This window comes from Chenopodium album, chromosome 17 (genome assembly GCF_948465745.1).
Source record: "Chenopodium album chromosome 17, dcCheAlbu1.1, whole genome shotgun sequence".
NCBI classification, from domain to species: domain Eukaryota; kingdom Viridiplantae; phylum Streptophyta; class Magnoliopsida; order Caryophyllales; family Amaranthaceae; genus Chenopodium; species Chenopodium album.
Genome location: NC_137850.1, coordinates 1,632,620 through 1,695,761, shown reverse-complemented (window position 1 = coordinate 1,695,761; position 63,142 = coordinate 1,632,620). Strand labels below are relative to the sequence as shown.

The window sequence follows — 63,142 nt, the reverse complement described above, 5'->3', positions numbered from 1 at the left end:
GAGTATGTTTATAAACTCCCTCCATCCGCATTTGTAATTTAATTACTCTCGTGGTTCACTCACACACGAAAAAAAAAGAAATTCATTTGTGCGAATAATTTGACGGACACGTTTGTTAATGCATAAATTTTAAAATACAAAGATAACTGAATTAGAAATAAAGGGGGAGGTTAACAACCTCTTAAACATCCCATTAATTGTGGGTGTTAAGAGGAAGAGAAAGAGTCATTGGTCTACTAACGCGCATCCATGCCCTTCACCCAATTGGGCGAGAGTGATACGTAATCTCAACTTACATGTAGATCGGGTGAGCTTCCGCTTGACCGGGCAAAAACGACAAAAAAACTTTGAAGTGCGCTTGTAGTTGCGCCTGATCAAGCGAGCTCCGTTCAATTGGGTGAGAATGCAACGGTTAGCTACCTTACCTCTCTTTACTCCAGCATATTAAAAGTTAATGTATAGCTAGACAGTGTCAAATTTAAGATGTTACGAGTCTTCACTAGAAAGTAGAAACGAAGGGCATATTATGATTTAAGTAACAGGTTTCTGCATTTCCTCTTATCTCTTATGAATAAGAATCGGAATAAACCATGAAAATATTAAAGAACGATTTTTTTTTTTTTTTTTTTTTTTTTTTTTTTTTTTTTTTTTTTTTTGGTGTGTGTGTTTAGAGAGCCACAAGGGCAGGGTGAGATTCGATCCCACGATCACCTGAAATCGGGAGGAAAGCTCTAACCACTTGAGTTATCCCTCACTCTCATATTTTTAGTATAATTGATTGTTAAAAAAAAAGTAGATAAAATGATATTCAACTTAAAATATTGAGAACAAAATAAATACTATAATTGTTCATTCATTTAAAACACTTTTAGGTTCGCTACAAAAATAATTAGTTGTGAATTTTATACACTTTGAAATAATAGAAAACATAAATAGTTGTGCATTTACTACACAAACAATTACTCCCTCTGTCTCTTTTTTACATTCCTGCTTTCCTTTTTGGGTATTCCAAAATTACATTCCTCATTTCTTTTTTTAGTAAGTATTTTTTTTTCCAAATATCTCAAATTATCCCTCTTTTTCTGTTTTGTAATTAATGCTCACTCTTACTTTCTTATTCTCACTCTTATTTTCCCCCTAAAAAAATTCAGAATCCATGTGCCTAAATTTAGATGAATATGATTGGTTCTTAATTTTTCAATAGGAGCATGTTATTGGTCCTTTTTTTTTTTTTTTTTTTTTTTGCAAAGGATTGATGACATGACATCATTAAATATTAATCTATCTTTGTTTTACTCAAAGACATCATTTAATGTTTTTGTACTTCCCATTGTGTTTTGTTTTATTGTTATTTGTTTATTCTTAGTTTCTTAATTCCCGTATAATTTTACAAACAGGAATGTAAAAAAGGGACGGAAGGAGTAAAATTTTTAAAAAAGAAATTGCTAAACATAGCCCTTAGAGCTACATATAAGGAACTAAAAGTGAAAAAAAATAAAAATAAATAAATATAACATTTATTACACTGATTTGCATGTGATTTTGTCATCATTGCTAAATAAACACTCCGTACAAATTAGGAAATATATTAAATGTCTGTTCTTAGCCTTAAAGGCTCTACATGTAGCATTACCCTAAAAAAAATAAGGATTTTTGTTCAAAAAATTATTCAATTTTTTGGAAGAATTTTTTGAAAATCTCCAGTGGAGAATACAGGAAGCACAAAAGAAAATGTTGGGAGTAGTACAATTTAATAATGACTATCACTTATGTATATTCTTTGTATAAGATCATGTTATTGGAAGTAATATAAATAAAAATGGCATATTTTAATATGATTATATATTTATATAATAATTAAAATTTTATAGGGTTAAATTTGGCAAAAAGATCTGTTATTATAAAATTTTTTTTTCGATGATAATTTAAATTAATTTTTGTAGTACAAGTTTGCGAAATAAGTTATGTGTAGTAGAATAACTTAGCTAGTTATGAAATTTTTATCTCTTATATTCACAAGTGTTAGTTTATAAAATGTTTAACCTTGCTTTGCAAGATCTTAAATCTTTAGCGAAAGGAAACCAAGTCAAATTAAAATCACTTTAAAATAAATTCAAATTCAAATTTCACAAAATATTTTGTGTAATTATTGGTGAATTTTTTCTTTTAGCTTATGTTATTAAGAGATTCACTTTCAAAATTTTTTAATAAATACGTAAATACATTGCTCCCAAAAATCTAAAATCTTTTTAAAATTGAGTCAAAGGCTACCAAGTCACAATCACACAAAAAAATAACTCAAGAACTTGCAAGCTTACAATAATAATTAATAAACGTGAATTTGACAAGTCTTACGTACAAATTAAATCTCCTTAAAATTAGACTTGGGATTTAAAAATTAAGATAAGAAATCATACAAAGAAATATCCAAATGCCTACTTCTAGTGTAAAAGTCTATGAGAACCAAAAATTATAGTGGAAAAATATAGGGATTGGTCGAATGAATCAACGAAGTAATTTTTAGTTTAGTTAAATAGCTATCAACCCAAAATTACGTACGTAAAATAAATTGAGGTGACTTGTATTGATGCATGTTAGTGACAATTTATGACAATTAAATTATTTTATATATATAGATATCATTCAATAAATTACTACTATATAAAGGCTTGATTGCCTTGCCATAAATTCACAACTCCTAGCATCAATATAATCTAAGAATTTTTAGCTCATTTGGTTATAAATCCTAGCTTTGCTTAAATATAACCTAAGAAAATGGGTTCAATTTATGAGATTCCAATGCCTCCAAAAGCAAATGGTCCGGCCACTATCCTGGCTATGGGCACAGCCAATCCACCAAATGAGTTTATTCAGGCAGACTATCCTGAGTACTACTTCCGTATTACCAATAGCCAACATTTAACCCGTCTCAAGAGCAAGTATCATCGCATGTGTATGCCCTTTGCTTCTATTTCATTTTTACTCTTGTTGCTTGTTTATATATATTTGTAGATAATGTGAATGATCTAATTAAACTTAGTTAATTTTATATGAGTTTTTGAAATTTTTTAAGGAGGTCGGGTCCCTTGGAAGCAAGGGTGAAGGGGAAGAATAAGGATAACCTACTTTAGTTATCTAGTTGGACTGTACATGATCCTTAGATATCAGAAGTTGTAAAGGCTAAGGTTTAATACGAAAACTAGCTAGCTAGACTAATAAGTGTGTCGTCCTCTTTTTTCTCCTAAATAACTACGCGCTTATCCAAAATTAATTGGGAAATTAAAGTAATTGTAGGGAAAATAGATAAATAAGTAAAGGGTAATGCTATATGTAGCCCTAAGGGCTATATATAAGCATTAAATATACTCTTGAAAATTGTATAAAATTAGGAATTCATGACAAAAACACGCGTAAATCAGTGTAATGAATATTTATATTTTCATGATTTCTTAATTTTTTACGATTTTCAAGTGTAAATTTAATGTTTATATGTAGCCCTAAGGGCTATGTATATCATTTTCCATAAATAAATAGTACATAACTTAGTTGTAATATCTCACTTCGTATTTTATATAGGGTAATGTTATATGTGGTCCTTAGGGCTATGAATAAACATTTAATAAATGTCTTTATTTGATTAATTAAATTGGGAATGTATGTCAAAATCACGGACAAATAGTGTAGTTAATGTTATATTTTCATTTTTTTTTTCATTTTTAACTTCTTATGTGTAACCCTAAGGGCTATGTATAACATTTTCATTTTACATTAAAAGTAAGAAAAAATAGTATATTCTTTATCTAGATAGGATAAATTTTGAAAATTATGGTACACATCTCTTTTCACCTTATTTATGTTGAACTAAAATTAAATTTTTTGAACTACAATTATTTTTGCTAAAATGAAATAATTTTTACATATTAAAACTTATTATTTTTATTGATTTTCGATTATATATTTTCTTTAAATTATAGATAATATATATTTTTTACAGAATTTAAATTTTTTTTACTGTACTAAATTTAATTTTGAATATATATTATTATTTTAAGTTGAGTAAAGCATGGCCTAAAACTGAATTTATGCACTGTATTATAATAATATCTTAAATGATTTGTTGACCATGTACCCAATTCCCACAATTTTGGAACCCATTGACATGTTTTGGTTTGGTTCAATTCTCAGATTTGGGAATTGTACTATGATATGACTAGCTTGAATTTTATGTTTGTATTATTTAGGACAAAGTTGATTAGATAACCCTTTGGTTTTATCAGAAAGTTATTCAATTACAATCACGACTAATATGTTTCCTTTGAATAAGACATTGACTTCTATATAATTGCATGTAATTAATAAATGATTAGGAAACAGCATGCATGCTTAGCTATATCTTATACTTCCAATAGTCGTATCATACAGAAAGTCAACCACTTGTAAATTAATCAAACCTTTTTCATTTTTGTAATTTGAACATGATTAATATTTCGTGAAAGTTTTTAAATGGCTACAATAAAATTGTGGTCATTGTGATTGAGTGAATCTCAATCGTCTATTTAATAAAATTCATCATATTCATCCATTAAATTGACTTTAAAATACATCTTATCAACCACAACCACAACCAAAAAAAAAAAAAAAAAAAAAAGAAAAAAAATTAAATGAGATAAGAAAAAAAAAATTTAATCAACAAATTTTTTTTAAAAAAAATCAACTTTTTAATATTAAAAAATTTGGTCGAAGGATGAAACTAATTCTTGAAAATTAGAGACAAATCTCATGATATTTTACCTTCATCTTTAATTTTTTTCTTTCCTTTCTCTGGTTCTCCTGAATGGAAAATAAATCGCTCTTTGAAAAATTTGATGCAAAAATTATGGACCTTGTAATATATACTCTGTAATGTGGTAGAGTACTAGGATTATAGGTTTATTGTTAATAAATTACAATAAAATGTTAGTTTTTAAGTGGAGATGGGAGAATCCTTTGAACTTATAATTTGCAAGTATTTGCGTCAATGGAAAAGTTCAATTTAATATTTTTAATCATAATGAAGAGAACTGTTTTTTTATTCTTTTTTTTTTTAAAAAAATATCTTATAAAAACTTAAAAGTCAATTGGATAAATAGACAAGATTGTTCTAGCATTGAGAGAGAGAGAGAGAGAGAGAGAGAGAGCTCCATGCACGTAAGTCTAATTTTTTTAAGAAAATTAATTATATCCAAAAATTAAAATTTGATAAAACATACAAATCAAATACATAGAAATTATAATGTCATAATATATATAAATAGGCAAAGCAACAAATATCTAAAAAATGGATTTTTTTTGTCTGCCCGAACTCGAGAATTTTTCAGACGGGGCTTCATCAGGTCTAGTGGCCATGTAATACCCCGTATTTTTATATGTATTTTCCTAATTAATTAATTAATTATTATTTTCTAAAAAGGGTATTTTAGTAATTTAACTTACTATTTAAATCTTGGAGCCAAAACGATATTTGAATTTTGGCGCCAAAAGTATTTTAAAAACAAATTATTATTTTGGATAAGATTTATTATCCATTTATCCTATTTTAAAAACCAGATTATTTATATATTTTGGATATTTTAATTAAGGCAAAAGCTATATTTTATTATTATTTTAATAAGTCCGAAAATCCCATTTATTTGGCTAATAAATTTTGGTTTTTCCTAAGAGAAAATCTGATTTTATTAGTTAAATTATTTGGTATTTTATTATTTAATTATTTATTACAATAAATATTATTTACACAATTATTTTAATTCCTTAAAATTAGCAAAATAATTTCCTAAAGTACTAAATAGGAGGGCCGAAAATATGAGCTTAGGAAAGCTCAAAAATTTCGGCCATCCCATGTAGATTTTGGGAAAATATTTTTGGTAAATTGTATTTTTAATTATCTCCTTAAAATCTCCTATTTTCCTTAAATCTAATTCTCCATCTTTTTAGTATCCAATCATTATATTTTCTTGCCATCTATTTTTCTTAATTATTCCCCAAGTAATTCCAATTTCCTTAATATTTTTCATGACAATCATACCTTCCATATTCAATTATACACAATCTCTTCAATATCAAAACTTTCCTTAAATCTTTACTCACTTCTCCAAGTAATCCCTTAAACCCTACTTACCATAATTCTTCCCAAATTCTCTTACCATAATTCTTGCATGAGCTAGCCTATAAATACCCCTCCACACCTCTCACATTCTTCACACCAATTCTCTTCTTTTCTTCTCCTCTTTTTACACAAATCATCCCATTTATCTTTGAAGCCAATTTTCGGGCACTTCTGGTCAGTTTTTGGGGTATTGCTGTTTCACAGAAGATTGTTCCTCTCGAAAAATCCTTGAGGTTAGGCTCAAGAATCACCCAATTAGGAGTTATACGAAGGAGTTATAGCCTCTGCAAGTTCTGCCTATTCTTTCTAACGAAAATCCAGTTCCTCTCTTTTCCTTGGTTTCTTATCTTTTCTCTTTCTCTTCTTTTATTCAATTATTATTATTATTATTATTATGGGGGATTTATAAAAATTATTATGAGTAGTTTTAATTATATAAATTAGATTTTTAATGATGTTTATGAAAATTAATTTAAAAGGTTCATGTACATATAGTTGGGGGTTTTTAATTTCATTGTTGTGATTATTTGTTAACCTTATATTAATTAAGGTTATATTTATTTGTAGGGTGTTTTTGATCAAGCTACTTGAGAGTTCTTTTGAAGTGTTTTTGGCTAAGCAAGGATCAAGGTACGTTTAGGTGGCTAGATACCTTTGAAAGTGATTGGTTTGAATAACATGTTTTACATGATTTGATTGGTGATTGAATTAAATTGATTTGAATTATGATTTTGAAATAAATTATGTTTGAATATATTGATTTTAATAAAAGAATTTTGAATGATTGATTTTTAAATCATGTTTTAAATGGTTTGAATTACTTATGGTGTTTAAATAAAGGATTTGATTTTAAAAGGTTTGTTGAATCAAATAAAAGGTTTTTTTTTCAAGGAAGAGTTATTGATTTTGAAAAGTTATTAATATGAGATTTTATTCTCAAGTATCTACTTAAAAGGTTTTGATTTTGAAAGTATGTGGAATTATTAAAAAAGAGTTTGAATTATATTGGAATTTATTGGATACTAAAAGGATTTATTGAACCATTGAATTATTATTATTATTATTATTATTATTAATGCCTTATAAGCATGTTGGTAATCCCACTATGCGGATTTGGTTTATTGATAAGGCCTTGGACTTTGTATGACCGGGTCTTTCCTCAAGAATAGCCTTGTAACATAAGGAGACTAGCTTGGGGGATGTGCACACTTGGGAGAGGAATTGGTTAAATTGGTTTAATTGGTTTTAAAATAATTGGAATTGGTTTTATTGATTATTGGGATTTGGATATTGAGAATTGGTTTTGAATCATGAGTTTGGAATTATTGGAATAATTATTGGAATTGATTTCAAAAGCATGTTTGCAAATAAATTGAATTTAATTATCTTGCACTTACCGTACTTAGCATATTTGCTAACCCGTACTTCTTATTTGTTTTGGTTCGCCCTGTTTACCGTAATGGTAAGCAGTGTTATTTCAGGTGGAGTGAATAATTGATGCATTGGAGTCCCGGGATTTGGTTTCACTAAATTAGGAATTTTGGTCTTGTATTTAAATTGAGTACTCATAACATTGGTTTCTATCTATAGTTATTATTAATAAAGAAGAGTTTTGAAGTTTCCACTGCAAAGTATGATTTTGTTAGTAAGTTGAGTAGCCTTGCGTAATCACGCGGCGGTAATACGCCTAAGTCTATCTCTACGGTATAATTATATGTATTATACTAGTATTTCCGTAGAGGGAGATTTGGGGGTGTTACAAAGTGGTATCAGTTTTCAAGGTCCTAAAAAGATTAAAATTGGAATAGTAATTAAAATTGTGGGTAGACTTAAGAGGGCATATAGGATAGATAGAGTTTCGCATTTGTGTATGAGTTAAAAGCCTTATTTTACTTAAAAACTATTTTCCTATTTGTGGAAAGATGAATGAGAAAAGGATGCTCGAGTTCTCTACGGAGGCCTATAATGGGTACGACTCTCTGTCTAGGAAAGGCTCTCCTCAACGTCGTAGGTAACTTTCCTGGGAGACGCGGGCTCGACCGTCCTATAATCATGATTCAAGTACGTATTTATTATTTTCGAAAATAAAAAGAATTGAAATTATTTAAAACTTGAGTATGCGATTATGTGTGCATTAAAGTTGGTGTGAAAACACCTTGAAGTGAGTATAGGGGGTTCCGAAATTTTGGAGTATTACCCATGGTTGGGTGATTTTGAGTTATACTTGGTTTATTGAGTTATGAATTGCTTATTGCAAATGGATTTTGAATTGGATTGTTTGTGTGATTTGGCATTTAATTAATTGTTTTGCATGTGTGTGTGTGAAACAGATGGAAAAGATTGATCAAATGAGACATCAATATTTTGACATTCATTATTTGAAAGATAGTGGAGTCTCAGTTAGTGAATTCATGACTGGAATTTGTACTTTGGCCTTGACCCTTTGTGAGAAGTATGGTGAGGAAGCCTTGACCCAACAACCTTGGATGGTCCTTTTGGCTTTAGCCCATTTACCTAGGATTAAGAAATACCAACCTCTCTTTGACAAATATGGGGATGTGATCAAGGAAGATGGAACAATGTGGAATGAGAAGCATCATCATGAAGGGAAATGGTTAGCAACCATGTCTAGCCTTAAGAGGGACTTGCACTATGTGGAGCGCAAGTATGAACCTAGGAGGAAAGTTGTGAAAATTCCCACGATCCCAAAAGATCGAACCTTTGGACCTAATGACCAAATGTACTTCTTAAATGCCCAAGTACCTTTTTCATACCCAAAGAAGCGACATGAGTATGTGGAATCTAGTGATGAGTCCATACCACCTCTTGGTAGGAGCAAGCATTACCGTTCTCTTAGCCAAACTCCAAGCTATGAATCTTCAGAACAACCTAGCCCAAAAGTCCATTTCCATGTTGCAAAAAGGCCCAGAACTCGTTCTCAACTGCAAAAGAAAGAGCCCAAAACCCCTAGGCTTCTTCAAGCCAACCTCGTGGGGATGTAAGCCCAACAAAAAGCCCAAGTTACACTCCTGGCCCGGACAGAAATATAATTAAATCTGGGTCAAGCTCATCAGGCCTTATTCCAAGCTATAGTGGTTATAACCCAACTTTCATGGCCGAACCGAGTAATAGAAGTGAGGATCCGGATTATGATCCTAGTGAAGATGGTTATGCTCATAGTGTTATTTGATTGATTGATTTTGAACTATGGTTTTGTTTGGTGTCTCAATAATTGTCCTAAATGACAAAGTTGTATTTTCATTAATTATTAATGAAATAAAATGAATTATTTGAAATTTCTCTATGTTGTTAAGTGAATTAAATGCTTATATGATAAAACTTGTTTTAATTTTCAAAGTGTGATAATTAAACCCAGGAAGTATGTCTGCAAGAATGAGAGACCAAGTGAAAAGTAAGCGCACTGGTTCCAAAGTTGGGAAGGTCCTTAAGTAGTTAGCCCATATTACTGAGAACATCACGAAAGTGGTGAAAAAGGAACACCAAAATCCCGAGCTTGATTCCTATCTCTACGGTATAATTATATGTATTATACTAGTATTTCCGTAGAGGGAGATTTGGGGGTGTTACAGGCCATATTAGTGAATACTTATTTATAAATACATTTTTAATAAACATAAAAAATCAATCAAACAACAAACTAAAATCTCCATTAAAATTATTAGCAAAAGTGCAAACATACACAAAATTACAAATAATATATCGCCTTTATATCTAAAAAATCATTTGTTAAACACAACATTTATTTTATAGCAATATATTAGTTTGTGATAATATGTAAGTACAGTAGTAAAATTTCATAAATAAAATTGTAATTAACTTGAATATATAGTTATATTGAATTGAAATTGAATTAAAATATTAGCTAGAGGTATTTGAAAAAAAAAAAAATTAAGTGATGTTTTAAAGTAATTTCTTTGACATTTATTATATGAATCAATTTATTATAACTTTTTTGGCAAAGTATAATAATACTCCATTTAAAATATAGTTAAAAAGGAGTTGAGATTTTTTTTTTTTTTTATTTTGAAAGAATTTGAAATAATTATTTAGGTAAATGTATATATATAAAATAATTATGATCACCAAATATAAAAAGGAATATATAGTTGTCATAAAGATAATATAAAATATTTGAAATGATATTATTATAGAATAAAATATTAACAAAAAAAAAGGTTAAAAAGGGAAGGGGAGTTTTGGAGGGAAAAAATAGTACTAAGATGTGACACGTGTCACACCCGGTGTCTGTTTTAGTATTAAGTTATTGATAGGGCCAAGATTAAAACTAATTACAATAGCTACAATTTTGTTGTAGCCATTGAATAGTCTTCCTAATATCTCGTGTTTATTTGCAGGCAATAAGTCAATGATTAAGAAACATTACATGCATGTAATCAAAGAGACCTTGAAAGAACACCCTATAATGTGCGATCGCAAGGCTTCTTCCTTATCAGCCCGTCAAGCTATCCTCGCCACTGAAGTCCCCAAACTCGGCAAAGAAGCCGCTGATAAGGCCATCGCCGAGTGGGGCCAACCCACGTCTAAGATCACTCATCTTATCTTTGGCACCAACACTTTCTTCGACACCCCTGCTGCTGACCAATACCTCGCCATGCTCCTCGGCCTTTCGCCTTCCATCAAGCGCTTTGTTCTCCGCCAGGGTGGCTGCCACTCTGGCGGTACGCTCTTTCGTATAGCCAAGTCCATGGCTGAAAACGAACGCGGAGCTCGTGTTCTGGTTGTATGCGCAGAGTTGAGTACTGTTATATTTTACCATGCTCCCGATGATACTAATCTCTTGCCGCACACCTTATTCGCAAATGGAGCTGCGGCATTGATTTGAAAGGACAAGTGGGAGATTGAAAGGAATGGTGTCCTTCGAACAAGTGTATTATTCTGATAGAGGGTTCGAAATTATTAGAAAGCTAATTATTCAGTGAGGTCAAGTGAACGGAATGCTTGGGTGGAGGCCGCTTCCGATCAGTAATATTAATATATAATTAATATTACAGCTTAATCTTGATTGATCTCTTCGGGTCACACCCTAGCAACTAACGAACCGATGCGACGAATTAATTCAAAAGGAATTAATGAGTCGACCGAGTAATTAATATTTAGACGTCGGAAATTCGAGCTTGGAGCGTCGAAACCGAGCGTCGGAAGTCGAGTCGAAAATAATAAAGACGAGACGAGAAAATTACTAATAAATCAACAAAATGACTAAAATACCCCTAGCATTGGAATGCCCGAGTGCTAGGGGCATATGGCTTAGCAAAGTGGCTAGCAATGCTAGCGCACCTTGGCTAGCATGGCCAGCTAGTAGCCCGCACCATGTGCGAGGCATGCTAGCAGCTGGCCGAGGCTGGCAGCCCGCACTTGGTGCGTGGCATGCCAGCAAGCCGAAGCTAGCAGCCCGCACCATGTGCAAGGCTTGCTAGCAAGCTGCGGCTAGCAGCCTGCACCAAGTGCGAGGCGTGCTAGCATGCTGCATCTAACAGCCCGCACGCATAAGCCTGTTGGGCTGAAGGGGGCAGCAGCCGTGGCAGCCCACCTTGGGTGCCTTGGTGCCCAAGTGTAGGGCTGCCACGTGGCGCGAGCTAAATGGAGGGCTTGGTGGTGTGTTGGCCGGTTTTGGGAGAGGGAGTGGGGAGCAAGTTTGGTCCCCCCCCCCCCTTCTCCAAATGGTCCTCACCTAACCTCTCACGTGAGCTTGCCACTTATTGATTTATTAGTAGCTTGATTATTAATTTTATTTTAGATTTAAAATAAAATGGAAAAATCAAATCTCCCACATTGATGGGTGAGCTTTTCTCACTCTTGATTTTCCCTATAAATACCCAAGTTGGGGTATTGGGAAAATTGCTTGAGTAAGTGTTGAAAAAGGCATCACCATTGTGAAAAATTTTGAACACAATTAATTACTCGGGTTTTAGGTCGGGCTTAGCTAACTCCTAAGCAATAGACCATTTTCGGTGCTCGGGTTGCGGGTGGACTTCATTGGAGGTCTTTGTGTGAGCGGGGCTAAGAGCTTTCGAAGTAAGAGCTCAATTAGTGAGCGAAGCACACGCCAAAGGTATTAATATCTTTCTTAATCTTGTTGTTTAAGTTAATTATGTTTTATGGTTATAAATTATTGTGAGTGTGATCTTGGCTCGGGTTTCCTTCCGTAGTGGGTCGGACTCACCGAAACCCAACAGCGGTATCGGAGCCTTAGTCATTTATTTTTATAATCGTATTTTTCAAGGTGTTTTATGGCTTAATTTTTCAGGTTTTAAGTTGCTAATTAGATTAGTAGCTCGGTTTTATTATTTTTAAGCCCGTATTATAGCTGATTTCAGCCCCGAACCCAGATTTTCGCCCAAAAATAGTGACTATTTTCTCTCTCCTCTCTCTCAAGCCACCCTCAACACCAATCTTCTCTCTCTTCTCTCACAACCACCACAACACCACCACCTTAAGATCAGGTCGCCGCCACTTCCTCCTCCATTAAAGTCATCGCCATCACTTCTTCCTCCATTAAAGTCGTCGCCGCTACTTCCTCTTCCATTAAAGCTTAAATTTGAGATTTTTATGGTCAAATATAACCATGAAAACTAATCTAGAGTTTTAATGGTCAAATTTGACCAAATAAACCCCAAATTAGCAATGAGGAGGTAATACTTTCCAAATTTAAGTTTTTTTCTTCATATTTTAGGGTGGTTGGTGGTGACTTCGGGGAAAGGGGGGAGGTGGGTGGTTGTGGATTTTGGGCAGAGGGGAGGGTAAGTGGGTGGTTGTGGGTTTCAGTGAGTGGGAGACGATGGGTGGTTGACTGGGTGGGAGAGGAGAGGGTTGAGGATGTTTACGAGCTGAGGTTGCGGGTTTTGGGTTTAGTGGTCGCGCCTTGTCGGTTTTGGGTGGTTGTGGGTCTGGTAAATCTTGGGTGATTGCTGCGTTTCGGGGTTTATGGTGGCAGCAAGGTGGGTTTTGGTGGTTTCCGATGGTGGTGTTGGTGTTCTGGTGGTACGGTGTTGGTGGTGAGAGAGTGGTTGCAGGATGGGTGGTTACGGTGGTGAGAGAGTGGTTACGGTGTGTGTGACTGGTGTTGGTGGTATATTGGTTGTGTTCTGGTGGTACGGTGTTCTGGTGGCCTAGTGTTGGTGGTGTACTGGTGGTGTCTGGGAGAGGATGGCAGTTAGTAGTCGTGGCCCTTGAATAATTAATTATCCCCCTTTCTCTCTCCTATCCTTAATCACATACCCTTCATTTTGTTAATTAACCATTAACAAATTTTGTCTTGGGAAACGTGCAACAAGGTTTGTTGTAGATAATACGTAACGGAGGAAGTAGTATTATTTAGGATTTTTTGTGAGAAACCGCCAAATAATCCATAATTTGTGATTACCTAATAAAAAAAATGTTGTAAGAAACTACCTAATGAAAGGTAAAATGTTGTAAAAAACTACCTTTGGCCGAAATCAATCTTTGACCGACTTCTGGCATTGACCCACCATAAAAAAAACTCCAAAATCACCCACTTTCATCCCCAAAACCAACACAATCCAAAATGAAACAATCTACAGTAGGCTGAAACCATCCTTCCAACCCTGAAAACACCTAAAGAGGGTTTTTTTTTTTTTTTTTTTTTTTTTTTTTTTTTTTTTTTTTTTTTTTTTTTTTTTGGTGGTGGGTCAATGTCGAAATAATTGGCCAACATGGGAAATCTAGCTACAGGTAGTCTTTTACAACATTTTCCTACCTTATAGTATGAGAATGCTCTTATGAATAGTGTGAATACAACTATGTCCCTCAAAATGTTTGTTTACCAATTTGCCCCCAATTAAAAAAAAAGATATTAGTACCTAACTAGATAAGTATATGTGAAATGGTAATAGTTTTTTTTTCTTCCAATTAATATTAATTGTACTAATAAATACTTCGTAATATTTACATTATTGAATTATTTAGATGTTACGAATACTTTTAGTTTTGTTGTAGCTTAGTTAAAATATATTTCCTACCGTGGAATGGTAATAGTTTTTTTTTTCCTTCCAATATTAGTGTGTACTAATAAATAATACTACGTATATACATTATTGAATTATTTAGATATTACAGAATACTTGTAGATTTTTTTAGTAACTTAGTTAGGGTATTTTTCCTAGCTTTTAAAAATTAGAGACTTTTTTTCAAAATTGTTATTTACTTTGAGTAATGTGTAAACCTTAATCATGAACAAAAAGTCATTTTTACAAATAATTACAACAAAATACCATATACATTAGTGACAGACATACAACTGCAATTACTCTTCTCAAAGGGCTAACCATATCGCGCGCTTTAGACCCCCTAGTTACTTCATAAATAGTTTCTTACAACATTTTTTTTTATTAGGTAGTTTATCATAAATTATAAATTTTATTAGGTAGGTTCTAAAAAAATCCTATTATATATATTTCTACAATATTAAACCTCCATCTATTGCCTTATTACTAACTTATTGTACACTGTAAAGTCAACAATCATCATGCACTAGTAGTTTAGCTTCACAAAGAACTTGTCACCTAATAACCGTTTATAGTATAGTGAACGATGTCAAAAGATGAAGGTCTTTGAAGACTACATTGAAGTAAAAAAAAAAAGAAAAAAAAGAAAAAACAAAACTTCGATCGTGATCTGAAATCAGTTTCTAATAATTTAGAATAAGTACGTAATTCTAGGAAAAATTCATGCTAATTTCACTTCTTCAATGATCCCATGCATCAAACTATGATTATAGGTTTTAAATCTGAATTATTTTGAGAAATTTTGACTTTTACTACCTTAGCTTGAAAAAATCACTTTTAATTTTGCTTTTATCCGAAACAAATTTGATATTTTACTACCATTAAAAACCAAATTTTTTTGATTTTGCTAACTAACAATTTTTGTCAATAAAACAGTTAGTTGTCCCACTATTCCACCTTTAAAAATTTCAATTTTAATGCCGAAAAATTGCTTGATTAAGGTTTTGAGATTATTTTGGCCTTTCAAGATCCAAAATGCTGGTAGTTTAAATTAAATTGTATCCTTAGATTTGTTTATTGTTTAAAACATAAATTATTATTAACCCTTGTTTGTAGGCTTAAAAAAGAAAGTGAAAAAAGGCTACACGTGACGGAAGAAAATACTTCAAACATAAAGGCACACACTTCAAGCTATGTCGATATGTGTCATCCTTATGTTAGTATCACATGATGCCACATAAGGTGTTATTTGTGACTCTAAATCTAGTGAAATGGCATAAGGTTGACTTCGAATGCCACGTAATCTTCGAATGCACATAAGGTTGTAACTTGTTTTAAGAGTTTCCAACAATTATTAGTCATATGTCCAATTTCAATGAGAAACGAGAAAGTTACATATGATTAAGCTATTTTACAAAGATGTGCCAAAGTTGAAATTTCATGACGAACGCTCGACCAGCATGTCCGTGCTGCATAAGAGATGATCTTCTACCTTGATCTTTTGGAATGGGGACGGGCGTGCTCTATATGCACGCACGTGCTTGCATGGACGAATAAAGTGTTTTTAGTCACGTTAAAGCATAACGTGCTTTATAGAATGTTTCTTAAAATTTAATTTCTCCTATGAAGGCTTTTAGTGTTCTACTTGAGTTACGGTTTATTAGAGTTTTCTTATGTTATGTTATAAAAGGACCCTTTAGGTGATTAATTAGGTTACACCCTTGAGCCATTAGAAAAAAAAATAGGACTCCTTGTATATTCTTGTTGTTCTTTCTCCAGTATATTGAATTGAAGAAGCTATCAAATTCCCCTCCTATAAATGCACGTCTAATTTGATCAATCCACGTAAATCCTTATATGTTCTATGTTTATCTTCTTTATTATTATTTTTCTCGTTCTTAGTTTTCATTAATTAGTTCTCATTACTCAAACAACATACCACCTAATTTCCTAACATAAAGTTTTCTTATGAAAACCAAATACATAAATATTGATTAGATGAATAGTTGAACTCTATCACTTTGACGTTTGGAAATTAATAAATAACTAGTTCATGACTCGGGCAAAACCCCGATTTTTTTTTTTTTTTTTTTTTTTTTGGGTGATTGTGGGTATAGTGATGCAACCTTAAATAGTTGTTAGGCTTTTATCATTCATAATAAATTTATATTGGTACAATACTTCTTAATTAATAACATTTAAAATTTGAAATCGGAACAATTTCAATGCACAATAGTCAATTATTTGAAGATTGGATGAATAAGAATTGTTCAATATAATACATTCTCACATTTAAGTCAAACAGTGTAAAACTATTATATTTTTAATGTCTCGGTTAATACAAAAGAGATTAAGAAAAGAAAAAAAAAAAGTCACCGGTTACAATTAGTTAAATATGGAAGTATAGAAATAATGGTTTCAATTAGTTTAAGGGAAGGATCAAAGTCACGAGGCCAATTACAAAATCTAAACACAAATGAGAACAATATTTACTATACACTTGCACCATTGCACTGGATATAGTTGATGGATATCATGGATGACCATGTGATAGCGTATAGTTAATAGATATCATGGTTTTCTCCTTAATAACACACTGAATATAATTAATGGATGTTTTTAAGGCATTTTAAATTGAGGTTTTTCCTTGTTCATTGGAATCCATGATAGATTAAAGACCAAGAAAATAACTACACAATTAAAGTTTTAAAGTTTTTTTTTTTTTTTTTTTTTTTTTTTGTGCAACAATAAAAGTTATTAATGGTACACATGTTGGTATGTAGAACCAATTCATAATGAAGAAATAACGTGTTTCCCTTGATGTTTTGATGATAACACAAGTTAAACTTATGATTGATCTAATGCCTTGTTAAGTTGTGTAGTTTGATAAGTCAAGATTGCATAACTATTCGAGACAAAGGAACTAGTGCTTAAAGAAACAGAGGATCAGTAGCAGTGTTCCTTTGAAGGAACAGAAGCTTCGGAGTAGAAGCTGGAGAATGAAGGCTCGGAGCAGAGACTTCATAAGAGAATTATAAAGTCTAAAGTATTTTATATTTTAGGTTTTATGTAAGTGAAAATAATTAGAAGTTGATACTTAGTAGAATGCGTTTAAAAAATGATTTTGAATAGAATTTAAAGATTGCTAAATTGTAGGAAAGTTTGTTATTGAAAATATTTTTTTTCTAATTTTATTCCAAATTAATATCTTTTTGTTTCGGAAAAAATATCTTTCAAAAAGCATGATTAACTAATTTCCTAAACTTGCGTAACTAATTGTTGATTAAGTCTTCTCCACTTAACAAAGAAACTACTTCTAAGAGGTTCAACGTGCCCTAGTTTCTAAGACATGTTTGCAGCTCTGGAAGTGGTGGAGAATAGTGGCGTTGATGTGCAGCAGTAGTGGCGCAAGTAGTGGAGGTTGTGGCGTTTTGATCAAGCTATGTTTTCCTATAAATATCGAAGTTATTTTCTGAAAACTTCTCACTTGCTCAATCATATTTTCTATCTTATTTATTTTCTAAAAGAGTCAAGAGTCGCATTCTACTTTAAGTTGTTAACTTTCTTATTTACTTTCATTAGAGTATTTCTTTCAAGAGTTGTAATTGAAGATTGGGAGTTTGAGTAAATTCTAAGAGAAGTCAGAAGAGAAAGAGAGAGAAGAGAAAGAGAAGATAAGAGCAGTAGGTTGAGGGACTTACTGCTGGGAACTCCAAGTTCGTTGAGGAACTTGGAGATAGAGTCTTTAGCTTGTAATATGTTGTTTGCCTATTCTAGTAAAAAATCTTTCCTAAAATCCCAAATGATCGTGGTTTTTCTTTTTGTTAGGGTCAAGAAGTTTTCCACGCTAAAATCTCTTTGTGTGACTTTGAGTTCCTTTAGCTTAGTTTTTATATTTTCGCAAAAAAATTGGCTAATTCCCTTAGTAGTACAATTCACCCCCTCTTGTAGTATTCTTCTAAAGTAACATGACGTGACACATAGGATGCCACATCACACTCATGTGTCGCCTAGTCATGTTGAGGGAAGGGTGACACATGGCGGTACTATGTTGTCCCGTTAAGTTTTAATAATATTATAGATTATAGCATTGTGGTTTGGAATCGATTCTTTATCAATGGCCCACCCTTTCTTTGAACCTTGATATTACTCATTATAGTCAAAAACTGCGATGATTCATTTTCTTATTAAAAAAATAAAAATAAAAAATCACCACTAATTCTATTAGCTAAAGCCTAAATGTGTATGTGTGTGTGTTTTTTTTCTTCTTCAAAACATTTGGTACTAAGCTAATTGTTTTATTTTAAGCTTTTAAAAAGTTCAAGCAAAATTTTATAATAGTGTGCACACATTCATTTTCCTTAAAATATTGTTTACATACCTATTTTTCCCTCAATAATGATGTCAATACCTTTGTTCAAAAAAGAGCTTTTGAACATGACTAGCTATAGCGTGTGCGTTAAGTGCTCTAGTAAGCTAAAAAGTTTGGGTTGTTATTAAGATGGATAATGATCATCACAAATTTATAGCTGAATACTTTTTCTCTATATTTTCTAGAAAAATCATCAAAGTCTTTACCAACCTAATCATTTATTTCTTAATGTAGTCCCTTAGTAATTTCATACGGAGTAATAATTTACAATAGTTGTTAAATTAATTCATCTTAATAGAATATGCATATCATATAAATTGGATAAATTTTACTTTTGTCGTTTTCCTAATTTTTACTCACGCACTATCAATTTATTTCTATTATGACGATCTTTTATTAATTTTTTTAATCATATACAACCCCACTTTATAAGCCTGATTATATTTTGTAAAACCCCCTCCCTCTCTTCTTTTCTATATATAAAATCAAATGTACTGACATGCATGATTCCCTTTTCCACTTTTTCTTGGTTTTCATAGCTATAACAACTGAGTAAAACTCAAGAAAATAAAGGAAATTGAATAAATGGTAGTGAAATTATGGGTATGCTAAAGATGTCAAATTCGAACTTTTTTTGCTGATGTTGTATGATTTTTTTTTAATTTTTTATTAATATAAATCCAACCTTTTATCTTTGTTTAATTCAGTACTTGTCTTCGTTCAATTTTCGTTAGCAATACACAACATGAATTTGTTTGACTTTACTTTTGAATACTAAAAGTAAAGTTAAAATACTCTGAGTCTCTCTTATTGTGTGAAGCCGTGAAGTAGTTAAGTTTTTTTTTTTTTTTTCGTTTCCACAAATTCTTAAATAGGCTGGACACACCGCGTGGCAACCCATCATGAAAGTTATTACATCGTTAATGTTATAAGAGTTACTCAATCAATGTTACAGGCCTAGGGTTATTTTGTCAGTGTTTTAGGGGTTATTCAGTCAATGTTACAAGGGTTACTTTATCAGTGTTATATATAAGGATGTTACTTGGTTAGTGTTTTAGGGGTTATCTTTATTTTTTTATTTTTTTTTTCCTTTTTTATCTGTCACTTTTGCTTTATTGGTGAAACTAATCCACAATAGTTGCTAAACGTGTTTTCTGGTATATGTTTGTCAACAGCTGAAGTGCTGGTACTTTTGTACTATCCTACTATCCAAATGCAAAACTTTAGTAATCAATATTAATAATTTCTGATTCAACATACACACATACACAATATGTCAATATAGTATTGTTCAACGGAGTTGTGCTACAGTTGTTGGAATTTCGTGTAGCTCACTTATTTCATTACTTCGAAATTTCGTGTAGCTCACCTATTTCATTAATTCATCCACATACAAATTAATTAAATTGGTCTAAAACATGTTGCGGCTAAAATATGTATTTATCTTGTTTGTGATAGAAATATCATTGACAAGGGATGTATAGATAATCAATCAATTATAATTAAAGTAATGGTTTAAGTAGGTCTCAATTGAAAATAACATATTTGATTTGCTCTATCTTATGTGTAGTGAAATTAATACTCCATCTGTTCCTTTTTATTTGCACCATATGATCTGACTCATAAATCTGTCATATAAAATGGGTCCATGGTGCATATAAAAGAGAATAGAGAGAGTAGTATTGTTGACAAGCTTGGCTTTTTAACAAGACCAAGTCCCTAATTAAATAATTCTAGTGAACCTCATATTAAAATTGTAAAATGTGTTTGAACTTGTAAGTTAGTGGATAATCAATCCTAATTAACCTATCATAAAGTCGAAGTATTAGATTTCAACTTGTAAATTACAAGTTAGTGGTTAACTAATCTTAGTTAACCTATCATAAAGTAGAAGTACTAGATTTGAACTTTTAAGTTAGTGGTTTATCAATCCTAATTAACCTATCATAAAGTAGAAGTACTTGAGCCATGTCAATTTGGTGTGTTCTTTTTATTTTCCTATTATTTTTAATTTTTTAAATGTCAATTGTTTTTAGATATTTTAATTTTTCTCTCTCTTAGCTTCTACTAGTACGTTAAAGTTTCCGGGTCTACTTAGGATCATTAAAATCATGAAAAAATAATAATTCAATGCAAGGTATTTGGTGAACATAAGAATTTTTGGTTTCAAGTAGTTTTGACTTTACATTTTATGTTAAATTCCCATGCGAATATGTTTTGGATGCAACCCATTTAAATTAGCTTTTAACTTTCATCTCATCATCATGTGTTTTATTCAAAGTTTACTTCGTTCAATTCGTTGTTATATATTTCCTTTATTTTGACACTATTTACAAAGCTTCACATGACTATCTTTTGTAACTAATAGGTTTAGTCATCTGTGATCTTGTTTGAATAATGTTGATAATTTTCGTAATATCATTCTGTTTATAATTTTTAATTGTTGATAATTAGAGATAATAATCATTGAATTTGTTCATTATATTAGAAAACATAATATAAAAAAAATACGTGTCAACAAAAAAAAGATCAAAGAAATTGAATGAGTTGTTCATTTATTATTATTATAAGTATTACTATTATTATTTTATTATGGAGTACTCCTTAGCCTTTACTCTTTTATGTTTCAATCAGTTACCGTATATATGCAATTTCAAAAAATATATAGTGAATAAGGCAATTGAGTGTAAGATATTAAAATTAAGGTGAATACAGGTTTTTTTTTTTTTTTTTCTTTTTTTGTGCGAAAAAGTGTAATTAGCATAGGGAAAATAATATTAAGGGGTAAAATGGTAAGGAGATAGGAAAAATAAAATAAAACATAGTAGAATAAAAAAGACACTATATTAGAAATTAAATTAAAGTGAGTTAAACAAATTAAAAAGGATAGGTGCTTAAAAAAAAACACAAAAAATAAAAGTAAATTTTTAATCCTCTATTCTCATAAGACCGAGCTTCTAGCATTCATTTCACAGCCTATATATACCTCATTCTCTCGTTCCAATTTGTAGAAGAATTGTGTAAATTAAGCAAACATATTTTTAAAAAATGGAACCAAACAATTGTTCCAACAAACAAACAAAAGAGCTATTAGATGCAGTTGGTTTTATATGGAACCATAGTTTATCGTTCCTAAATTCCATGGCTCTAAAGTGTGCCATTCAACTAGGCATCTCAGATGCCATCAAAAAACATGGCAAACCCATGACTCTTGATGACCTAACTACTTCTCTTTCGATCCACCCTAACAAGGCTTCGTCCTTGCATCAAATGATGCGTCTTCTTGTTCACAACAATTTCTACACTACCCAAATTTTATCGACTGGAGAAGAAGTATACGACCTTACCCTAAACTCCGAACTCCTTTTAAAAGATCACCCTCTTACTCATGCACCCTTAGCCCTTATAGGGATAACTCCGCAATTAACTGAACCGTCTCATAATTTTGCTAGTTGGTTTCAAAGTCATGACCAATCTTGTGAGTCTTCTTTTCACGTGGCTCAAGGCATGCATTTGTACAAAGGCATGCCTAGTGACACCAAACTCAATGACTTGTTTAACCTAGCCATGGCTAGTGACTCTCGATTGATCTCGAGCTTGTTGCTGGCTAATAATGAGTTTAAAGGCCTAGTCCATGGCATTGAATCCATCGTCGATGTTGGTGGTGGTACTGGTACTATGGTTAAGGCCATTGCTGAGGCTTTTCCTGAGGTGAATTGTATCTTGTTTGATCAACCACATGTTGTCAACAATTTACAGCAGCCAAATGAAATAAGGAACTTGAGTTATGTTGCTGGTGACATGTTCAAAGCTATACCTCAAGCTAATGTCGTCTTACTCAAGGTGAAATAAAGACTCTTATTATACTCCCTCTAATTTTTTTTATTATTATTTTTTTTTAATTAACTTGTAATCCCTCCGTTTTTTTTTTCTAAAATGCATCACTTTCCTTTTATGGGTGTTTTTTTTATTACATCACTTCCTTATTTAGTAACTTTATACTATATTTTATTATTTCTCTCTTCTACTTCAAACCCCACTTAAATTATTTTATTATTTCTTTCTCTTCCATGGTCCCCACTTATATAATAAAAATATCTATTCTTCCTCACTACTTTCTTTTACATGGTCCCCATCTTACTTTTACAATAATAAATTATCAATCCACTCACAATATAATATTACACTCTTAGAACTACGCGCATCACCAAGTGATGCAAAAAAAAAAAAATGGAGGGAGTAAGTTAATTAAGGGCTTGTTTAATTTACCTTAATTTTGCTTATTAGATATTATCAGATGATCTAATTTGACCAAACTTTGACCTTTTATGTACGATAATCTATAAATAAAAAATATATCAAGCGAAATCTTGTTAAATTCTTAATAATGTGTATTTTATTAATATATAACTGACACATACATCATAACTACCAATTAAAATTAAGAAAATATGAATCGACTTAGCCCTGTTTAGTTCACCTTATTTTTACTTATCTGAACTAATCTGATCTAGTCTGGTCTGGTCTAATCTTATTTGATCCGGTCTGATCTGATCTTATTGTCTGATTTGACCAAACTTTGACCTTAAATATACGCTAATCTGTAAGGAAAAAAAATATATCAAATGGGATCTTATTAGATTCGTAATAATGTGTGTTTTATTAATATGTAATTTTCATAATTTTTTTCATTAAGAAATTAAAGATATTTAGCGATAAAAAATTACACATAAAACAATAATTTGATATGAACTTATTTTTTCTGATCTAAACTTATTTTTTTGATCTAATCTAAACTTATTTTTTCTAAAATAAGTAAAATTAAGTTCAACTAAACAAAGCATATTAGTGAGTAAACATGGATCCACTAAGATACATGATAGGATGCTTTTTGACTCGAACAAACTACCAAACGCTAGTCACACATGCTCCTTAAAACTTGGCACTAGTACGTTTGAATCACTAACACAACAAAAACCATCCCGTATATTATACGAGTAAGTAAAATATTAACATATTATAGCTTTGTCGTATAAAGTGATATTTACATGGAAGACAGTCACACATGTCCACCTACTCGTATATTTGACTTTGTCGTTTCAAATGCGCTTTTTTGTTATATTAAGTGATGTTTACATGGAATGTCCACCTACTTATTGTAACTTTGTCGTTTCAAGTGATTAGTAGTGTGTGTGAAAATGTGTAATCCGTAACAAAGGGGGTTAACAACTTGTTTAAATCGATCTAAAATATAATGGATATAATAATCTGCCCACTACAAATACATGCTCCTTAATTATTTACCCCGTACTTTCAAGTGTCTGATTAGCAAATACTAGATTAAAAAAACCGTGAGCAAGGCTAAGGTTTGGTTACAGTCGACGTCCTTTACTCCTTCCTTATTAGCACAATATAAAAGTTATTTATATTGTATATATGTAATCGGCTCTAAACCCAATCCAATTCATATTTAGATACATCATACATGTTGGTATGATAGCATACATAATGAATTTGCATAGTTTGCATGATAATTTTTTTCAACTGAGAGATTGTGGATTCAACTCATTTATCCCTACATTTTAAAAAGTGTGAAATTACTCTCCTGAATAGTTTGGACAATTATAATCTCTAAAATGTTTATTTACTTAAATACCCCCATTAATGTTAATTAAATCTTTTTTAAAACTCTGAATAATAATGCGCGAATATTTATAACCCTAAAATTATTTGTTTACATATTTACCTTCATTAGTGCTACTACTAAATAAAGTTGTGACGTAAAGCCAAATCAAAAGCAAATATTGCTAGATGTGGCGCTCGCATTGCGCGTATTAGCAACCCTAGTTAATAAAAAATGTTATAACACTTGAGTTGAATTTTTTTTGAAAAGGACGTGGTGACTTATGGTGAGGTAACGTTTCTTTACTTTGTCAATGATATATATCGAATTTATAAAGATTGATAATCTTGACATCACAAATGAAAGTTATGAGAAGTTATTTCACCTAATAATTTTAATTAGATTGTTATGCACAAAATTAATCCATTTGAGAACAAAGGGCCCATTTATATACAAATATAATGACCAAGTAGTTCCTATAAAATTTAATTTTGCAGTGGATATTGCATAACTGGAGCGATGAAAATTGCATAAAAATACTTGAAAAGTGTAAAGAAGCAATTCCAAGTAGAGAGAAAGGAGGAAAGTTGCTGATCATAGATATGGTCGTCGGAATCCCAACTGACGATGAAAATCACTCCAAATCTCAATTTCTTGCGGATATTCAAATGTCGTATCTCTTTGGAGGAAAAGAAAGAACTGAACAACAATGGAAAATTCTCTTCGATAAGGCTGGTTTTTGTGACTACGTCATTTTACCAATTTTAGGGTCGAGGTCTGTTATCGAGGTTTTTCCTGCATAACAATATTCTGGGTTGATGATAAATCTACTTTGTGTGTGATTGTTCTTTGATTAAGTTTTATGGGTGTGTAACAAGTTTTTGATTACGTTAAGATTGTACTTGTGTGTTCTTTTTATCATGTTTCGCATTTTTTTTTTTTTACCAAAACTTACACGATCGATATTCGTGTTTACATTTGTATGCTGTTATTTTACTTTGAATAATTATAAGTGGAATGAAGATGGGATTTGTTTGTTTAATTAATTCAATTTGTATTGTTCTTTTGGAAACATGATGCAAATCATGCAATGTGTAATTTAATCTAGCTACGAGTAGTTTATAAAGCCTTAATTGCATTACCCTTCCCAAGAAGTGGTTGTGGTTGTTAACTTGTTAATATCCAAAGGAGAGAAATTATAATATATTATAAACCATAGAATACAACTTATACAAGAACACCGAAAAAGAAACAAAGGGAGTCGTGGTTTGTATAAAAAGTTTGTTATATTTAATTTAAATAAATTATGTATATAATCTATTTATCTATACATAGATAGCTATCAGTATATTATTGAGATAGATAAATCAAATAAAACTTCAGTTGATGACTACGTATTTTCTTGTATATTGGAAAGAATTTCAAAGCTTCTTAATTAGTACTTGTGAATATAAATATTTATTTCAAATGGGAAAAATGTTTATTTTAAAATGATGGCCTGGTAGTACAAAATAAACAAAATATATTGTACAAATTAAAATTAATTATACAAAAAATTAAATAAATACCAACACACACTAGCATAATATTATGAGCTACATCCATTATTATTACAAGTTATTGAAAACCCTTTATTAGTTTCTAATTGCACAGTCTACACACTTACTAATTACACCATATATAGTTATTCAACTTTATAAATAAAAAATAAAAAAATAAAAATAAAAATAAAAATAAAAATAAAAAACTTAATTCGACTGATAAGTTACAGCTTGATGTAATATTTTTTCAAAACCTTCTCCAATTTAATCCCAACTAATTAATTAATTAGTGGAACACTTTGAAGAACAATGGTTTCAACAGTAAGACCAGGACCAAAACCAAACAGCACACCCCATTCCAATCCTTCTCCGGTTGTCGATTTGCCCTCCTTCGACGACCTCTTTCTCATCTCATCCAATATGAATATCACCGTCGCACCCCACATGTTCCCATACTCACTTAAGACGTGCCTAGTAGTACTCAGTTTGCTCGGCTCAAGCTCGAGTTCAGTTTCAATCTGGTCCAATATAGCTGGACCTCCAGGGTGAGGGATCCAAAATAAGGAGTTCCAATCTTTGACACCAATTCTTTCAAAAGAATCAATCAATAAACTTTCGACGTTTTTTCCTATAAGTATAGGTACATCCGGACGTATTTCACCAACTAACCCTACTTCCCTTAGGCGAGCCTGTATAGACCCCTCAGAGTTCGGGATTGTAGTCTGCTCAGCAGACACAATTCGATAAATTGGTTGCTCTAGATGCTCAACAAGGTCAGCACCCACGATCATTGCTGCTGCCCCGTCAGCAAATAAGGTGTGAGGTAAAAGATTAGTCTCATCAGGAGCTTGGAAACAGATAGTGGAACTCATCTCCGAACAAACAACCAACACACGAGCTCCGTGTTCGTTTTCTGCCATGGCCTTGGCTATACGCAGGAGTGTACCCCCTGCGTGACAGCCAACTTGGCGGAGAACAAAACGCTTCACAGAAGGCGAAAGGCCGAGAAGCATGACGAGGTATTGGTCAGCGGCGGGTGTGTCGACAAAAGAGTTGGTGGCGAAGATAACGTGGGTGATGTTGGACTTGGGTTGCCCCCATTCTTTGATTGCCTTCTCCGCCGCTTGTTTGCCGAGTTCGGGTACTTCGGTTGCGAGTATAGCTTGACGGGCTGTTAGGGATGGTGCATTGCGATCGCACATTTGAGGGTTTTCTTTGAAGGTTTCTTCGGTTACGTGTAAGTAACGTTTCTTAATCATTGATTTTTCGCCTGAAAGTAAGTGAGAAGTGTCAATCATAATCTAGTGATTTTGTAACAAATCAAGAGCTGCTAAACAAAGTACAATTTTCATTTATTATTATTAGAGCAACTCCAAAAGGACTTGCTTACAATGTAGTAGAGCTAGAAAATGCAATTAATCAACAACTATTAGCTTGAATACTGGAGCTAGAAAATACAATTAGTTTGGCCAAGCAAATTAGCAAAGGAAAAAACTTGACTAAATAAAAAAAATAATTAAAGAGGTGGGATTCAATTAAATAGTAACTTAATAGCTAGTCATTGGAGCTCAAATTAACTAAAATGACAATTAGTTTAGCATTGAAGTTACTCTAAGTCACGTATATGCAAAAACTATATATATGTAACTTTTTTCACAACGTTCGTTTTTTTCCATTATTCCCACACTATTATACTACCTCCGTTTCTTTTTAGTTGACACGTATTCCTTTTAAGGAAGTTTTTTTAGTTGACACGTTTCCTTTTGGGGTAAATTTTTTACCTTACATTTACAAGCTACCCCACTTGCTTTTTCATTCTCTCTCACTCTCTCTCCTTTCCTTAATATATGTGTCTAAATCAAACGCGTCAACTAAATAGAAACGGAGGAAGTATATTTTTTACTATATATCTTCTTTAATTAATATAATAATATATACCTTAATTATAAAATAAATAGTCATGTCGAATCTACGTACTTTTTCAATTTTTCTAAAATACCTTATATTATATATCCTTAATCTCTCTACTCCTAAGGAAATGTATTCTTACTACTTAGTTGATGGGGTTTGAACTTGTGACCTCGAAAGTCATAAGGTGAATTCCCCACCAATTTCATTAAGCTTGGTTATATTCAATTAAATTATCTGTGCTATCTATATAACAATAATAAACAAATAAAAAAAGTATAAAAAACTAAATACAAGAAAAAAGCAAACTATAAGACATACACATGCGCTTAAACTTGGCCTTGAGATGGGTTAAATGTTGGCTATTTGTAATACCAAAATAGTAATCGGGATAATCTTCTTGGCTAAATTCATTAGGTGGATTGGCAATTCCAATAGCAAGGATCGTAGCCGGACCCTTTGATTTTTGAGGCATTGGAATCTCATAAATAGAACCCATTTTCTTAGGTAAGGTTTAATTATATTGAAGCTAGCTTAGCTAGGATAATTTATAAATGAAAGCAAAGGAATTCTTAGATTATATTGAAGCTAAGATTTATGAAAAGCTAAACAAGTAAATAGCTAATGTATGATGAAATTATGGCAAGACAATCAAGCCTTTATATAGTACGGAGTACAAATTTATTGTACGGTGTATGATAAATAGTATATAAATTATTTTTAACGTCAAATATTGTCACTTGCATGCATTAATGCAAGTCACCTCAATTTATTCTATGTTCGTGCGTAGTTTTGCTGCGTTGATAGAATTTGACTTGAGCAATTAAATATTATTATTTTGCTTATCCAATCGATTAATTAACTCCTATAATATTTCAAAGTATGATAATTTTATGTATGCATGGACTTTTACTGGAGTTACTCAGCTGGTTTTGTGAGTTTTCTTTGTTTGATTTTGGTTTGATGATTTCTTGACCCTAATATTTTAATCTCAAGTTTGATTAAGGTCAATTGTAAGACTTGACATTTTCTTATTTAATTGTTTAGTATATATTGTGGTAGGCTTACAAGTTAAATTATCCGTATAATTATTACTTGAATTTTTTTTTTATTCAATGTTAGAAAAGATTTTACATCTACGTTTAATTTGTATGAGTCAATTATTGGACAATTACGTAGCAAAACACGGTATGATTGCTAGGTCTAATCGGGTATGTACCTATAATAACCCCATAGTTTTGTGTTGGTAGTCTTTGGCTCAACTAAATATTATTCCGTCGATTCAACGACCAATCCTAATTAAAATTATTCCAAAATTCAATAACTTTGGGTTACATTAGTACTTACACAGACTTTATTTTCCTATAGTTAATTTTTTTTTGTTATTTTTCTTTAATTTGTAAAACAATTCTGCCACTAGACTTTCCGTTGTCAATCCCAAGTTTAGATAGGAGGGTTACGATAACCTAGTGACAGCAGTGTAAAACTTTATCACATCCCATGACATGAGCCCAAATGATGACTATATAGAATAATCATTTTTTATTCATGTATCTGACATCTCTTATGGAATTAAGACTTTGATTGTGATTGAATTTGTATGATTTCCTATCCCTAGTTTTTTATTCTCAAGTTTGAGTTTGAAGGTGATTTGTAAGACTTGTCAATTTTTTGATTAATATTGCAGGCTTACAAATTGTTTTATGAGATTTATTTATGGGATTTTGACTTGGTACTCTGGTAGCCTTCAACTTTATCATTACAAGTTATCATTATTATTTAACCAGTTATTAAGATCTTCCTATTCACTTGTTTTTTATTACCATATTTTTTTTATCTCTTGTGAAATATAATATTTTTGTTTAAAAAAAAACATTTAATATTTATTTCCCTATGCAAATCAATTAAGCTGGTAACACAAATGGTTTCTTATGAGTAATAATGGGCTAATGTTTGCATCACAGATTCACAGCAATTAAACTTGACCAAAATTTAAAATTATTTATTAGAGCAAGAATATAGGTTTCATAGAATCTTCCCTGTTTCCCATTTTTTATTACCATTTTTTTTACAGGTTTCAAGTATTTTGATCAGTTATTGCTTACATATATACCCATTGCAATAATTGTTCAATTGATTATTATATACTTTCATGTGAATTCTAAGTTTCTTATTAGTTGCAACAAAGAAATATTTATTGTAAGACATAAAGAATTCTTTTGTTACAACTAATAAGAAACAGAGGTTGTACATAGAGTTTGCATGAAAATTGTGCGAAAAGTGAAATAGAGTGAAACAATTATAAAATACAGAAGAAATATTTTAATTATATGACATCTTTTTAATACAATACGTACAACCAACAAACTAGAAACATAACCAATAAAAATGGTACAAACTAATTGATCAAAAAAAAAAAAAAAAAAAATTATAAGCAAAATGAACTGGGGTATACACAATAATACCCGTTATTACAACAATTCACATACAATTATACAAATCAAATTACTTTGGTGTATATTTTACACCCACAGTATAATGTATAGTAGTTCTACCTCCTCCATTTTTTGACGAGAAAATAGTTCTATTATACTTTATAATTTCAACCTTCAATTATATATTTTGATATAATAACCAACTTTCATTGATTTAATCCCAATTAATTAAAATTAATTAAGTGGAGCACTTTGAAGCACAATGGTTTCAACGGTAAGACCAGGACCAAAACCAAACAACACACCCCATTCCAAGCCTTCTCCGGTAGTCGATTTGGCCTCCTTCAACGACTTAATCCTCATCTCTTCCAATATGAACAACACAGTCGCACCCCACATGTTCCCATACTCGCTTAAGACGTGCCTAGTAGTACTCAGTTTGCTCGGCTCAAGGTCGACTTCTGTTTCAATCTGATCCAATATAGCTGGACCTCCAGGGTGAGGGATCCAAAACAACGAGTTCCAATCTTTGACTCCAATTCTCTCAAAAGATTCAATCAACAAACTTTCGATGTTTTCGGAAATAAGTTTAGGTACGTCAGGAGCAATGTCCCCGACCATACCCTCTTCCCTCAGACGGGCTTGTATAGTCCCGTCTGTACCGGGAATTGTGGTCTGGTCGGCTGACACGAGCCGAAAAATAGGTTTCTCGAGAGGCTCATCAGGATCAGCACCTACGATCAATGCCGCAGCACCATCTGCGAATAAGGTGTGCGGCAAGAGATTAGTGTCATCGGGAGCATGGTAAAATATAACAGTACTCAACTCCGCGCATACGACCAAAACACGAGCTCCGCGTTCGTTTTCAGCCATGGACTTGGCTATACGAAGGAGCGTACCGCCAGAGTGGCAGCCACCCTGGCGGAGAACAAAGCGCTTGACGGAAGGCGAAAGGCCGAGTAGCATGGCGAGGTATTGGTCAGCAGCGGGGGTGTCGCAGAAAGTGTTGGTGCCAAAGATAAGGTGAGTTATCTTAGACGTGGGTTGGCCCCACTCGGCGATGGCCTTATCGGCGGCTTCTTTTCCGAGTTTGGGGACTTCTGTCGCGAGGATTGCTTGACGGGCTGATAAGGAAGAGGCCTTGCGATCGCACATTTGTGGGTTTTCTTTCAAGATCTCTTCGGTTACGTGCAAGTAACGTTTCCTAATCATTGATTTATCGCCTGTGAAAAAGTAAAAATCAAATAAACACGAGATTTATATATTAGTCATGTACAAATTTAGAGGAAATTTGCATCAAAACAAAAAATAAATAAATAAATTAGAGAAAATCAAAGGGTTTTCATAACTTTAATTTACAAGTGGTTGACTTTCTATATTATACGAGTATTCGAAGTAGTAGCATAGCTAAGCATGGTGTTTCCATAATATGTGCTTTGTATTCCAAAATGTAAACATCATTTCTCCTATAATTTACGTCCATACGGAAATAACACAAGTAGGGTTTTTTTTTTTTCTTTTTATGTGCGTGTGTAATGTCAGACATAAAAAGCTAAGGATCATCCATACTCTCTTTTGTTTTAAAATCACTTTAATATACAAAATTATTTAATCCCATGTTATATTTTGTCTTACGTACTTCCCATTAATTAATAAATTATTTCAATTATGATATGTATGTTGAATTAACCACACTGATGTCCTAAAAATCATTTCCTAGCTAAAAAGTCGTGTCTAACGTAAATTATTGTATCTTAAATTTAATTAAGGATAGATGGGTTATATTTTATCTGTATAAATGGGTTCCTTCATGGGTGATACAAATTACAAAAGGGAGTGAGGGAATTTAGATGTATGTATGGCCTAACACTCATATACTTTCAATTAGGCCGGCCAAGACCTCATCAATAGGAGAGATGGATTATATAGGATCTATAATAAATACCAAAATAAAGAGCTCGATCAGGTTAAACTTAGGCCTTGTTTATTTCAACTTATTTTTACTTACTTCAAAAAAAATAAATTCAGATCATATCATATCAGAAAAAATAAGTTCAGATCATATCATATCAGAAAAAATAAATTTAGATCAGTTCATATCAGAAAAAATATATTCAAATCAAATAATCGTTTTATGTGCAGTTCTTTATCGCTAAATATCTTTAATTTCGTAATGAAAAAAATTATGAAAATTACATATTAATAAAATACACATTATTATGAATCTAACAAGACCCCCACTTGATATATTTTTTCCTTAAAGATTATCGTACATTTAAGGTTAAAGTTTGGTCTAATCTGACAATCATATCAGATCAAATAAGATCATATCACATCAGACCGGACCAGATCAGGTCAGATAAGTTCGGATAAGTAAAAATAAGGTGAACTAAACAAACCCTTAATGTAATAGGGTATGATGAATGGTGGAAAATCCTAGGAATGCCTTTTTTCACAAAATCCAAAGTGAAACCTCAACCTGAAATTAATTTACATTAGTTGTATAGCCAAAATGAGTTACAAATTGAAAAACTCTTTGTAAAATTTTTCAATGTTGCACATGAACAATATTAATACTACTTGTAATTGATTAACATATGTTTTCAATTATTGATCCCTCCACCCAGCCCCTAATTCGACTCGACCTCCTTTTAAAAAAAATCATAAATGTATAAGTTCAATCGGAATAATCACACTATCTGATCTACAAAATATGTAAGAATATCAAAGCGTATAGAAATAAGAAGCAAAGGGCATACACATGCGCTGATACTTGCTCTTGAGACGGGTTAAATGTTCGCTATTAGTACTACGAAAGTAGTACTCAGGATAGTCGGCCTGGATAAATTCATTTGGTGGATTGGCAGTGCCCATAGCCAGGATTGTGGCTGGACCAACTGCTTTTGGAGCCATAGGAATTTCATAGATAGAACCCATTCTCTTAGGTTATATTGAAGCTAGGATATAATATATTTGGTATATATTTGGTTAACGTTGAGAAAGTTGATGAGTTTAAGGTAATACAATCAAGGCTTTATATAGTAGAAATTTTTTTTGTGATACATATATAAAAATTATATGAATTTGATGTCATATACTGTCCTACGCACGTAAGTCATTATTTTATGTGGTTTTTGGTTGGTAGAGACTTTGACTCAATTATATTATTCCGTTGATCCAATCGACCAATCCTTAAATTTCACAATATTATTATTGGGATTTGGTAATATGAGTATCGATTGGAGAATTGTTTTGGGTTGGTAAAGTATCTATTATTCTAATCTTTGCACTTGCACAAATATGATACGTGCTTACTATCTTAGTGATAGTTCAAGGAAACTCGCATCAATGGTAAAGTTAATAGAGTGATTAGAATCACTTTATTAGGGTACAAAAGTTCTAACAAATATCTTTGTTGTAATAAATGTTATGTTATCTTTGATAATATGGATCTTATCCAATAGGCCAAAAGTAGTACGTTGGACAAGTAGATCTCTAATGCCAATAAGGTTACCATCCTACAAGGCTTGATCATCTCGGAATACTAGAAATGTGAATAATATTATTCAATATAATGTCATGCGCAATTTGCATATATTTTCTCTGTCTATATTTAGCTGCAACATTTTTATTTATTGCACTATTTACATGGTTTGTTATCTTTAATGTTTTATACATTTAAAAAATGTAGTCATACGAAATCTTGTTATATTCGTATAATTGTTTTTTTTTAAGTATTAACATTATATATTTTTTTACTTGTTGATAATAAAATTTAATAATGGTAGAATATATATATATTGGCACTCCATCGAGCATGAAAAATAAAAATGTTGAAAGAAGTAGTTTAGAGTTGTACGCTTTATAGGCTATTTGGACGATTTAAAGGTCTTACGGTATGAAGTGTACAAATTATAACTTAAATCTTATATTGCTTAATATAGGTACTTGAAACACACTTGATTTAATGTCTATATATAATTCCAACCTAAGTTATATGAAAATAGATTAAGACAAATCTACCAAGACCTATCCCATTATAAGTAATTAGAGATAGTAGAGAAGGGCGTGGCCGCGTGGGCCCCATGTAATGTGGATTTACCAACTTCCCTCCCTCTCTTAGTTCGTTAACAAACTGTTTCTATATTTTACCAAATTTGTATTTTTATCAATTTGACAAAAAAAGAACTTAAATTTTACTACCTCCGTTTTTTAATTGATAAGTTTTAACTTTAGCATTATTTACACACCTCTCTTTGACTGTGTTTTGTGATTTATACGTAATGAAAAATATAATTATATGGGGTCTTGTTAGATTCGTCGCGGGATATATTTTCAAAATATCGATCAACTTATTATAATTTTTGCTTTTCGGTAATTAAAGATACTAACGATTGAAATTGTGCATTGACAAACGTGACTAAAGAAACGTGTCAACTAAAAAGAAACGGAGGAAGAATTTATATAGAAGTAGTAATGCATGCCTGTAGTTATCAACTAATTAATAGACTTGTTGTAATGATTTGTAAAAGAAATTCTCAAATCTCAGCTGCCAATGAACATTTAATGAGGCTTTAAAAGTTAATTAAAAAAAACATCTTAGTTAATTTGTTCAATTGTTCTGTCTTTTTCTTTTTTATTTTTTATTTACAAATGACACCAAATAAAATCATCTGGTCAATGAAACTGAAGAGATATATAGAGATAGATGAATTGAAGCTGTTTTCATGGTGGCAAAAGTCAGTCGTAGAAGGTGAGAAGTCACACTTTGATTCCCACGGATGATAACGACTCATCACGTGATGATGAAAATTGATTTTGATTGAAGCGGCGTTGAAGGAGTAATCGACTAAGATGAATATTGTATTAGGGGCGCTAAAGGTGGGCATCGTACCGTATTATATCGAGCCATCGCGGGCTGTGTCTGGCCGTATCTAAGGTGGCTCGTGTCGGGCCGTGCCATATCGTGCCACCTTTTGGCACACCTCAGCCCACGGCACGGCTCACGTGCCTGGTGGGCCGGGCAGCGGGCTGCCCCAGTTTTTCCAATTTTTTTTTTATTTAAAAAAAATTGATATATATTTTTTTTAATAACTTTAAAAATGAGTATATTTAAATAATTTTATTAATTTATGTTTATGTTTTTGTATTATTATATCACTCCGTATTATTTAGCAAAAAGCAACAATGCATATAATTAAAAAATTTACGAGTGCGATGAGCCGATAACTCAAAAATTGATGAATAACTTATTTTATTATATACCGGCACGATAAATCGATAATACAATAATTTATAATGATAATTAAAAATCATACAATAATTAGTGAATAACTTAATTTTATAGCTTATTTTATTATACGTAATATGGGGTTCGATAATACAAAAATTGTACAGTAACTTTGCACGGGTCGTGCCGTGCCTGGCGGGCTACGTGTTGTGCTAATGTGCTATGGGCCGTGCCACAGGCCGAGTGATCATGCCGCCCGCCGGGTTCGTGCCGTGCCCGTGCCTGTTTTTCAAAAATTTGTTCATGGCATAGCACACGGCCCACAAGTGGGCCACCATGCCGGGCCGTGCCAGTTTCGTGCCGGCACAGCCCATGCCCACCTCTAATTACGGCTAGTACTATCAATTTGTGTTGATGGTTCGACTTTGAATTGGGTTGAACAGCTTTGAGTTGCAGACTTGCAGATGGGTCAGTGGCGGGTTCAAGAATTAAATATGGGTGTACGATAGATATTAAGCTTAATAAATAAATTATAATACTTTTTCTGTCACCAAATAATTGATACAGTCAAACTTTACATACATGTCAATCCACTAATTTGACCTTAGTTTTATGTATTGTAAATAAATAAATAAAATTATTAAAAAAAATATTGTTATATTATGAAACTTTTTTTTTATGAGAAACTTAGCTTGTTTTATATTATGAAACTTTTTTATATTAATACCTATTATATAACAACATATTTTATGATAAAATATGTTTTTAATACTCCTTTCACTTTTTTAAATGCATCACTTTTATTTTGTGGATTTTTTTTTAATGCATCACTTTCATATTTGGTACTTTATACTATATTTTTAAACCCCACTTAAATTATTTATCATTTCTCTCTCTCATGGTCTTCACTCAAATATTAAGGCCCTGTTCACTTCACCTTATTTTTGCTTAGCTGTAATTATTTTTACTGAAATGAAACTATCTTTCCTGAACTTAAATTATTTTGACTGAACTAAAAATTTTTTTGTTAAAATGAAATTATTTTATGTTATATTTCTTCTTTACAATTACTGATTTTTACTAAACTAAAATTATTTTTGCTGAATTGAATTTATTTTTACCAAATTGATGAACTTATTTTTATTGAACTGAAATTATTTTTACTGAATAATATTTTTTTTAAACATGAAGTGAACAGGGCCTTAATATTAAAAATATTTACTCTCTCTCACATATTTTCTCTTTTATGTTCTCCATCTTACTTTTAATATAATAAATTATTCATTTACTCATAATATTTATACTCCGTATTACTCTTCTAAAACTAATATATTAATAAAAAAGGAGGGAGTATGACAGTAATAGTAAAAAAAAAAGTAAAGTCAAATTAATATATTAATAATGGAAAAAACTTAGGTTGTATTCTTTTAAGTTATTTTGAGTATGATTTCTAATTATTTAAACGGTTGTATTCTTTTAAGTTATTTTAATTTGTGTATGATTTCAAATTATTTAAAGCGGTTGTATTCAAGGTGGGACATATCTAGGTATTTTGGGTTGGGTTGGGTTGGGTTGAAATGGATGTAGCTAGGTTAAGGTGAGTTCAGGTTTATATCGGATCGGATTGTAATATGTGTATGTCATATATATCCTATTTAGGTTAAATGGGTCAAGTTGAAATTAAACTGGTTGTCTTAAAGAAACGTCATGTTCATGTCAAATTATATTACTAGCAAGTTGTATCATGTCTTAAACAATATTGGTTATCTAGTACTCTAGTAGCGCTAGGCATGTAAATGTGTTAATATGTTTGCAAACACTTCACAACTAATCTCATAAACCAAAGTTTGCTCAGAGTGGAATAGTTTAGTTGGTTAGGGCTTTCCTTTCAATTTGAAGGGTTTTAATTGGAATCGATTTTCATTATTCGTCCTGTGACTTTCAAAACTTATTAATAAGTTCCAGCAAGTAATTTCATATTTCAAGCTTTAATTTGATAGTGATAGCTATGACTTTATAAGTATAATACAAAGTATAAGACAAGACAGTAACGAATGCATTGATAATTGAAATCGTGAGGGTTGAGATCAATTTAGTCAAACCTATTGACTATTCTACTTACAAATATACCTTAAAAAATGTGTATGTATGACATATGCCACTTTTTAAGGGTATAAATATGTAAGCCACGTCAATTAGTTGTTAATAGTGTTAATGAGGGAAAATATGTAAACAAATATTTTTAAGGGTATAAATGTTCACACTATATTCTTATCTATAACCCTTATAAAAATGGGAACTTAGTAACAGTAACTTCTGGTGTTATTACACTAACACCCCCGAATATAATGAAATTCCGAAATTGCCCTTTGAATCCTTACCGACTTTCCTACTCCCTTTGCTCTGTTTCTTCTCATCTCAGAAAAAAGGCTGAGAGTATTCAAGGGAACAAGGAGAGAGAAACCTAGAGAGAGAAAATATGTTTTCCTTCAACAGCAATGGCGATGAGCTTAAAACCACCGATCATCAATCCCTTCGATGATGGTTATGGGGCTTCGATTCTTCTCAGTGTTTCGATTTTTCCGGTTTCGGCGACGCGGTTGCTAAGGTTCCTTTCTCTTTCTTGTTCTAGGTCGAGGAAGATGATTTCCTGATCTCCAGGTATAATTATCTCTCTTCTCTCTTTCTTGTTCTAATTGATCCAATTTCATCTCTTCTCTTCAATTAGATTTTACCTTTTATGGAGTATATGAATCTTGACTTTTTTTTTTGTTTGTTTATTTCTCCTTTTTTTTCCCCTTTTTTTTTTTTTTTTTGCTTTTTTTCTTGTCCTCCTGTTTCTCTATTTTTGCTCTAAAATAGGCGGAAGGAGAAGATGGAGCAAGGTTTGATGGACTCGAGTTTGAGGTGAATGTACTCAGGTATTATGGGATGTTCGGTCTTTTTTTCAATTTATTTAATTTCTAGAAAAATTTTCTGATATTGTTGATGTTTGTTTGTGTTTTGTGGAATTGATGGAATTTTACTTTGATTGATTGAGAAATTTGAATTATAAACTTCGAATTGTTTTTGGTAAATTGGCAAGTGAATTGGTGAGAGTTTTGAGTGGTTATAATACACATTGATGAAGTGTTTTGTTGTTAGTTACCCTTTATATGGCTATCACTTATCAACAAGTAAACTTTTTTATTTTCCCTCTATAATCAATAAACGCCCGATGCAAGAAGTCAAGAGTTGGTTCACACTGAATTTCCGCCATTAATGCAACAGGGAGATCAACCAATACATTTTAAGAGACATAAAATATCTTTTCCTTTCTACTCGTAATTTCTTTTGCCTCTTTGTATCATCTTTGTCTTTCAAGTATCAAAATTGAAGCTTATGTAATTAAAAAAAATAAAAAAAAAAGTACCTAAATTGGAGCTTATGCAAAGACTATTGGGTATCGAAGCACATAAAAGATTAAAAGCACGTTTGCAAGGTAATACTTTTGAGCACCCAAACTTTAAAGGTTAAAATTTGAAAACCCACTGTCCTCGTTCTACACACATGATTTAGTTACCTCAATTTAATCTTTCTCTAATTGCATTCATAAAATTAAAGGACTACAATTCACTTTAATGGATACTCCACGAGAAGTATTGACAAGTGATTTCGTGTCTATGTTCCCAGCTTGCTTTAATTTATGTGTGTATGTTTTCTGCATTTTCAATTCCCTAAAGGTTTTAAATTTACAGTCAAGTAGAGCAAATTTCCCCCCATTTTCTGAACTTAACACCCCCCTTTTTTTTTCTTTTTAATCAGTGTGATTATCCAATCTTTTGTGTACTTCTGTATTAAGTCCAAAGTATTATTTTCTAATTTCTTTGAAAGACCTAACAAAGACATGGACATACTTTCCTTGTCTCTAGAAGTTCTTCCAGTTTTGACTTCTGTTTGTGTGCAATCACTGTCCAAGTAAGAAGAACCGTTAGAGACAAAGGGAGTATATCTTATTGGGACTATTATGGGTTGATGAGTGAACTTGTAATTTTTCATGTCAACTGTATCCTATTTAGTTTCTTCTTGAAATCATTGTGGTCCTGAGTGGTAAAAAAAATTAGCAGCAAACATGTTAGAGAATATGTTTCATTTCCAAATATGCTTTTTACATCTTGTCCAATGTCTAGCAATTGGTTCTGCACGGTAACTGCCATGTATTTTATTCAGCACTAATAAAGAGATCAAGATTGATAATGCTGGGCCTAATTGACACCTATTGCATCTGTAAATATATTGTTTAAGCTGTAAACAAGTTCAATTTGCTTGTGCTCTGCTTAAGATCGTAATGGCCAGATTCGTTAATGTTAAATGTATGATCATTAGGAACAGGTACGGTCTTGTGCTATTTTGATCTTGAAGGGGGCTCTTTTTAAAATCATTTGCTTTTTATGCAGTTGCCAATATTTTGTTTCTGGATTTTCCTGCTGGAGTTGGCTTTTCATATTCCAACGCTACATCTGATTTGCTATCTCATGGAGACAAAAGAACAGGTATTACTCTGCTTTTAACATATATGACGTGGACTTTTATATTCTTTAAAAAATAGAATCATTTATGGTTGTAGACTGTTCTTTGTATGGATCTCAGCTCAGGACTCCTTGAAGTTTCTGCTGGAGTGGTTCGAACGGTTCCCACACTATAAGAGGAGATAATTTTACATTTCAGGAGAAAGCTATGGAGGTATTCCTTATATTTGGGTTTATTTGCACCGTTATTGTTGAATTCGGTTTGGAATTTTGTTTATTATTATGTGTTCTTATGTTAAATCAACTGAAGCAACTTCTGATCTTCTCTCTCCATTGAAGCAGCTTGACAGGTAATTTGTTGATTCTTCGATGCCGTTATCTCTGATCTCCAGGTATTATTTTCTCTCCTTTCACTTTTGAGTTCTAATTTTAATTAGTATTATTAATTTGGTTGGGGGGGGGGGGGGGGGGGTTGATTAAGATCTAAGTTTAGTGTGATTATGACTAATTTTATAGTTGTAATAGGGTTGAGTTAGTGATGCTTGTGTTATTTTAGATTTCTTTCTTACATTCAATAGTATTGATAATCTGTTTTAAATTTGGTTGAAAATTTGCTATTTATTTTATTACCTTTTGTTCTTCTGAGGTTGGTTTACTGTTCTAGAAAATAGGAATATACGTGTCAATGAATAAGTGAAATGTTAAAGTTTGAATCTATTTGATTGTTGTGTTTGTAGGATTTTGTATTGGTTGTATGCAAATGCCTTTTATATTTTTTAATGCACAGTTGCTCAAATCTATCAGCCCAGCCCAACTGAGTTGTAGTTCTCGGTCTCTCGCTTGCTCGCTTGCTTCGTTAAGTTCCAGGGGAAAAAGAGGAGGAGATCGAGAAGATCAAAGATAATCTCAGAGAAGCTTGAACTCTGTGAGTGACTTCTTGCTTTTATGCGAAATAGAAATGTTACCAGAAACCTAATTCTAATAATTGTGATCCCTGCCTAGACGATTGTTTGGCTAATCAATGAATTTGAGATCCAATGTATTGATCATTCTTTATATTGAGTTGTGGTTGTTGGATTAATGTTAATTTGTTTTCTATTGTGCACCCCTTAACACTGATAAGAGCCCTTTTCAGAGAACATTTGTGATTCAGGTACCTTTTTAATGCCTAGGTAGCTTTTTTGTTTTTGCCTATGTGCTTTGCTTTAGAAGGCTTCTTTTAAGTAATGCTCAAGCGGCTAAGCTTATGAAAATATGCAAGAAGCAAGGAGCTGTCTACTTGGGGGGACTTTTCCTTTTAAGCTTATTCTAAGCATTGATGGTTGAAAATGAATTCAAATTTGTCATCCCCACTTTGCTAATTATCATTTGTGGCTATGTGTTACATAGTATGTTTATATACCCTTGTTTTACGATTTACGAACCTCCTTTATCATATTTACTTACTATTTATTTTCTATTGCAAAGAAAAGATGGAATAGGATAACAAGGTATAGTGCTGAGAGGACCATCCCAAATTTTCATTGGCTATGCCTATAGCAAAAAAAAAAAAAATAAAAAATAAATAAATAAATAAATAGATTTTAACGATTGCGATGTGTTTTTGATTAAGAAATCTACTAATCCTAGAGTAAAAAAGAAAATATTTTATTGAATATATTTGTGTAACTATCTTTTAGAATAGGGACTATTCTCATTTCAGTTTCCTAAAATTTTCTTGATTTGTCTGCTATATGCATGCCTTGAGAGGCTGAGATTCATACCCTATGACTGACTAACATAGATTTCGGGCTACTGTTCTTTCAAATTTCTAATATAGACACAAATGGATATTTCATATGATTGGGTTATGATTGCACGTGAAGCGATGTGCAGAGATGTCAAGATAGATAAGCAAAATGAGGTTTGATGTAATGTTACTTCATTCCTAGATAAGTCACACAATCACACTTGGTTTGGAGATTAAGGACATTTTGTTTATTATGAATTAAATTTTTAGAAATGGGTGTAGACTATAGAAACAAACAAAAGGGATAAAGCACATAGAAGGCTGATTATATAGGGGGGAGAAGAGGAGAAAATAGAAGTGTGATTGTGTGAAGATTATATTGGGGCTTACATATTAAATCAAATATTACAAGTATCCTTATCAAGCTTAAAGAAAGAATTTATAGACTTGCATATTTCAGAACATTTAGACTAATATGAATGCTATAATAATTAACTTTTTTTTTTCCTTCATTGTTTCATGAAGATGGTTGGGCTTTATAGTTACTTTGATGCATGTCCTTAACAATAAAATTAAAGCTATATGAAAATGAAGTTAATTACTTTTATCTATTTTCATGTTGAGATAATTTTAAGTATAGTCATGCGCAGGAAATCTTTGGAGTGCCAAGATGCTTCTCTGGTTCTTTATAAATTCCCATCCCCCCCCCTCCTTTTTTTTCCAATTCTAGAATATTGCTGTTAGTGGGTTTTATGAATTGGTTTTGGGTTTGTTTCTTAAGATATACTGCTTTGGTAAAACCTCTCATCTTCTTATGCTTTGCTTTATACAGTACATTTATATTTAGATTAGAGAAATTGGCAGCACATTATTCTTTTTAGCAAGCATGATAGATAATGAACTTGGTTATTGCAAGGCTGTGGAATCGCCAGGGCCTCTAGTAAAATAGTGGCGAAACTTAACCGTTTCGTCAGTTCGACCGGTATCATGCATGTACGTGGAGGAAGAAGGCTATGGTTGCCTGAGGAAATTCAGAAATAGCCATTATAGCTAAGGAACTTTTCCGAAGCTCGGCTACTTCGCGAAGGAGCACGCGTACAAGTTCTTATGTAACTTGGTTATTGCTTGTATATGTTATGCCTTTTTGGTTAGTTATTGGCATGCATTTTCTTATGGCTGCTCGCACAGGCTCTCATGGGAAGACCCACAATTTTCTGTAGAATGCATATTGTGTGATTTCTTATAGTATGCTACAGTTGTCTTTTGGAACATTTAGATGTCGGGATATGCTCTACTTATTATTTGTCTTGCAGCTGGTTGTATTAATGTGATTAATATTTTAATCGAAAAATGTATCTATAGTAGTTAACATTAGTATTATCCAAAGAAGAAATTAATATTGGAGGTAGTATAGGATATCGATAAAGAAAGTTCAACAATACAAATTTTTAATTAGAATGCATGTGTGTGTGTCTTTTTTTTTTAAAAAAAAAAAAAAATTATTTATTTTTATGTGAATCCACTTGCAGCTCCACCACTTGGCCCTGGTATCCATTCTATGGTGGATGGGGTTGGTCACTGTTTTCATTTTGTACCTCAGGCCCAAGTGTAGCAGTTGGCATTGGTGGTGGATTTGACCTCGTCTTGGTCATGGTTATTGGAGCGGTTTCAGCTGTTGTTTGGAGGTTACTTAGACCCAGCTGTTGTTTGTAGATGATTATTAGAGCAGAATATAGACAACCAAAGGACTCTATGAAGTTAATGTATTTGTGTCTGACTGATGTTTTGCTACTCAAATAGGCAAATTACATTGTATGTAGGTGTAATTATTCCTGAAATCCGATGATATCCAAAGATTATAAAATACGAGTATTTTTTTAATTCCAATGTTTTGACTTTTATTGCTTTGAGATGAGCTCCTAAAAGAGGATTATAGGCATACAAATCCATACCTTTCGCAAGGCATTTCCAATGCACTCATATATTCTTATTTTCGTTTTTCCCTTGTATACATACGAGTATTTTCCATGCAACTTTTCTTATTTGTAAAAATGCTTACCTACTTATAACACAACTATTCCTATTATAAATAATGATATAAAAAAAAATAAAAGTTATATAAATAAGGTTTTGAGAGTCAATTTGGACCTTTGAGAGTTTAGTTTGTAGTCAAAATTGGCATAAAATTAACAAAAAACTTCAGCTTGCATAATAAAAATACCTCATGTGTTGAATTGTTCTACCAATAAAATAAAAGTTAGAGAGGAGGATGGGAGTAAGAAGGTAGTGGTGATAAGGATAAGTTTAAATTTTAAGTCTGCTTTTTGGAATATCTTGACTTTATAGTATGCTTTAAGAGTAACATTTTAGGGATATTATTACAGAGAAAAGTATTAAAGATATAGAGTAGCATCCACTGCATAGGTATAAAACTACTAAAATTATTAATCAAATTTCAAATGCTCTTACATCTATCAAATTATATGATCAAATTAAAAGATTGATGTGATTAGTTATTTGATATAATCAGCTAAGCTAATTAGATGACTAGATGTGATCAACCTAACATATATAGTATGGTTATATCATGTTTCTTAAATGGATTTTTTTAAAATTTGTATCACGATTACAACAACCAAGATGTTTTTCACCAGAGTTCTATTCAATGTGTCCTTTCACAATTCTTATCTAGGCTTATTATATAATAGTCTAATATTTGTATATTCTTGTAAAACTATTTAAAATTCAGGTTGATTATTGTCTCAATATTTGCCTTCAACTTAATCATAGATTTTTCTTGTAAGCACACCATAAACAAGTAAGATGGAGAGATGAGTCAAAAGAAAACATATACTTCGTATAGTATATTTTGTTTTAAATTTATAATCATATATAGTATATTTTGTTTTAAATTTAATCATATATAGTATATTTTGTTTTAGATTTATAATGATGTCGTCTTTAAGTAAGATGTTCAAAAGAAAACAACATACAATTCAATAACGACCCTAACACCTTGATTATATGTACATATGTTTAAATTTTGATAAATTAGTATGTTTTGATTAAATATTTAAACAATTACAATAACTACGGACACCACTAAAATAACTTAACATTTGTAGCACTACATAGTACACAAACATTTTACAAGGATCATGCTAGATCCATCAATAAGTGCTCTTTAAAAAAAAAAATTGTCTATATAACCATAGTAGTAATTAGCTTTAAAAAGAGATGGGGATGAAGGGAGATGGGAAGAGAGAGTGAGAAGGAGAAGGAGAGGATGAGAGAGGGATAGAGGGAGATAAGGGAGAAATAGGAGTGAGGGAGAGAGGGGGGAAGGAACCCGGGAAAACAAGGGTCAAGAGATAGAACGCGGGTCGAAAAAATGACAGAGCGTGCCGGAAGAAAGAGCGAAAGGGAGGACCGGAGAGAGGAGGTCTAGAAGACAGTGAAAGAAAGTAGGGCCATGAGAGAGGAGTTAGGAGAAAAGAGAAAGAGGGATAAAAGAGGGAGAGATGAGTCAAAACAGGAAGCAATTACACAAAAATAGATAAAAGGGCCTAGAGAGAGCGGGGAGGTGGGAGAGAAAAAGAAATACGGGGCACCGAAAGAAAGAGAGAGATCGAGAAAAGCTAAGAAAGATAAAGAGGCCAAGGGTAGAAGGACAACAAGTGCAATACTTCGTATAATTTTTTAAAGCCTTTTTAAAGATAGAATAAGGACAAGAAGGATTACAAAAGAAAGGGAGATTAAGAGAAAGAGTTTCAGCTAAAAGAAGAAATGAGTTAGACGGAACAAGGAGACAAGGCCAAGGGAAGGGAAAGAGAAGACGGGCTGAAAAAGAGACAGAGCAAGTCGAGAGGGAAGGGGAGAGCGAAAGGGAGGACGCGATAGAGGAGGTCCAATAGAGAGGAAAAGATAGAGGGACTATGAGATAGGAGTAAGGGGAGAGAGAGAGAGAGAGAGAGAGAGAGAGAGAGAGAGAGAGAGAGATATGCCTAAAAGAGATGCCTAAGAGAGAAAGAAAGAACGAGAAAGAGGACTAAGAGAGGGAATGAGAGGTCAAAAGAGAAAGAAATAGAACGATAAGAGACAAAAGAGCCTTGAGAGAAAAAAGAGAGGGGGGGCTAGGAGAGAAAAAGAGAGGTGGAGGTAAAAAGAAAGAGAGATGAAGAAAACTGGGAAAGATAAAGAGGTCGAGGGGAGAAGGAGGATTGAGAGGGAGAGAGCAAATGCAACCTATAATTTTAGGGCCTTTTTAAAGATGGAACATGAACAAAAGAGATTAGAAAAGAAAGAAAGATGATGAGAAAAAGAGCTTCGGCCAATAATAGAAGGAATGAGTAAAAGGGGAGAAATGCGGCATATATATATTTCAAAGCCATTAAAAATAAAACATTTAAAAAAGGAAACGAAGAGACAAGACCAAGGAGAGAGAGAGAGAGAGTGTATAGTGTCACTTCATTCCAAAACAACTTAACTCATCTCGCTCTTACTTGATTCTTTTCTTTTCTTCCTTATTAACATCTTTTTGTAATCTCTAACTAATACTTTGAACATCATTCATCAACTTTTGCTAGCCATGATCGATCAAGATACCGATCCAACCAATCTAGATGAATGTTGTACTTAATCATTGCCCTTTCTTTGCAACTAATAACCTTGATGTTAGAAGAACACCCTTCAATATTGTCTTCCATGAACAAATTAAAGTCAAGAATGAGAGAAATAGTTGTAATGTACAACTCACACAGGTTTTAGTGCTTAATAATGTGCTTAATAATGAACGCTAAAACAGAATTACGTATAGAAATGTTTGTCAATAAAACAGGAGCTAAATAGCATGTAAACTTATGTATTTTGTGAAGGGTCTTCCCATTCACCTAAATTCTTCATCTTCTACTTTAATAGCAACATATTTTAAAATAGTCAACACATTGATCTATTTGCCAAATGAGTGCATTCTCATAAACTACATTTTCAAAACAACAATACAATTCTATATCTTTTACATTTAATTCATTTTACATAACCTTAATCTTTAATATTGCATTTCCTTTTTACTACTCCTTTTTATCACAGTCATTTTAAAATAAAGCTATTCGAAATTTATTTAGGTAATAAGAAATCGTATTGCGTTTTAAAATAATATCTTAAACAATGGTATAATTTAATTCAAATCAATTCTAGATAACTTCACTTTTAATAATTGTTTTTTCATAGATTTTTCCCCATAGAAAGCTTATTACTACTCCTTGTTACAAATTCATGTTTCCTTGCAATTATTAAACCCGAACACAACAACGAATATTACAAAACCCAAACACTACCACGATATTTACATATCTTACCGTCAGGGGGCACGCGCGTAGCGCGTGCTCCAACGACTAGTGAGTTCAAAAAACAAAAACAATTACTAACTTTAATGAGGACAAATATGTAAATAAATATTTTAGGGACATAATTGTCTCAACACTATTCATAAAAGTGTAGGTGGTCATACTTTAAAGAGGGTACATCCGTAAATAAATATTTTTAGGGGTATAACCATCTCAAAATTATTTACAACAGTTTACTCATACTTTTAAAAAGGTAAGGATTTATCATACATTTTGTATTATTATTATTATTATTATTATTATTTATATATATTTTTTTTACAGAGATCATGTATACATTTTGTAATTAATGGTGTTTTATTTGCGTGGAGCAATAATATTAGCCTGTTGGGTTTAAACACATGAATAAAATCATACGAAGTATATATTAGTTAAGGCTTGAAATAAACCTCAAACTTTAGACTAGTATAGGTAAAATTTTGTGAAAGGACTTTTTGTAAAAATTACCTTATAAACATCAAATTTTGTGAAAAACTACCTTATAAAAAAATTGTTGTAAGAAACTACCTTATAAAAACTAAATGTTGTAAGTTGCTACTATGTGCTTAATTTAATAATAAAAGAGAAGAAGAATTAGGGGTTATAAGGGGGTGTAGGGAATATTTCAAGCCATCCCAAACTTGAAGGGAAGGAAGCTAGAGCAAAAGAGTCGCCAACAAGTTTTAGGAACTTGTAAACCGTTCACAAGGTGAAGATTACACCCCTTAACGATCCAGGAGATCGTCAACTCCAAAAGGTCTTGAACCAAATAGGGTTCGGGGATGAAGGTACAAATCCAACCTAAAAGAGATTGAAACTGCCCTAAAAAGGCCTCTACTTCATTCTTCTCGCATTCATGTGCGCTTTCTGACTAACATGCAATCAACAGATTAACCCTAAACCTGTTTATCTATGTTGGTTGAATATTAATGCACAGATAAAACTATTATTGGCGATCACTTGAATTATAATCAAATTAACCTAAACAAGATTATTAATTATCTTATTAAGCGTGATTACAAGTACAATTCCCTTTAAACATGCATAAAAGGCGTGATCAAGCAATAACAATAACAATATATATCAAGCAACATAATAATAATCATCATAATAATTATAATCATAACCATGATCATAATAATAATAATCATGTTAAAGCATAAAGTATAATAATAGCAAGATCCTAGGCATGATACTAACAAGATTAATAACAAACCCTAACATGTCACTAAGCAATAAAGATCAAAGCTTTAGACCTAGCATGATACTAACATGATATTAGAAAAGAGTAAAAGGCACCCTAAACATGATACTAGAAAGCAATAATAACATCCTAACATGATACTAGGAATTAAACAAATTTAAACATGCTTTCTACAAGAATAGAGCAATAAGACTACATACTTTGATGCCTCGTATCTCTTTCTAATAACAAAATACACGCGTTAGTAACTTCAAGGAAAATATAAAATCAAAACAATTAAATTAAATAATTAAAATAGAGATTAGGGACCAAACCCTCAGAAATTATAACCTTTCACGTCTAGGGCGAAGGCAACTTCGAACTTGGCTAGGTGTTCCTAGATCTCGTGTATGCGGAATTTTGTTTACGAAAAAGCTAGAGAGATAAGAGCTTAGAGAAAAGATTGATTGTAGATGAGAATTGATAGTTGATTGATGGGAGTTGAAGAATAAAAACAGAGATTCATGACCCTATTTATAAGAAAACAGTCCAGAAATAGGTAGAATTTGATAAGGAATAAAACTCCACGCTGTCGCCGCAAAACCAAACCTGTTGCTTGGCGACAAGCTCTGTCGCGTAGCGACAGGCCTGTCGTTTGGCGACAACCTGGATTCCTACGCGCTTTCAAACATGGAGTCCACTTATCAATCAAAATTAACTTGTAAAGTCCGTATGAAAACTGAAATCGTATTTTCATAAAATGATATTTTATTCCAAATAAAACTTATCAAAATATAATTATTAATTCTAATTTTATTAGGACTTAAACGAACCTTCTAAAGAATTCTAGAAGACTATAATTAATTCTAATAACTTTAGGAATAATAATTAACATTGGGTCCTCTCCTAGATCGATCATTGGGCCGCATGTAAAGATCAACCGAGCCCAATTTAGTATTTTTGGCCATAACTTCCTCATTATTCATCGGAATTGGGCTTATAATATATCATTGGAAAGCTTTTTGCAAGCCCCATCCAACTACACTATTATTGGACCCTCGTTGTGGACCAAACTAAACTGGATTGGCTGTTTTCATAAAATAGAGTTGTTTTTGAAGACGGAAAGAAAGAATTTGTAATAAAAACTAACCGCAACACCCGACCTTTCACACTTTCACCTTATTCGATCATCATTCGACGCAAAAGGTATTCATCACTGGGTTTGGTTTTTGGGAGACACAAATGGGTGTCTACAGGGGGCTATGGAGAAATTGGGTGGAAAAAGGACAAAAAAAAATGATTGAAAATTGGTCATTAAACATCTCTTATTTAGTGCAATAATTCAGCAAAAGGAAGCTTTTTACAACATTAATTGTTTTATAAAATAGTTTCCTACAACATCTATTGTTTAAAAGGTAGTTTCTTACAACATTTTTTTTAATAAGGTAATTTCTCACAAAAATTGACTTGTATAAGTAGCTCTTCGTAAAAATTCCTTTGTGAAATTGTGAACCATAATCTACTTCAATCCATTCTAAAATCATACTTCCTTCATATCATAAAAATTGCAACACTTTGCCAAAAGCTCTTATATTTTCGGTCAAAGTTTTGTAAATTTTCTTGTTTTAAAAAATAGGATATATGCATATTCATTCAAATACAAGACTTCATGAACCAAACACCACTTTTATAATTTTGGTGTAAATCTTATCTCTCGACATGTACCTCTTAACCTATTGGTGAAAGTTACTCGTCATATTTTTTTACTTGGAGCAGGTTACGGAAGCACGTTGAACAACCATATTGTTTCTTAGTACATTAATACAAACAGTAGCTAAATAGACTGGATCCCCAAAAAAAAAAAAAAAAAAAAAAAAAAAAAAAAAACCTTTTATTTTACCTTAGTCACAAAGATAATCGTTGGTCATCTTCAAACTCCCACTCCTTCAAGTTGATATGGTCAAATTAATTAAATATGTATCATATGATTCATAAATTCATATATTGTGTCATATGTTGATTACTTAAGGTCAAATGAATAGAGTATCTTAATATTTTGTTATTTGGTTTCTTGATTATCAAACATTTGATACACGTACCTATGATATCATTGATTGCATATTTGCATATGATTTTTTAACTTTATATGTTATGGATGTTTAATGAATTTTGTCAAAAATAATGATAGTTTGTTTTTTAAACTAAATATGTATTTGAACAAATGAATGGATTGAATTATCATATTTTCTTTTCTTTTTTTTTTTTTTTTTTTTTTTTTTTTTTTTTTTAGTGTTTAGAGAGCCAGCAGGGCGAAGGTGAGAATTGATCTCATGATCTCCTAAAATCGGAAGGGAAACTCTAACCACTTGAGCTATCCCCCTCTCTCTCGATAACCTATATTGATTGAATCCAATTCTATATATATATATATATATATATATATATATATATATATATATATATATATATATATATATGATCTTTTAAATTATTATATTTTAATTTTTGTGATTGATGGTAAGTATGCTTTCAATTCCATGATACACCTTTAAAACATTGATTTCAATATATTGGGGAAAAAAATGATAGTTGGTCCTTTTTCTTACATTTTTGGTAGGAATAAAATATAATTTGTGCTAAGAGACAAGGAAAATGATCATAAAAGAATTAAAAAGTAGGGATGCAAGAGAGTACATTCGGCTAAGCAGCGTGAACGAATAGCCTATTCGGACAAGCCTCTACACCAACTATGCCGGATGATTTTTCAAATCATACCTCCTCCAAACATACCAGCTCGGCCAGGACCAGCAAGAGTCAAGCTCACCATACTCAAACTCCAGTTCCAGTTCAACCAATTCAATATCAGACCCCCCAGAATTTTAATGCTATTCTGCCACCTAACCCTCTTGTCTTCGAACAGTACGGGCAATATGGCCAGCCGTTCGAACAGGTAGCTTACCTGGCTGGACCAGCCGCACAACCTCAACCCATTGATTGGAAAATGCGCTTGTTAAACCTTGGTGACAAGCCGCCTCCGTTTTCTCAAGAGATCCTTAGCTCTCCTCAGGCTGCGAAGGTGAAGAGCATACTCGTGGGTGCCTATGATGGTACGGGTAACCCAGAAGAGCACGTCACCTCGTACCGAAATCTGATGTATTTGCAATGTGTGGATGATGCCACCTGGTGCAGGTGCTTCCTGGCCACCCTCAAGGGTGTGGTGCAGGACTAGTTTAATAGCATATCGGCCGGGTGCATCAACTGCTTTACTACTCTAAGTATGTTGTTCGTCGGAAATTTTTCTTATAATATTCCCCCAAGGAAGACCAGTCTTAACTTGGCTACCATCGTCCAAGGGAAGAATGAAGGGTTGCGTTCGTACGTCTAGAGATTTAACCAAGAAAAAGCCCAAATTCATAATTTGCCTGATGAAATGGCCTATTCGGAATTTCTCAGGAGATTAAGGCATAATGGGTTCAAATTTGACTTGGTCCGGAAAAAGGTTCGGACATACGCAGGCGTTCTGTGGGAAGCCGGGGCCTATATTGAGGCAGCAGATTTCTGTTCACTCACAAAAGCTAAAGTACCGGCTAAGGGGTTGAGAAGAAGCAATATTCTCAGCAAGACTCGGCCGGGAAAAAGAAAGAGGGAAAGAACAAGAGAAAAGAAGTTTGGGTATCTAATTGCCAAGAGATCAAGTCAAAGAAGCATAAGACGTACGAACCCTAGTACGAGTTCAACAAGGATTATTATTTAATTTTGATGGAGATCAAAGATAAGTTCGAATTTGAGAAGCCCACGCCGTTGAGAGTCTCGGCCCTATACAGAAACAAGAACAAGTATTGCCACTACCACAAGGATGTGGGGCATGATACGAATGAATGCAACGATTTGAAGAGGTTGCTAGACAAACTGGCCAAGAAGGGCATGCTCAATTCGTACATCATGAAGTCAAAGTTCACCTACAATCGAACAGACAACAAGTCCAAGAAGAAAAAGCAAAATGACAAGGAAAAAGAGGATGGAAACTGCACTGATTCTGGTTTTGTGGCCGTCATATCAGGCGGCTTTGCTGTAGGCGACCTTACCATGAAGGGAATTAAGCAGGACGCATGGAATTTTGCAAAAGTAATGCATGCTGAGGGGGTTAAGGTTGAACCTTTCCCAGAAGTAACGGTCAGTGAAGCAGACCGAGGCGAGGTTAAGGCCCTCCACAACGACTGTAACACCCCAATAATCTCTCTTTAAACATGTGAGTACCCTGACAATATCCAAGAGAATTACTGACGTGCTACCACCACGTGTTCAAACGTTAAGGCTATATCAGAAATTAGTAGCGGAAAAACTAAATTAGTTATAAATAAGTTTCAAAACCAATAAACAATACCAAATTAAGTCTTACAACTTTGAACGATTAAAGCCCTAATTCAAAACTCAAACCAATAGAAGTAGTATAAAAATGAAATCGAGTTTAAATAACTTCAAAAGTAAATAGCAAAATAAATTGAGAAAAGCAACCAACACTCCACTCAAGATCCCACCACCTAGATACGAATGTTGCATGTGTAAGAACCTGTGATTAATCTGCTCCCCAATATTACAAGTGTAAAAATTGGATTGTCACAGGGTCATTGAAAGGCGAAGGCCATGACCAAAGAAAGACACACAAAGCACGCAATCAGCAAAGCTGAGTACATACAAGCTGCGAAACATAATAAGAAATCCTTAGCATGCTACTAATAATCAATCATCACACATCATCAAATTAAAGACTCAACACACGACTCAACTGTCACTTTACTAAGACTTCACTAGTTAATAGTAGTTAACTCATTATTTTATTCATTGCATTAAGCAATAGACAAGGTTATCCATCCCATGCTCCATTTGGAACATCAATAAAAGAAAAACCCCATGCCTCCTTTCGGAAATATCAATAAAACATCCAACGACCACGGGCGCGACTCCGTGATCGTAGCTAGTATGAGAACTCATCTAACTCCTAGTTTTTGAAAAGTATTTGAAATAAGAGACTCGTAAATCAGAAGGCCTCAAGAAAAGTGCACAGCTAACACCCCGTGTACCCCAACCCCTGATTGTCATTACTCCAGATGTGCACAAATCCAGAGTTTTATTGCTCATCCGTCTTGCACTTTACGTGATTACAAGTTTAGAATTGGTGATGACTCATATGCAAAACAATATAATCAATCAAATATCACATCATTCCAAGCAATCCAAATTTCCAATTCAATTCTTGATTTATTAGTGGCAAACAATATTTAGTATTGAATCTTTTAACTACCTCGGTGTATAAACACCTTAAGTGCATAGGGCACTTCAAATCCTGAACCTCGTCTTAAAAGACTTTAATAAACTCCTTCTACTCAAATCATAAATAATTCATGAAAGAGTATTAAAAACTAACCTCATGGAACCATTATCAAAATTAATTCCACTTATAGACAACCAAGAATCCATAACCTTTAATTAATCATAACATATCAAATTGATAAGACAATCACTTATACATCACCCACAACCGTAGTCATATACTTATATCTCAAACATGCCTCATACATAATATACGAAAATCACAATGTATAACCAAACAATTTAGCCCAGTCTTCTCTATACATGATACTAGGTTCTCGATACATCCTTAATCATGCATCTAAAGGCAAGGTTTCGTAACTCGCATGTACCTTGTACAAACGATTCGGTTGGCCACTTTAGGAACTAGAAGTCGCCTTCTACAAAAACCTCTCATAAACCAAACAACAAGAATTAAATCAACACCCAAACAAATAAATTTACAGCAATACCAAACTACTTTAAAACCTCTAAAACCATCAAAATAATGCTTTTAAATTACTCCCAATAGCCAAGGTTAATAATTCATTAGTTCACTATAAGTTTATGTGCTAAAATCATAAAAATATAGCTTATAACATAAAATTCCAGCAACCATAAAGTAAGTGAATAATCTGAAAATTTGGTTTAAGTATATAAAATAACCCCATAAACATAATTACTTGAAATAATCATTATATAGTACATTAGTATGTTAAAAACCCAAAAAATATACCAATTCAATGCAATTAGAGGCTTCAAAATAAAAAGTATAAAATCTGAAAATTTATTCTTGAGATTAGAATTTAAAGTTCAAGGCTTTTTAATCTTGAAATACCCACAATAATTATTTTATAAGACTAGAAGCATAAAAATATGAAATTAACACAACTTGTTCATAAAAATTAAAACTTTAATAATCTAAAATTTTATACATAATCAAAATAATTATACTCTAACGTAATTTAAACATAATATGATTTGGTAACTTGATTAGCACGTTTTCAAGCCCTAAAACATGAAAAATTAATATTTAAGCCCTTATTTTCTTAATTAAACAAATCTAAAATTTTGTATTATAAATTAAACATGTCAAAACTCATAAATTCATAATCTTTTTATAACCCATGTATAATATCAAACCATAATAATAATAATTTTGAAAAAAATTTAATCAAAGATTGAAACTTTAATCAAATTAGAAAAACAAAGAGAAGTGAAGAAAGAAGAGAGGGGAGGGCGGACTGTCAAAGGGGCGGCTGCCTGGTGGCTCAGGGTGGCACGGCGGCGGTAGGTGTCCGGTGGTGGTGCAAGCCGTGGCTGGGCGGTGAAGGCAGCAGCTTGATTATTTTTTTATTATTTTTTTTTCTTTTTTTTGTTCGGTTGATCGTGAATAGGAGGAAGAAAGAGAAATTGAGGTTTCTCCTTTTTTTTTTTTGTACGTAGAATAGGTGAGGGTTTAGGGAGTGTTATAAATTAAATATGGGCTTAGTTATTCTCTAACTCTAATAGGACTATGATTGTAGTATTGGGCTTAAAGTGAGTGAATTTTAGAAAAAGACTAGGCTTGGTAATTAAAGGGTTGGAGTTGCATAATAATTCATGATTAAAATATGGGTAGTGAAATAATTTAATGCAATAATTTTATTAACTTTATAAACAGTAAATTTATTTGCTTATATAAAATAAATTTTGTAAATAAATAATTATAATTAAATATTCACATAAATATGTTAAAATATAATTTTAAATTTCACAAAATTACGGGGGATTACAACGACCCCATGGTGTTTATTCTGAAGATAGCCAATTTGAAGGTCAAATGGGTACTGATAGATACGGGCAGTTCGTCCGACATTATCAGCTTGGCCTGTTTGTAAATTTTGAAATTCCCAGAAAACGCTCTCAAAGATATCTCCCGCCCGTTGGTTGGGTTCGGAGGAAATGTTATACACCCAGCCGGTAATACCTCGTATTTTTAAAACGTATTTTCTAATTAGTTAATTAATATTTTCTAAAAAGGGTATTTTAGTAATTTATTTTACTATTTGAATTTTGGAGCCAAAATGATATTTGAATTTTGGCACCTAAAGTATTTTAAAACTTAATTATTATTTTTCGATTTTGGATAAGATTTATTATCCATTTATTTTATTTTAAAAACCGGATTATTTATATATATTTCGGATATTTTAATTAAACAAAATTATATTTTATTATTTATTTAAAAGGGCCGAAAATTCCTAAATTATTAACTAAGATTTTTGGATTTTCTATGTGTAGAAAATCAGATTTTTTTTTAGTTATTTTATTTAGTGAATAATTGGTATTTTCCTAATTAATTATTTTATACAAAATATATTATTTACACAATTATTTTTAGCCTAAAATCTAGCAAAATAATTTCCTAAACACTACTAATATGGTCCGAAAATTTGGAGCTATGGAAGCTCAAAAATTTTCGGCCACTTTGGTTGGATTTTGGGTGATTTATTTTGTTAAATTGTATTTCTAATTATCTCCTTAAAATCTCTTATTTCCTTAATTCCTATGTTCCATCTCACAAAGATTTGATCATCTTATTTTCCTACCTTTTATTTCCCTTGATTATTCCTCAAGTAATCTTCCTTGCCATATTATTTTTCATGACAACATACCTTCCATATTTTTATTATACATAATCACCTTAGTATCAAAAGTTTCCATATTTCTTTATTCACTTCTCCAAGTAATTCCTTAATACTTTTTACAATAATTCTTCCCACATTCTCTTGCCATAATTCTTGCATGAGCTAGCCTATAAATACCCCTTCATACCTCTCATATTCTTCACACCAAAAACCCAATTATCTTCTTCTCTCTTATTCTTCTTTTTCCTAAACTTTTTCATACTTTTCTTCTCCTCTTTTCACACAAATATTATCTCGTTTATATTTGAAGCCAGTTTTCGGGCACTTTTGGTCAGTATTTGGGGTATTGATGTTTCACAGAATATTGTTTCTCTCAAAAAATGCTTGAGTTTAGGCTCAAGAATCACCCAATTCGGATTTATATTGAAGGAGTTATGACCTCTACAAGTTCTGCCTATTCTTTCCAACGAAAATTCAATTCTCTTTAATCCTATTCTTTTATCTTCTTCATGGTTAGTTTTCTAAAATACAAATACCTATTTCAAAGCTATAATTTTATATTAAAGATTATTTTAAAAGAGTTTTATAGTCCATGCACATTAGATTTGAGTTTATGTTGTGATAACCTTATGGTTATGTTATTTGCAAGGTGTATTCGTGATTGAACTTTGAAAGTGCGAAGTATTGATTGATATTCGAAATCAAGGTTCTTGATGTTCTTTTTGTGTGGTTTTTCTAGCAAGGATCAATGTACGTTTAGGTGGTTAGATACCTTTGAAAGTGATTGGTTTGAATAACATGTTTTACATGATTTGATTGGTGATTGAATTAAATTGATTTGAATTATGTTTGGAGGTATTGATTTTAATATTTAATTTGTTTTAATAAAAGTATTTTGAATGATTGATTTTTAAATCATGTTTTGAATGGTTTGAATTACTTATCATGTTTAAATAAAGGATTTGATTTTAAAAGGTTTGTTGAATTAAATAAAAGGTTTTTCAAGGAAGGGTTATTGATTTTGAAAAGTTATTAATATGAGATTTTATTCTCAAGTATGTATTTAAAAGGTTTTGATTTTGAAAGTATGTGGAATTATTAAAAAGGAGTTTGAATTATATTGGAATTTACTGGATATTAAAAGGATTTATTGAATCATTAAATTATTATTATTAATGCTTTATAAGCATGTCGGTAATCCCACTATGCGGATTTGGTTTATTGATAAGGCCTTGGACTTTGTATGACCGGGTCTTTCCTCAAGAATAGCCTTGTAATATAAGTAGACTAGCTTGGGGGTGTGCACACACTACTAAAATTAAGCCAAATTGCGACCATTTATCTACGACCGCCATAAAAACGGTCGCAAGTTGCAACTTTTGCGACCGTTTTTCAAACGATCGCAATATTGCGACCATTTTTTAAGCGGTCGCAAAATTACGACCGTTTTTGGCCAAAAAACGGTCGCAAGAGTATTTGAACGATTTTTTTTAAAAAAATACATGTGTAAAATAATTGTAAAAGAAAAATAATCTATTACGACCGTTTAAAACAGTCGCAAATTTCACAAATTGCGACCGTTTTGTAACCGGTCGCAAATTTTACAAATTGCGACCGTTTATAATGGTCGTAAATTTCACAAATTGCGACCGTTTTATACATGATCGCAAATTTCACAAATTGTGACCGCTTAAAGCCGTCGTAGACTGGATTTTTTATTTAAAAAAATTCGAGTATAAAAAAGGGAGCCCAAGTGCCCAACTCACCTAAACCCTATTTTCTCATCACGCCGCTCCTCTTTCCTTACTTCCTCCCCCTTTCTCTCTCCTCCTTACTTCCTCCCCCTTTCTCTCTCCTGCTTTCTCAGTTCTCACGCTGCTCTTCTTACTTCTTCCTCCTTTCTCTTTCCTTTCTCAAACTCCAATTTCATTTTTTTTTCTCTTAGCTTTCTTTTCTCAACGCCTCTCCTCCCTCTGTTCTATGAAGGCCGAGCTCAGCGCTCACCTTCACGCTTCCTTTCTCCTTATTTTCCTCCCTCTTTCTTTTCGGCTTTTGGTCTAAGGGTTTGAGCAACAAGTGGTGTTCATGGTCAAATTCGACCATAAAAATTCCAGATCTGGAGTTTTTATGGTCGAATTTGATCATATAACCCCAAAGAGGAAGAAGTGGAAGAAGTATTAGGAAAGGTATGTTTCTTTTTCTGAAAATTGTGTTTGTTTGTATTTATTTTCGTTTTTGTTCCAAATTTGTTTGAGTTTTTAAATTGTTCGAATTTCGTTTATTTTGGGTATGATTTTGATTTTGAGTTTTCGTTAGTTTTGTTCGATTTTTTAGGATGGGTTAAGGTGTTGTTGATTTTGCTTTCGAATTTACTTGTTAATATTCTTTGAGGGTTTTCGTTGATTTTGTATTCCTTGGTTTTTGTTGATTTTGTTCGTGTTGGTTCGATTTTTGTTCGAAATTTGTGTGATTTTTGTTTGTTGTGGGTTTATTTTTATTTTTGTTAGTTTTTGTGGGTTTGTTTTTGTTCGATTTTTGTTCAAATTTTTGTTAGTTTTTGTGCGTTTGATTATGTTCGAATTTTTTGTTGATTTTGATTTAATTTTTGTTCAATTTCTGGTTCGTTTTGTGTAATTTTTGTTCGAAACTTTGTGGGTAATTTTTGTTTTTTTTTGTGAGTTTAATTTTTTCATAAATCTAAATGTTTTTTTTTTGGGTTAAAGAATGGTGGTGGTGGTGGTGGGTAAAGGTGGTTAAAGCTGGCGAGGGTGGTGACTGGTGGTGTTTTAGGGTGGGCAGTGGTGGTGGGGTAGGCTGTGACGTACAGGAAGTCTGGAAGTGGATGGAGTTGGCTGGGGGCGTGGTTGTGAACAGTAGGGGTGGTGTGTATTTTCTTTTTTTTTTTTGTTTTTTTTAAATTTTAGCGACGGCCAAAAGCGGTCGCTAATTTCCAAAATTGCGACCGCTTCTTTTACCGGTCGCAATAAATCTGCGACCGTCAAACAGTCGTAATAATTTTTTTTTTGCGACCAGGTAAATAACGACCACCCCTTTACGACCGTTGACGGTCGCAATTACTAATTGCGACCGTTTTTTCTATTTTCTGCGACCGTTAGAGGCGGTCGTAAAAACCTTAATTTTTAGTAGTGACACTTGGGTGAGGAATTGGATTAAAAGAAATTGGTTCTTAATAAAGGAATTGGCTTTATTAACTATTATTTTGAATATTGAATCATTGGAATCGGTTTTGGAATAATGAGTTTTGAAATTATTGGATTAATTATTGGAATTGATTTTTAAAAGCATGTTTGCAAATAAATTGAGTTTACATTATCTTGCACTTATCGTACTTAGCATATTTTGCTAATCCATATTTCTTATTTGTTTTGGTTCGCTCTGTTTACCGTAATGGTAAGCAGTGTTGACTATTTTCAGGTGGAGTCAATAATTGAGCATATGGAGTTCCGGGAATGGTTTCACCTAGATTAGGAAGTGTTGGTCTTGTGTCTTTATTTTGAGTATTCATACCAATGTTACTATTTTTATAAGTATTAATAAAAGAAAGTTGAGTTTCCACTGCAAATTTTGTTATTGAGTTAAGTATTTTGAGTAGCCTTGCGTAATCACGCGGCGGTAATACGCCTAAATCTATCTCTACGGTATAATTATACGTATTATACTAATATTTCTGTAGAGGGAGATTTGGGGGTATTACACAGCCGGACAGATAGACCTGCCCGTCCGGCTTGGGCCGAAGGGGGAAGGAAGAGACATGGTTGTCCGCTTCCTAATGGTCAAAGAGCTCACTGGCTATAATGTGATACTCGGCCGCCCCACTTTAACCGCAGCCAAGGCATTAATTGTTCTTCATCTGATGCTGCTGAAGTTTGAGAGGTCGGACGGGAAAATTGGTTCGATTCAAGGAAATCAGAAAATGGCGAAAGAGTGTAACCAACTGGCTGTAAAGCCGACTATTTGTGGACAAGGAAAGTCGTCTAAGACAAACTCAGATGAAGGGTCACTCCAAGCATACCAGGTCGGCCAAAAGAGAAAGTCGATCAAAAGAGAGCATGCCTAGCAATTAATGACCGTTGGCCGGCCAGAAGAGTTAAGACCCCAGCCGGCCGGCTAACACCAAGATATAGTGCTAGACCCCGATCAACCAGATCAAACGGTCAAAGTAGGCACTATAGCTATGGGTTTGCTTGGAGACTACCTGATCAAGCTGCTGAGAGAGTTCAAAGATGTGTTTGCATTTGAAGTAAGCGAAATGCCAGGTATTAGCCCAAACCTGGCCATGTATAAGCTAGCTGTAAATCCACTTGTCAAGCCCGTGCGTCAGAAGAAACGGAATCACTGGGAAGAAAGGAATCAGGCGGCCGCAGCCGAAGTAAGAAAGCTACTGAACGCTGGTTTCATTCGACAATGTTATTACCCAGATTGGGTAGCCAACGTAGTTCTTGTGAAAAAGCCGAATGGAACTTGGAGAATGTGCGTAGATTACACTGATCTCAACAAGGCATGTCCGAAGGATAGCTTTCCCCTGCCTAAGATTGACCGACTGGTCGTTTCTACAACCGGACATGCTCTTATGAGTTTTACGAACGCATACTCCGGATTCCATTGTGGGAAGAAGACCAAGAGAAAATTGTGTTCGTGACCGAGCAAGGGATGTATTGTTATAAAGTCATGCCGTTCGGCCTCAAGAACGCCCCTGCTACTTTTCAGAGACTTGTGAATACAATTTTTAGAGATCAGATCGGCCAGAACATGGAAGCATACACTGATGACATGATTGTCAAGTCAAAAGAGTCGGCCGACCATTTGAAAGATCTCCGAGAAACATTCACCGAACTCAGGCGGCATAAGATGATGCTAAATCTAAAAAAGTGTGTCTTTGGTGTTGAATCCGGCAAATTTCTCGGACTTCTGATCGATCAACGAGGAATTGAGGCCAAACAAGCTTAGGTGCCTGGTTGACAGGTTGACAGGTTGTTTAGGTGCCTGGTTGCATCACTAATGGCAAACAAGCTTGGAGTAACACTGGTAATATATCTTCAGAAATTGACTATTATAATCAGAATCATATAGCAACGTTCTGTACTCAACCAATTTTCTTAATAGGGCACTAGAGCACATGCCTTGGAGAAGACCAAGTATGAAGATTCAGATGTCTACTGCTGGAGACAAAAGGACTCCAAACATCACTTTTCATGTCAGTTTACAGCAGATAAAATTGCAATGAAATCAGCAGATTTCATCATCACTAACACTTATCAAGAAATTGCGGGAAGGTTAGACATCTTATTTTGAGTTTTAAATTTTCCAAAAGAGGAATTTGATCACCATTTTCGGAAGCACAAATTTGTACTTCTGAGAGAGGAGTGTTGAGAGAACAGAACAATAGAAGATAAGTGTGGAGAGATACCTGACTAATATGGAGTTAAATTCCTGCAGCAAAGAAAGACCAGGCCAGTATGAAAGCCATACAGCCTACACCCTCCCCAGGCTATACAGGGTGGTTTCCGGCATCAATGTTTTTGATCCCAAATTCAATATTGCTGCCCCTGGGGCCGACCAATCTGTCTACTTTCCACCCACAGAAGCGCAGAGACGGTTCACACACTTCCAGCCAGTAGTCCAAGAGTTACTCTATGTATAATGACACGGATAACGATGAGCTCGTGTAAGTACAAAAGCTTCAAGAATATGCATCATACTATTAAGATAACCGATATCAAATTGCCAAAAAACTGAGATTGCTATATATGTTAGTTATTTTTTCTTTCAAACAGTGGATTCCTTGAATCCTTTAAGACAAGAAAAAGTCCATCATTTTCTCCATGGCAAGGCTGGATACTGCGAAAAATATAACTGGACTGGTTGAGTGGTATGGGAAGAATGAAAGACTTAGGAGTCTTGTCAACCTTGGGGTGGCAGGCTTCTTTGATCCCTCAAAATCCAAAGATAGGGGGGAAACGGCTGAAATTAGAAAGATGCACATATTAATTGAGAAGCATAAGCTAAAGGGTCAGTTCAGATGGATTGCTGCCCAGACAGATACGTACAAAAATGGGGAGCCATATCGTTTCATTGCTGAAACACGAGGTGCTTTATATGAAGCATTTGGTCTCACATTTATTGAAGCTATGAATTGTGAATTGCTCACTTTTGCAGCTTTGCTACAAATCAAGGGGGACCAGCAGAGATTATAGTTGATGGAGTCTCTGGCTTTCATATTGATCCCCACAATGGGGATGAGACAAGTAACAAAATCGCTGACTTTTTTCAAAAGTGCGAGGATGATGAAGAATACTGGAATGCAGTCTCAGCAGCAAGTTCACAACGAATATATAAATGGTAATAGCAGTTAAATAGCTTATCTTTAAATTTAATCTGGACAATCTTAATGTCAGCAAAACTAAAATCTATAAATTGTTGGATAACCATATATAGTCATTAAGTAGACAGTTAACTCTCTTCCATGTCCTCTTGCGCATCTAAACGTGGAAAATCTACGCAAACAAACTGTTGAACATAAGCAGCATGACTTTTTGGAAGATGCTGTACAAAGGAGACTTATTCACCTCTTCTTTGTAAGTGCCATGTTTCGAAGGATATCTGGATATTTGTTTTACAATAAAGGGTTGTCCTGTTAGATGGGAGGCTAAATTCCAGCTGCTAGAAAATGTCAAAAAGGAATTCCAAACAAGTAGAGTTCCTAGCAGTAGATATGCAATCATAACTAATGTAATCAACCTTCAAATAGTTCATATAGACTAGGGGCGGGGATTGCAAAATATGGAAGTCCAAAAATACAGTAATCTTTTTTTCCTTGTTGCTTTTGAAATGCTGTCAGCTACAGCATTGGTATTTCTTTCCTCAAAAGTGAGTTTGGCTTCTTGCAATGACTCTAGGAGCCCCCTCTGCATTCAACAATGATAAAAAGTTAACTGAGATTTGATGATGGTTCTGTTATGTATCTGAACCAAAAACTAGCTTGCAGTTTGAAGATACTTCTTCAAGCACTAGAGTAATGAAGAGAAAACATCATGTAAGAGAATTTTACTTGTGACGAATACACTTGATACGTGCTCGA

At 32.7% G+C, this 63,142-nt stretch overlaps 2 protein-coding genes, 1 long non-coding RNA gene and 3 pseudogenes across 7 annotated transcripts; 4 read left to right on the top strand and 2 right to left on the bottom strand.

Moving 5' to 3' along the window:
- Window positions 1–2,775: 2,775 nt before the first annotated feature.
- LOC145587340 (chalcone synthase-like) lies at window positions 2,776–11,009 on the top strand. Its single transcript, XM_081644067.1, has 2 exons — window positions 2,776–2,953; window positions 10,522–11,009. Exons 1-2 carry the CDS (start codon window positions 2,776–2,778, stop codon window positions 11,007–11,009), a joined length of 666 nt encoding a protein of 221 aa, XP_081500193.1.
- Window positions 11,010–21,571: 10,562 nt separating this feature from the next.
- On the top strand, window positions 21,572–25,300 carry LOC145587339 (trans-resveratrol di-O-methyltransferase pseudogene; annotated as a pseudogene).
- A 186-nt stretch (window positions 25,301–25,486) lies between these two features.
- LOC145587338 (chalcone synthase 3 pseudogene) lies at window positions 25,487–26,958 on the bottom strand (annotated as a pseudogene).
- Window positions 26,959–30,257: 3,299 nt separating this feature from the next.
- Window positions 30,258–32,993, bottom strand: LOC145587337 (chalcone synthase 3-like). The gene is made up of 2 exons (XM_081644065.1): window positions 32,790–32,993; window positions 30,258–31,253 (listed from the first exon to the last, which is right to left on the bottom strand). The coding sequence occupies exons 1-2, from the start codon at window positions 32,965–32,967 to the stop codon at window positions 30,265–30,267; spliced, it is 1,167 nt and encodes a 388-aa protein (XP_081500191.1). The 5' UTR covers window positions 32,968–32,993; the 3' UTR covers window positions 30,258–30,264.
- A 4,704-nt stretch (window positions 32,994–37,697) lies between these two features.
- LOC145589344 (uncharacterized) lies at window positions 37,698–43,357 on the top strand. Of its 5 annotated transcripts, none has more exons than XR_014101649.1 (7): window positions 37,698–37,921; window positions 38,123–38,181; window positions 39,697–39,792; window positions 39,890–39,982; window positions 40,111–40,160; window positions 40,573–40,693; window positions 43,098–43,357. It is a non-coding gene; the product is annotated as an uncharacterized LOC145589344 (long non-coding RNA). The 5 variants fall into 5 exon arrangements; XR_014101650.1 differs by having other exon boundaries at window positions 43,027–43,357; XR_014101648.1 differs by having other exon boundaries at window positions 42,414–43,357.
- A 16,881-nt stretch (window positions 43,358–60,238) lies between these two features.
- Window positions 60,239–62,643, top strand: LOC145590208 (sucrose synthase 6-like; annotated as a pseudogene).
- Window positions 62,644–63,142: the final 499 nt, after the last annotated feature.

Excerpts from the sequence above, each read along its gene's own strand:
- LOC145587337 (XM_081644065.1), bottom strand. The coding sequence starts at position 32,967 with ATGGGTTCTATCTATGAAATTCCTATGGCTCCAAAAGCAGTTGGTCCA. Across the intron at positions 31,254-32,789 it reads GAGCAAGTATCAGCGCATGT|GCGATAAATCAATGATTAGG; the intron begins GTATGCCCTTTG and ends ACTTTTTCACAG.
- LOC145587340 (XM_081644067.1), top strand. The coding sequence starts at position 2,776 with ATGGGTTCAATTTATGAGATTCCAATGCCTCCAAAAGCAAATGGTCCG. Across the intron at positions 2,954-10,521 it reads GAGCAAGTATCATCGCATGT|GCAATAAGTCAATGATTAAG; the intron begins GTATGCCCTTTG and ends GTTTATTTGCAG.